The 55,296-nt window shown below is 40.1% G+C and overlaps 2 protein-coding genes and 1 long non-coding RNA gene across 3 annotated transcripts; 2 read left to right on the top strand and 1 right to left on the bottom strand.

The window, feature by feature from the left end:
- The first annotated feature begins 2,622 nt into the window (after nt 1-2,622).
- On the top strand, nt 2,623-5,355 carry LOC141772242 (uncharacterized). Its single transcript, XR_012594879.1, has 2 exons — nt 2,623-2,756; nt 3,016-5,355. It is a non-coding gene; the product is annotated as an uncharacterized LOC141772242 (long non-coding RNA).
- Nucleotides 5,356-6,237: 882 nt separating this feature from the next.
- Nucleotides 6,238-21,218, bottom strand: gpr173 (G protein-coupled receptor 173). Its single transcript, XM_074643031.1, has 2 exons — nt 20,064-21,218; nt 6,238-10,274 (listed from the first exon to the last, which is right to left on the bottom strand). Exon 2 carries the CDS (start codon nt 10,202-10,204, stop codon nt 8,891-8,893), a length of 1,314 nt encoding a protein of 437 aa, XP_074499132.1. The 5' UTR covers nt 10,205-10,274; nt 20,064-21,218; the 3' UTR covers nt 6,238-8,890.
- A 1,479-nt stretch (nt 21,219-22,697) lies between these two features.
- foxp3b (forkhead box P3b) lies at nt 22,698-54,883 on the top strand. The gene is made up of 13 exons (XM_074642515.1): nt 22,698-22,753; nt 37,817-37,852; nt 38,127-38,262; nt 46,918-47,008; nt 47,368-47,542; nt 49,576-49,668; nt 50,416-50,503; nt 50,974-51,048; nt 51,215-51,365; nt 52,194-52,270; nt 53,130-53,231; nt 53,990-54,111; nt 54,586-54,883. The coding sequence occupies exons 1-13, from the start codon at nt 22,698-22,700 to the stop codon at nt 54,641-54,643; spliced, it is 1,260 nt and encodes a 419-aa protein (XP_074498616.1). The 3' UTR covers nt 54,644-54,883.
- Nucleotides 54,884-55,296: the final 413 nt, after the last annotated feature.

Genomic DNA, 55,296 nt, shown 5'->3' on the forward strand with positions numbered 1-55,296 from the left:
GATTCAGGAATTCTTTTAAGTATTCCGATCAGCCTGTGCATTAAGACCACAGGGTAAAACACATGCGCAGTGTAACTGATGACTCGTTGATGACGCATGACCCCGCCTTCTTCCTCCTTCTGAGAGCAGAGACATACATGTGTGGATGTGTGGAGCTGCTGGCCGAGAAAGGAAAAAACGGTAGATGACGGGATGACAGACAATGTAGTGTAACGTTATACAGACATAACAAGGCTGCTGAATGAGAGAGGCATCTGCCGATATGTTACACGGAAACACACCGTGTTAATAACAAGCCGACCACCTCACGGTACCGCCAGCTGTGAGCTGTGATCTGTTTTTAAAGTCACGCACCGTGGCGGAGGTCTGCGCTCCTGAGTGCCATTCTAGTTATCTTAGTGCGCGCCGTCTTTTCTTGTAAAATGTAAAGTTTATCGTCCGGTGGAAATATGTCCTCACCTTGACATCCCTACCGCTTACTTGCATGCACTGTAAATACTTGTAGAGTGAGTATGAAAGCAGTGATGTCAGTTGAAGTATAGAACTACTTTCTACCAAAGAAATAGTCCCTATGAAAACCAGTGTGTTCTGTAGATTACCCAGAGTAACATGAGATTGTTTCTAGAATGAGACGTTGATCTTTTTAAAGGTGAGGTTTTGTAGTTTGGTGCAACGACCCTTTAAGTTACAGAATGGCCCCATCATGCTCTACCAAACCATCATGATCCTCATTAAGCTTCTCAAACAGGATGTTAAATGTATGTTCTGCATGCACAGTATGCAAAATGTGTTTTTTAAAATCGATATACCATCATGCCCCAGGAATTCTGGGAAGACCCTGCCCGTAGGTAATCATAATAATGTTCCGATCATTTCAAATGAAATTTATTTTCATTACAAAATTGACAACAAAAATCATAAATCGCCAGAGACATGCGTAATAGCTCAACCATTTTTTTTTTTAATAATACAGAACAAAGGGAAACCGCAGAGTCTGACTTGCCTCCATGATTCGGTGGTCAGAAGAAATTCCTTTCACATCCTTCAAACCTTTTGGTATTTTTTCATGTGTGATATTTGACTTCAGGATGCACTGAGATGAGATTTTTCTTCAAGCCTTCAACATTTAATGTTCTATTTTGAGGTTAAAATTAAACATTTCGCGGATAATTCACAGGCCTGGCTGGCTGGCACCCTCTCTAAGACATTGCAATATTTGGAGTTATTCCCAAAGATATGCTGTATGTAGCTGCTGGGATGTCTTGTTATCGTGATTTCTGTTACTGTGCGTGTTTTTACCACCCAACAGTAACATAGCACGACAAAACAAAGACTGATTTGGACATTCACTCGTCAAATTGGTATCTGGCTCATTTACCGCTGAGGCTCAGCTCAGTCACACCTGCAAACACTTCACACCAAATTACATTTTTTTTACCTCTTAATTCAACTTTGGTGAACTCCTGTAAACAAGCATTTTACATTGTCGCCTGTAGTTTAGCCAGCTTGACTTAGCTAGCCTCTGGTGCTGCTGCTTCACACTCTTTGTGATGTGACCAGGCCACTACAGAGCCAATCTTTGAGATTAAAGGATAATTCCAGTTTATTATAACTTGGGTTTTATTTCTTTGTAGCCAGGATTTTTACTGGTTACTTCTTAGATCTGGGAGCATGGTGACATTAGGGATGCTAACTTTGAAACATTTTCTTAACCGATAACCGACCCTCGTTAACCGATTATTAACCGCTAACTGACAAGATTTGTGCCTCGAATGCAGCGGTGCGCTAGCTGCAGTGTATGAGCACAACAGACAACTGAGTCCCCAGTTCACCCGTCCGGGAGCGTTAGCTTAGCAGCCACGCAGCTGCGTGTAGTGTCGCGGACATGCAGCCACTTTCCCAGTAAAAGTCTCCACCACACATTTAGTTTAGTTTAGCAGGTTGTCCGCTATGTGTCTGCCTGGCGTAACTTTAGCGAGCGTCCGACAAACGGCGTGTGTGTTTGTGCTACGTTAGCAGTTCTAGCATTGCCGGAGGCTTCGTGCTTGCCGTCGCCGCCACACAAGTGCAGTCACTGCGTAACTTTAGCGAGTGTTTCGACAGACCGTGCGTGTGTGTTGGCGGTGAGTGTGAGGTTGTTGGTGGCGTTATAGCTGTGAACGTAGTCGTAGCAGAGGCCCGAGCACCGACAACGTCGGGTGGCGAAGGCCCTATTGAAACTGTAGGAATTATTATTATAATGAATCGCATTTTTGAGGGCTTTAAGGTGCTTGAAAAGTTGTTCAACTTTGCACACTTATCAGACGCGATGAAAATTTTTTATTTTAAGCGCCCTCTAGAATTTCAGAAAAATTGAGCCACGGTTTCACCTACATGTATGAAATTTGGCAGACAGATGTAACATGTGGAGACGCACAAAAAAGCCTCTTGGAGGTATGCCCAAAACTCAACAGAAGGACAGCCATTTTGAATTTAATGTGCGATTTTCACCAATTTTTTGCGTTTTATAGGCCGTGTACTTTAACCACCATCTACAGATTTAATCAGATCGACTTGAAATTTGGACGTGCGGGAAGGTGCGAGGGCCCGTTCATCGCTGCTTGCAGCTTTAATTATTAATATTTCTTTAAACCGTTTTAACCGATAGCATTAATTGGTTAAAATGCTTAATGTCGGTTAACGGTTAATTATCAACATCCCTAATTGCGACAACAAAAGTCTGAAGGGAAGGAACAAGGCGTCAGATGATCAGACAGGTTGGAAACAAACCAACGGTTTTGTCTAACCCACTTAGTGTAGAGGTCACACTGCAATGTGAGTGTACCCAAAATGTCAGCAATAATCCCTCATTGAACAGGAACGGAAATCCCTCATTGTGTGCACAACAACTAAGTAGATTAGGTTCAAGTTGAAGCGAGAAGTAAACTGTGATGGGGGTTCACAACAGACAGTCTGAGTCATCATTTTACTGTTCTCCTTGTTGGTTTGTTTCCAACCTGCCTGATCATCTGACAGTGAGTCACCGTTTTCACAGATCTCAGTTGTTAGTACTACTGATGGGAACGGTGGAGAAAACCCAAGCACAACAGTTTGGTGTTATCCTTTAAAGAAAATAACAATTTGAAAGCTGACTGAAGTGTTTTGTATGTACAATTCTTGGTTATTTATCATCATGAAAATTGTAGCTTGAGATGCTTTTTTTTTGGAAAAACAAAAAAATTAATTCTTCAATGAAATAGTCAGAAAGAGGCCAGTGTATGTAATCACATTTAGCCTGTCCAGATGCTTTATCTCAAGCCTTTTTTTTTAAAACTTCATTATCCCTAAATATGTACAAAAAAATCCAGTCCAATTAATAATAATAATCTATTACATGTTTTACAAAAAAGGGACTTTGAGTAAACTTCATTGGTTTTTAAAACACATTCAGATCTTTGTGTCAGGGAAAGGGGTCAACATGAGAAATACCGAGGAAGCATTTGTAGGAATGACATCTTCAAAATGCAATAATGTGTCTGGTCAGTATTTTCGCACTTTTCCTGTTTCATCCATGTAACCGTCGTCTTACCCATACACACAATCATACCTGCCAATAGAAACACACACGCACGCACGCACACACACAGTAAAAATATGATGATCAGGAACTCTTCGGTTGCATTTCAAAGTTGGTTTGCTGTCAATATAATACACACTAATAGTACAGAGGTCACAGTACATTTACAAAAGATAATCTGCCTGAGGCAACAAAAAAAGCACTGTCAGGCCTCTCCAGCATCAACTGTGAATCCACACTTTTCTCAGTCTTAGTCTCAGAAATGGAAATGGAAAGACCAGTCGTTTTTTTTTTTCATTCCTCAGGTTGATATCCACGAGGAAAACAATCCCACAAAAATCCAGATCATCAGCCTGCAATAGAAAAGTCCCTCCTACTTTGAATGTTCTCCTTTTCCCTCCCCATTTCACATCGTCTGTCCGTGACCACAGTTCCTCCAGGTTTTTGTTGGGAAGAGCAACGAGTCTTCCAAAATGTCACTAGTGTACACAGTGTTCTGTTTCCTCCTTTTGAATGACTTCAGTGCATACAGAAGAGACACATTTGTCTACTCTTTGTTGCATTGGTTTGATGTTTTTATGGAGTAAGGCCATAATTCTGAAAATAAAAAAACGAGATCAGCGATTTCTCTGTGGCATGCTGTTTGTCGGGTGTGTCAGATACGCCACGGCAGAGACAAAAAGGGCACCTCAAACCCCCCCACAAACACACTATTTTCCCCTCAATCTTAAGGACTGTGTCATGTTTTCAGACATTCACTGACAAATTACAATCTCTGTGCCCTGTCCTTTACTTCCACCTGAACTCCACTTCGAGCTACAGTTCATTTTCAGAGAGAAACAAGAAAGAAAGAAAGAAGCACAGCTAATCAATTTTTAGTATTTGTGCAAAAATAAAGCAAGTAGATGTCCCGTCTACTGCCTCCTCATACCTACAGTACACCGTGTGAAGTAATGATGATTTATGTCTAATTTCACCGTGGCTCTGCTGTACGATCAAACAATATCGAGGTGATATTGACTCCAGATTTATTTTTGTAATCTTATGAGCTAGTAAAAAGATTTCGGGCCAACCAGCTCGGCTCCATTTTGTGATGTGAACGGTAGAGTTGTACTGTTTTACCTCCCGATCAACAAGACACAGGATAAAATGATAGCTGCTGTAAAATGCAGCACCTTAGGGTTTTTTTTTTTTGTCCTCAAAAAGAGTATTGACTCAGTTTTTAATGTGTTTGGCATTGTAAGTGGAAATTCTGATTTTATCTCATAATATTGATCCTAAAAATTAATCGTTTTGACGGTTTTAAAAGTCACAATTTGGATTTGGTACCCTCTACTATTGATTTGACAAAGCTGAAATTGGCTTCCTTATCATCAACCACGGAGAGGTGGCTGCTACAAATGGGTAAAGCTTATTTTCCAGCAGTATGTGATCAAGTCCCCCGTGAGCCTGTTGTTAATACCAAACGATTCCTGATGGCTAGACTCAGAGCTGAGGAGAGTCCATTTAGTGTTTAGTAGCTTCCCCCTTCTTGTTGTGACCTACAGCTCTGACAGTCTGGCCTGTATATTTCCACATATCTACTGTTTTTCACATGGAGAAAATGTGGCTTTGAAAGAAACCGTCCCTCGACAAGTGATCGGAGAGCTGGATGCAGTTATCAGTGCCCAGTTACATAGACCTTCTAGAGAAGATTTTCTTTAGCAGTTCTCTTCAGTTAAAAAAAAAAAAGTATTACAGATGTAACTTATGATTTGTCCTCAGGGAATATCCTAATGAAATACAGCTTTGTATATGTATTCCATGCCTGAAAATAATTCCTTATTGTTTGTTTTCTGTTGCACGAGTGAGCGACGGCAACAAAATGCTTTAGGGTACCATCTATCTATCTATCTATCTATCTATCTATCTGTCTATCTATCTATCTATCTAACTAACCGTTTCAATAATAACACCAATAACAGTTGGGATTGTATCGAGATTTGATTCCTGCTGGACAGAAATCACTGTCTCACTGCCTCATTTAACACTTTATAGTTACTCTGTGATAAGGAAGTTAATTGAGATTTCAGACAGGAATCATTTTCCTGCACCATCACTGATGAGTTCCATCACATAACTGAGATTAAAGCTTCAGTAGGCAACACACTTTTTGGCATCATTGGACAAAAAAATTCCAAAATAACCTTTCAGCATATTGTAATTCAAGTGTTCTGAGAGATAACTAGACTTCTGCACCTCCTCATGGCTCTGGTTTCCGGCTTTAAAAAAACGGGCCAATCACAGGTCATTTCAGAGAGAGAGAGCGTTCCTATTGGCTATGCTCCGGCTGGTGGGCGGTGCTTGCTATTTCTTCGACAGATCTCAACATGGCTGCCGGGTCACAAACGTTCTCATTTTACAGCTAAACGGTACACTACAAGATGTTCCTGAAAACATTTGAGGCGAGAAATAGGCATTACAGTAACAGACTATTGATTTATATTTGATCAACGCTGCCTAGTTTGACCGTTTGGTTGGAGTTCGCGAGTGATTGACAGCTGGTCAGCAGACGCCAGATCAGCTCTGACTGCTTATTTTCCTCCGGTCTGTGAAATATTGCAGATTTTGCCAACAGGAGGACACAGAGGCACGATGTTTTCAGATTACCTGTCTCATGCACTACTGTCAGGATATAGTGACCGTTCTATAAAAATAACTTTTTTTTAAATCATATTTGCTCCAATCTCACTTACTACTGCTTTAAGGCCCAGTAACACCAGCATTTTAAATAGCTACATTTGAGAGTAAAATCAGCTAATTTCAATGGATTTAATGGACCCAACAGATCGACACGTGAAGGCAAAGTAAATCCACACACATCTTTTGCTTCGGGTTCAGCGTTGACACGCAAATTTGATAATTTGACCGGCTGATAGGTAGAAAACTGTCTGGACATCGCTGACCTTTGAGGGAACAGAGAGCCGGAGGAAGCTCTCACGGTCTCTCGGCTCTATATAACTGTCTGATATTTTGTACAGAACAGTGAATAACAACAGAAGGAAAGCTGTAGCATTCCTTCATAGACTGCAGAGGAGAAGCGACAGAAACAAACAAGGCAGCTGTGACGGAGCCGCGTCTAGTGGACATCGAAGGTATTGTGTTGTTGGGTTTTTAACACAAAATTCCGCTCTGATAAAATTATATTTTTCGTTCCACCGTGGGAATTTTTGATGGCATTACAATTTAAACTTCTAAACATTCAGATGCTCAAAATAGCCTAAAATAACGTAAATAAAATGCACTACTAGTTCAACACATCCTCAGTATTTGACCACAGCTATTGGAGATTCTTTCTTGCACCACTTGTAATTGCAATGGTCAGGTAAAGAAACATTTTACCTTCTAAAGAGAAGCATTTTATGCAACTGGGCACTGTGTTCAGACTCAAAACGTGGACTATATCCAGCTGCTGTCGGTGAGAAACCTTCGGTCGGTTCTTCTCTTTCGTCTTCAAGCGATGCACAGGAAAGAACACGTGTATCAGAAGTAGAACTTCTGCGGGTCACCTTAGCTTGATTTAATCAACATCAATGTGTAACCGATTGAGAAATAATAAGACATAGACGACTTGTCAACAAAGATGAGACCAAAGAAAATACATCATCATGGTCATAAAAGCTGGTGCGCCTCAGACACAAGACACAGTAACATTCTGTTCCTCGTTCAGTGAAGGGCATTCATAGGAGCACTTGTATTTCATTACCAACTTAAGATCCGTTTAAACCATCTCACTGTCCTCTGAGTCAAAGGACTCCAGCATGATATTCATACACCTCATCTTTGAGGCCGCCTTTGTTTCGTCGACTGAGTTCCAGATCGCCGTGTTCCCCCTATTTTCCAAAGACTTAACATACTTGATTTTAAAACGAATGTGACATAATGTGTTAAAAATGGAACTTAAAAATTGGACCAACTTCATACTTTCAGATCTATAACAGGGGTGTCAAACTCATTTCGTTCATGGACCACATACAGCCCAATTTCATCTCAAGTGGGCCGGACCAGTGAAACAATTGCATGATAACCTATAAATAACAACACTTCCAAATTGTTCCCTTTCTTTTAGTGTAAAGAAGTATAAATTACATTCTGAAAACGTTCACAGTTAATGAACAATCCATTCACAAAACAGATGACGAACAGCCTGAGATGTCTTGCTGATCTCTCGGATATGACAAAAAAAACAATTAATTTATCTTCTCTGTTCTCACGTTGTCCTCGCAAGCTCTTGCATTTTTTTTGTTGTTGCCATAATGGTTCTGATAGTGGCTCCGAATATTATATTCCTTCAGCACTGAAAGGTGCTGTGAACACACCAAGCACTCATTTACCTCTGTGAAGAAACAGGAATTGGTCCATTTCTCTTGGAGAACCTGACACTCTGTGTCCACTTTCAATTTTCCAACAACGTTTCCTGATGAACAGTAGCCTATACGCTTGACAGATTGGACCCTTTGGTGGGCCGGTTCTGGCCCCTCGGGCCGTATGTTTGACACCCCTGGTCTATGGCAACTTAAGATTGATTCTTTCTAAGTGTCTCTATACGGGTAAATAACTGATCAAAAAGAGACTCTTGGGATAGAGTGTTGCGTCAGGAAGTCAAGTCCTTATGGACCCCTGGAAAATGTATTTCTATAAACAATGTTGCCAAGTACCAAAAATTAAGTTAAGACACTGACCATAAACGGTAAGGGCCCTGGTTCAAATCTGTCTGGGTACCCTTGTTGCATCTCTCTCTTTCCGTCTCCATCGTTTCCTCTCATCTTCACTCGCCGCTATTCACATAACAGGATCTGGCTTTGCTAACTAATCCAGCATTTTCGTGAAATTTAGATTTAGACTAGAAAAGTTGCTTCTTTGTCCCCCTTAGGAATCTTTTTTGTCACCAAACCAACTCAAATATCCTTTTGTGTCAATCCAAGACTTTTCAAATATTGGGCATTTTGACATTCTTTATGAAGCAGTTTATGTAATTTGTTGGTGGCTGTTTGTCTGGCTTGGTTTCCACAATGACTGCATTATTACTTGCATTAAAGTATTTTTCTCTTTTTATCAAAAGTCAAGGTCTGACTCCGTGTATGCTGTTGGTTTGAGTGAAAAAGGGTTGGTAGATGGAAATACATGCTTACCATTCCAGTGTTTCCACCATTACACTCACTAGTTTGCACCCACTGCTTAAAAGTAGCTTGCATTGAATAAAACGCCACAATAGCTCAAGCAAACACTCCCACGACACACATCTGTTGGCCGCCCCTTGTTTTTTTTTCTCCATGTTTAGATTATCATCTCTGCTTACATGACACAATAAGGCTCTCGTGGCAGATGAGGTTTAGTCCTGCAGCAGGCTGGTAGGTGGGAAAGGAGCCCTTTCTTCAAGTCTTTGTTAAGGAAGAAACAGACAATAGGGTTGACCCCGGCTTGGGCGAAACTCATCCACACGGTGGTGGAGAGGTACCGGTGTGGTATTGTGCAAGCCTTGACAAACACCCTCCAATAGCAAGCCACTATGTAGGGAGACCAGAGCACCAGGAACAGCAGGGTGATCACGTAGAACATCCTGCCAAGCTGCTTCTCCGCTTTGAACTCCTCCATGCCCAACAGGCGCCGGTTCTGGTTGTGCAAGTTCTGCCGGATTCCCAGCAGAGTCGGCGGCATCGGGCCCCTGCCGAAGCCCGCAATCCAGTTGGCTGCCGCTTGGCCAGTAGCCCCCGGCCCGTGGAAGGTCCAGTTCTGACTGATGGCCGGCACCATCTGGACCGGCTTCATCTTGCGGTGCTTGTACTCAAAGAGGAGTAACTTCATGTAGACGACGTGTGTGGCTAGAATGAGCACGGCCAGCATTAGCATGAAGCCTAGCGTGTCGTTGGCCTTGAAATAGCGATGCTCAAAGATGCACTGGTCCTCCTCGCGAATGAATTTGTAGGTGCCTACGTCGAAAACTGGCGGGAAAGCCATCGCCACAGACAGTGTCCACACCATGCACACCACTGCCACGCATGTCCAGAATGTCATGCGCTTCGAGTAAAAGCGATGGTGTGCGATGGCCATGTAGCGCGTTACGCTTATGCAGAACAGCATGAAGGCGGCGTGGAAGCAGAAGAGCACTGCCATGAAGGCCACCACCTTGCAACTCAGCACGCTGTAGGTCCAGGCCGAGCCGTTCTTTATAGACACCAGCACAAACGGGAAGCAGATGGCTGAGCGAATGGTGTCTGCCAGGCACAGGTCCAGCAGGAAGTAGTAAGGTGCCTTGTGCAGGGCCCGGTCCCGCAATACGAGCAGAGACACCACCAGGTTGCCCACCAGGCTGATGCAGATGATCAGACCTAGTAGCACCAGTTTGATATAGGTAGAGACGGCCGAGGACGGACTCTCTGCTACCATACCTCCCGCGGTTGCCACCACTGCCGCCATGGGCCCAGCAGGCCCTTCGCTGCTCTCGTTTCTATTCGACATCCCCAATACCCCCCCACACACCACCTTATTCCCAAACACCAAAGCCACCACCACTTCTCCACCGCCTCCTCCGTCTGCTGGTTGTTCCTTCGTCCTCGTGGTTGCCTCCTTTCCACAGTTCACAAGGAACAGGAACACCTCAATCCACATCGCTCCATTTCGAGCAGGGTCCCTTTTTTGGTGTATTATGTCGTCTCACCTCCTGATCCTCTCCAGGAGCCTGAAAACAAGAGAAAAGAATTAGGAGTCTGGATGGCCATGAATAAAGAAGCTTAAAGCAGTGGTAATAAAACCAGACAAGAGGAAGATTGGAAAAAGACAGAAAAAAACTAAAGCCCATCAAATTGAAGGCAGATAAACATGAATTATAACAACAGGTGATAAAAAAAAAGAAGATAATGTTTTGACCAATAAAGAAAACATGGGTCCATCAACCAGAAGACCTCCAAAGATGTTGCAAGCACCAGAGTGTGAGGTTCCTAATCAATAAGCATATTTCAGTAGTTGATACATCAGCAAGGTTTAACCAGCTGAGAAGTCAGGATGTGTCCTTGTTGTCTGACCAGTCTAGCTGTATCACACCTTTCATTAAAGCTTCAGTGGGCAACAAGTTTTTGGCATCATTGGGCAAAATACCATAATAACCTTTCAGCATATTGTAATTCAAGTGTTCTGTGAGAAACTAGACTTCTGCACCTCCTCATGGCTCTGTTTTCAGGCTTTAGATAATCTATCCTGTGACGGGAGACTTTGGCCAATCACAGGTCATTTCAGAGAGAGAGCGTTCCTATTGGCTGTGCTTCGGCTGGTGGGAGGTGCTTGGTATTTCCTCACCAGATCTCAACATGGCCGCCAGTTCACAAACTTTCTCATTTTACAGCTAAACAGTGCACTACAAGATGATTCTGAAGACATTTGAGGAGAGAAATAGGCATTACAGTAACAGAATACTGATTCATATTTTATCAGCGCTGCCTAGTTTGACTGTTTGGTCGGAGTTCGCAAGTGATTGACAGCCGGCTCTCATAGACGGCTGCTGGATGGCAGACTCCAGATCAGCTCTGATTGGTTGTTTTCCTCCGGTCTGTGAAATCTTGCAGATGCTGTTAGGAGCTTGCACCGAGCTGAGCCGAGAGCAACCGTGCCGGTTGGTTTTTCATAGGACAGCATGGCACTGTAAATTTGTGTTCATTTTTTTTTACCAATTGCTAATAGCTGCATTAAAGGGACTATTTGTAACTTTCAGAAACGCTTCTTAACAGCGACACCTGTGGCCGTGAAATCAACGAAAGTCAGCGTCGGGCTTGAGCTTGTGCTCGCTCTAAATAGACATGAACGAGCATCGCTCAAAACAGTGAGGTGACAAACGTCAGCTAAAACCACGATATCATTCTATCTTTCACCTGCTTGGCAGTAATGTCAGTTGACCAGACGGAGGTCTCTCCATGAATCAATGCTTATACTGTGTTTGCTTCTCCTGCCTCAGCGCAGGCTGAGGCAGCGGGGCTCTGCAGCGAGAAACTCGTCTTCCTCCGCCCGCAGCCGGAGTGAACAGGGAGACACCGGCACCCGGTCGGTGACGAGACAACAACGTTTCTCTCTGAAGAGCCCCGTCACTTCACAAGACACAGGAAACCTCTGTTGGTCTTGAGGAGCTGCAGCAGTTATTTCTGCACAAACGTCCACTGTACATTCACTAGATATTCTCAGAGCTAAACTAACTCTTCTGCAGTGTGGAGTGAGCGCGCGTTCACGTCTAGAGGTGGAGCGAGCACGCGAGAACGCGCGCGCTGTCTGAGTGAAGGCAAGCAGGCAGAGGAGCGGGTACGCCGGCAACACGCGACCGCGCATATGCGAGCGCACCAGTCCCGACCCGGTACATTTATACGCTTAGAAAGTTACAAACAGTCCCTTTAAGTGTGATTAAATTCCAATCCTTCAATTACTAACTTAAAGTGCTATGATCTGATCTTTCTCCATTTGAAACAGCCATCATATAGATGTTGCAGACACCCCATTGCACCCTAACCTCTTTTTTAAAACAACACTTATCTGTTTTTTTCCCCCCACTTGTACCCAGCACTCCACAAAAAGCTGAACACCGCACACCCATTTGATAGATCATGGCCTTATAAAGTTGAAATGGCGAACAGTTGCCTATCATTCATTAGGAATGGTGTTCATGTCCACCTGATGAATGCAAGTCCAATATGAACTATCACTCTATTTTCTGGTCTCCACCAACTGCTGAGGGAAATATCTGTCTCGTTAGCTGCTAAATGCTCCACTATGTTCACCAGCTAATGGCTAACTGTGTCTATCTGCTGTTTGCTGCTGAGCAGGTAGTGTACAGTTTGTTTATCAGAGCTTTTTCACTGAAAACCGCTGCCTGATGCTGCTGGGAACCAGAGGCCTGCATCAGAACCCAAGTTAAATAAAGCTCAATTCAAGCATACCGCATCCGTGTGGCCACGTGGGTCCGAGTGGAAATTGTCTCCTCTGCCCATATGGAGGTGAATCAGTGATACCCGCAGGGCAAGTCAGTTATTGCAGCTGGTGAACAAATATACAATATAATCACATAACTAGGATAGAATAAGACGTTATAGAAACTTTAGGATTAAAATCCAAATATTGAAACTCAGGCAAAGCTGTAAATGAACGTAGAAATCTTTAACAACATGCTCAGTGGTAGCCCTTTAAATGAGAATATTTTGCTCTTTTGCCTCATGATGAATATGTGACACACATAAAATATTACAAGTAGGGCTGTCAACTAATTCAAATATTTAATCGCAATTAATTGCGTGATTGTCCATAGTTAATCGCGATTAGTTGCAAATGAATCGCATGTTTTTATTTGTTCAAAATGTACCTTAAAGGGAGATTTGTCAAGTATTTAATGCTCTAATCAACATGGGAGTGGGAAAACACGCTTGCTTTATGCAAATGTATGTATATATTTATTATATACAGTATATACTATATAATTATTTATAAGAAATCGATTAACAATGCAAAAAAAATGACAAATATTGTCAAGAAGCCCTCACAGGTACTGCATTTAGCATAAAAAAAAAATATGCTCAAATTATAACATGTCAAACTGCAGCCCAACAGGCAACAACAGCTGTCAGTGTGTCAGTGTGCTGACTTGACTATGACTTGCCCCAAAACTGCATGTGATTATCATAAAGTGGGCATGTCTGTAAAGGGGAGACTTGTGGGTATCCATAGAACCCATTTTCATTCACATATCTTGAGGTCAGAGGTCAAGGGACCCCTTTGAAAACGGTCATGCCAGTTTTTCCTCGCCAAAATTTAGTGCAAGTTTGGTAGTTTAACATTGGTACCAATAGATTCTTTAGGGTTTCTAGTTTCATATGATGCCAGTATCTTCACTCTAGCTTTAAAACTGAGCATGCTACAACATCAGAAACATCTAATAGCGGCCGGGCTAAAATCCGACCGGCCGCCGTCGGCTTTTTAAGAGGTTAAAAATTGCAAGGTGTGTTAAGGCGTTTAAGTAATTAGTGGCGTTAAATAAAATTTGCGTGAACGCATTATTATCGCGTTAACTTTGACAGCCCTTGTTACAAGTAGAAAAATATGATAATACCTGATAAACTCTAACTGACAAAAACGTGGCATTAATAATATAGCATATAGGGAGATGATTAATATTTTTTTAATAAAAAAGAACAGTGGGTATACTTCTTATTTCCAATTATCGTCACAAAGTCGCCTCATGATATCCTGAGCAGCAGTGATGACAGAAGAGCACAAAAGCATCTACATTGTCAGGAGACTTGTCAGGAATGAAAGTAACATAAAATGCAGCAAAATGATTAAAATGCAGCTAATTTCATCAGGCATTCGGTGTGGTCCCTCCATATCAGTGATATCTGTACTGGCAACAAGCGCCAGTAAGTGAACCAAGGCCAAACTGCCTTTTAGATGCACTTTGTTTAAGCATACTGACCCCTTAAACCTTAGCCTCATTTGGGACTGTTAATAATTGAGAGGGACTGTCATGGATGCTGCTCATGAAAAGCTTAGTGAAGCAGTTGTGCCACACTGTAACAGAGGTGGGGACGTACCCTACGTACATTTGTCGAACCAACCACTAAAGCTGGATTTATAGTTGTGTGTTAAGGGTTTACAGCATATAGCTTCGGGAGCCTACACACACACATAGCCACAGTCAGAACTGTGATTGGTCAGCATAGCTGTCGCAAAGGGTGTGAAACTCATACTTAAAAGGCAAATGTCTTGCTTGTCCAGTCAAGAAAATCTCTGCAATCATTTCTACCTGGGTTAAGGGCTCATGTTACCAGATGATCCAGAGCAAGCCTATATAACGGACTATTTTAATGTATTAGTTAATCAAGCCGTCAATGCTCTTCACTTCCGTTGTACACAAATGAGAGTTTGACAACATGTTTGGATTCCTCTTTGAACTGACTAATCTGTGAAATGGAAGATATTCATCTGCAAAGGCACTGCTGCACGCTGATCATGTCTGAACTCAGGACATAAACATGCAGGACCTGTTCCTAAAGTTGAGGATGCTCAGGACTTCAAAGGAAACTACAGCACTTCAAATCATCAGAACTATTGGATGGACTGTAATAAAGTTACTGTATTAACAAGATAAAAAAAAAACTTGCACTTAAAGTGATGATTTTTGTATTATTTGATCTCCATATAAAGCGCTGTATGCAACACAAATGAAATTAATTTCTACAAAATTGTGCTTCACAACGGAACTTGAACGAGAATGAGGCTACGGTTGCGTCCGAAATTCCACACCGACATGCTATTAAGTACGCTGAAACAGTATGGGAGATATTGTAGTCCTTAGTATTACACCAATAGTACGCCAATTGCATACTATTTCCGGTTAAATATTACAGTATGCAACGCTGGACACTATGGCGGCATGAATATCCCACAATGCAATGAGGTAGTGACGCCAACCGTACAAAACATATGTTGACGGACAGCTCTGTAACATCAATAACACTTTGATTTAACTGTAAGCATAAGATTTAATTTCGCTAGGTGTAATATATATTTTAAATTAATTCAGACGTTGATTCTCACATGATGTTGGCACGGGTTACCATGGTTACACGTCTCTCTCCGGCAAGGATGCTCTCAGGAAGTGACGACGTAAATTACAGCTCAGTGTGTCCGAAAAGATGCAGTACATACTACTGTTTATTCACACAAAAGTCTGTTGAATGATGATTGAGTATGTAGTGCATAGTATGCGATTTCAGACGGAGCCAATGTGTTGTACTGTGGTTTGTGTTTATGCATGTCAGTGATCGGGTTTGCATAAGGCCTAAACTGTACTATTCGTCCACTTAGGCTCCTTCTGTTTTCTTCTGTAAATTTCTGCTGCTGGTGAATGAGATCATCTATTGTGAAGATAAGATGAATAAAAAACTACCCTGTAGGTATCTGCATCCATAAAGCATCACCTTTGTATCGATTGTCCAATTTTTGTTTTCATGTGCGGCCGGAATTGCTGCCCCTTGTGAACGTAACCGTGGTTACAGGGCGTGTTCTTGGCATGACGCACCAGAAAGAGGTGAAGAAGACACTACACTTGAAAACAACAGCTTGACAACCATCTAAAAACATGCTGAATGACTACTGGAAGTGCCATTTGCGCTTTTTTCCACAAATGCCAATGAAGTCCTAATAGTGAATCAGAATAATGGAAAGTTTGAACAAATTTAATCAGTTGATAGGGCTGCACGATTTTGAGAAAAATATCCAATTGAAATTATTTCGACTGATATTGCAATCGCGAAATGATTTTGCGATATTAGAGGGAATGATATTTTTAAATTATTATTCTCATTTTCACTGAAAAACACATTAAAGTGATTATGGTGTGATTTTTGTGGGGATCTGTACCAAACAAAGATGTTTTCTTTGACACACATTTTACCTTTAACAAATAGTGCGCCTCCTGCGATTTGAAAATTGCATGCCATATTGCGATATCCATAAAATTTTGATTAATTGTGCAGCCCTATCAGTTGATGAAGACTCCGTAATTTGGTCAAAGTGGCCCTTGAGTGGAGATGTTTGTCAAATGCCAAATGTGTTTTTGTTTGCAGTATACTGTTAGGCTTAGCTTGGTTAAAGTTACGTTAAAGGGTTAGTTCACTCAAACTACATTGGCAGTTGTCGATAAAGATTGGTTTCAAAGCTCCGAGGCAGGTAAAGTTTGTTTGCTGGCAGAGGTCTGTACGGGTCACAATGCCAACAAGGCACAAACGTGCTGCCTGGATCATCTGTGCCTTCCTGTCTGCTAAAACGTCTAAAAAAAAAGAGAGCGGCGTAACGTTATATGGACTCGCAGGTTGCTACGAAGACGTGGACAGTGGTGGTGTAACGATTCATCTACTACATTGATGTATTGATTTATATTCCTACGATACAACTACATCGATAGGTACTCGGCAAGTTGTCCTTCACGGGAGACGTATATCAATATAAAATCAATTTGAAACGCAAAAATCGATTGTATTGATACTAAGGATTTGCACCTTGTATTTAAGGACGACAAACGTTATGTGAAAGTGTTTTTTAGCACTTTTATTAGTAAAGAAATGTTAAACGTTACTCCGGTTCACTCTCCAGACATAAGCCAGCTCGCCAGCTCCGCCCTCTGCAACGCGAGCACGCATCCATGGCGTGCATGCAGACGAACGGTACGGACAAACGCTCTCTCACCCGGTAGCAGCGTGGAGGGAGGCGGGCGTCGGTCTGCATGAGCTGCAGTACAGACGAGAGTTTCAGACGCTATCAGTCCACTTGACGAGGGCGGCTTCACCTACAGGTGCTTTCCCCGTGCACTGTTGTTTTTATCATTCAGAAAAAATGACTTTCCTTTTCCCCGTCATGATATCTATGTACAAGCAGCATCAGCCTCACGTATCCAGCTGGAGGGCAGACGGTCTGCAAAGCAAATTATCACGGGAGTAAAAAACAAAACAGAAATTCGACTAACGTTAGTCCAACATAGTTTTAAAATGTTTTTCCCGTATGTTTTCATGTATGAAAAGACCCCAAATGAACACTGTAAGCGGACTACTCGATTACTATAAGCAAATCATTTAAACAGCGTTTGTATAGGAATGATTAGTGTTGATAGATTAGTGTAAATATTGCACTGCCTACATTTTCAAATAAAAGGTGTATGTATTTGCCTTTAATCGTTTGTTTACTTGTTTATATACAAAATTAATTTATCCCTGATTCCTTTACAAGAAAAACTTTGAGGAATCCTGACCTGCACTGTCCAATATCAGATATTTATTTCACATCACACTGATGTGAAATAAAAATTACTGTATCGATTTCAAATCATTGAATCGTATCGTATCGTATCGTATTGCATCTCTCTAGATGAGCCAAATATCGTCCTTGAATCGTATCAGAACCATTGAAATCGTATCGTATCGTTGTAAAAACGTATCGTTACACCCCTAGTCGACAGTATGGCTTATCCATTTTGCAGAGGTTAGCTAGCTACTTTTTACCAGCTATATCTATTGTAGCCTACATTCTTATCTTGATATCTAAAAAAGGCGCTGACGTTGGGGAATCGGCTCGTGGCTCTGCTTCAACTGTACACTACGCAGCAAACAACGCCCGACAAAGCTGAAATCCGGTCCGACTCTAAAATGAGTCGTGCCTCTCAAAATTCGGTCCAGAAACGGGCTAAAATCGCACAGCGTACGCCCAGCTTAACACACTAAACTGAAAAGACGATGAACATGGTAGCATAAGTATTACCTGCAACACGTAGTATTTTCATTATGAGCGTGTTAGCATGCTGATGTTAGCGTTTAGCTCAAAGCACCACTATGCCTAAGTTAGGGATGTCACGAGAACCGATACTTTGGTACCAACTCGGTACCAAAATTCAGAAAAAGGGACGGTACTCGTTTTCTTCGGTACCGAACGATGCCTGTAATGGTCATTTGGTACCGGAGCGGAGGTGCTGGAGATGCGATTCTTCCAGATCTAATTGCGGCAGTATACGCTTAAGTGTTCTCATCTGCTGTGAAATGAAGGAAGAAGAAGAACGCCGTAACAGCACGGAAAAAAACAACAACATGAGACGTGAAAGATGGCAGCTGCTGCAGCGCTACCTCCGCCTCAACTCGTTGAGAAAACAAATAGCAAGAGTCGGGTATGGAAGTACTTTGCATTTGAGGCGGATTTACAAGGAGTAATAATAGATTCGCAAACACCAGTATGCGGTGCAGTAACGGTGCCGTCGTACTTTTCTTTCCAGAGGAAATACTTCCAATTTAGCAAAGCGCCTTAAAGACAGACATCCAGATGATATTGTTTGTTTTGAATACTTGAAGGCTACATGCTACTGTTCTGTTTTGCAATGTTAATAGACATTAATTTGTATTTATTACTTAAAGGCTACATGCCTGTTTTTTGAAATGTTCAAATCTTTTAATAAAGGAGTGCGTGTTGAATTACAGGGGATTTATTGTTTTTTTTACCGTGGTATCGAATTGGTATGGAGAATCGTGTAAATTCACTGGTATTGGTATCGACTACTAGATTTCTGGTACCGTCACATCCCTGGCCTAAGTACAGCGTCACACAGCGTGCCTGTAGACTCTTTTCATTCGGGTGAACCAACCCTTTAACACGATAAGAGAGAGGCTAAAACGTTTCTGCCTACAAATAAAAATAGATGAAAGCAAAAAAAAAAAAAAAGGTGAATGTCAGTGTTGCCTTGTCGAGATAGAAACCTCTGAAAATGTCTCAATGAATTATTTAATTAACCATTAGGTTGACGTGCCTGTACGGTCCTTGAATAGTTCCCTATCAGCTGCTCTTGAAGATGAGGGGGGGGGGGGGGGGACCTTTGAGGAAATTTCATTTGAAAAAAAAAAAATTTGCAAGAAATCACTTGATGCTCCATTAAAGGACAAGCCGCCGAACGACGAATGGAAAAACGCAGCGTGATGAACAGCAACAACACGTCTAGCAAAAAATCTAAGATCAAATTAATTGAATAAATTATCATCAACTGTTTTTTATCAGGTGCTTTTTTTTTTTTTTTTTTTGGAGTTGCAGTCCTCATAGCTCCACAGGCTGGGGAAAGCTGTGGGGGGAAACTGTGAAAGAGAGAGGCGGTGTGGTGTGTCTTGAAGGAGGGGCTTTTGCTGAAGCTGAAAGTTGGTTGGCGGCGGAGGGCAGAGTCACTGTCAGGAACTGGGTAGCAACAGCAGCCCAATACCTCTGGCTTGATGTCGGTGGGAGGAGGCGACAAAGCTCACTGGATGAGATGGAGACAGAGTTGGTCTCTGACAGAGGGGGCCCAGCATCAGTATCAGGCCTCCTCCACACATGGAGCCTTACAGGTCTGATGAGGACTGGAGAACCAGCAGCTGCTGCAGTAAGGAGCTTGGGTGGCTTCAAATCACACACACACACACACACACACACACACACACATATACACACACACATATGGCCTGTATTCCTTCAGGAGGTGGCGCTATATGTTCTCTAGGGGGGCACATTACACCAAATGCTATTAAATCACTTGCTTGTCCAAGTTGCTGAGCGAGGCCCTACAGCTGGTTGGAAAACCCTGTATTATTATTCATCATCATCAACAACACACTGACCACTGCTGTGTATATGCAAGCATCAGACATTTAGCTCTGCATAACCTCACAATAGATGATGATCAGCCTTGTTATGTAGAGGCTGAGGCAAGACAAAAAGCAGCAGCAGTCCCAGTGAGCTGTGATATAGTCTGGGCCTACAACAAGAGGCTGCTAATATATAGAAAAGATGGCAGCAAGGAGCTTTATTACACTCCAACAAATGTCTGTGCAGGAATGCAGAGAGGCTATAAAGGCAGCATGACATTTTTTTTTTTTTTTTACAGACCAGAGGACCTGTAGGCAATACAAAATGGTAGTCATGTTTGTGTGCTGCTTACCTGCTCTGTGGGCTGCTTGTCCTCCACCACACTATGATGACAGGCCGTCTGTCTGTTGCAGTCCACATTCAATGTGATGCCATACAGAGATGATGCACCTGTTTCTGTTCCACACACAGAATAAATATGGAATAATAGCTGGAGATCAATGTGGTAAATAAGAAAAGGCAGCAGCAGCAGCTGGTTATTGACAAACTGTGTCAATCTAAGGTGTTTTAGTGGGGAAGCCTGTTGCCTTTTTAAAAAAACAAAGATTTTAAAGACCCACAAAGCTGCGTTTCCTCTTTTTTCTTGTGCATGTCATGTCTCCGTTTTGTCTAAAGAAGCTCTCCAGTAAATCCCCAGTCCGAGGATGTGGGTTCATCACCATTCAGATATCTCCAGACCTTGGTATATTATAAAACCCCGCAGAAGGATCCTATACTAGTGTCATTAGTAGACTCATGTTTAGCTGTCGGAGCTGACAGCCAGCAGCAGCAGACGCCCTGTGGAGCAGCAGCAGCATCTCCTCCTCCTGCGAGCACTTTATGGAAACCCTGTCGGTCCTCCGCCGCCGCACTTCCTTTCGCATTGTTCCAGTCAAGCCCAGAGAAACCTCATGTTTGTTCAAATCCTTTAGCATGCTCCAAACAAATCCCCCAGGGCTCCTCCTGGGCAGGGAAGGGGAATGTGTTAGCTAGCTAAGAGGCCAGAAAAGCCCCGGGATCCCGGCAGGGCTGCGGGATGACACCGAGGCCGGTCCTCATCCTGTCCTCATCCTGTCCCGCAGCCCGTCAGCGGGCCAGCAGATCACTAACAGGGGGATCTGTGTCTGTGTGGATGAACCACTGACTGACTGACTGAGGTGGAAATGTCCGGATGAGACGCCTGTCTGTCTGCTCCGACGGTCGGTGTCGCTGGCAGGTGGACGACGCGGCTTTAACGCGGAGCTGGATCTGGCTGCAGCTTTCAGGAATAAACGCAGCAGCATCCAATGGTTGTTAGATTAGAACAGGCGACTGCTGCTGCTGCTGATATCGGCAGTGATTTTAATCCCGTCTGAATGGTCCGTGGTGGTCCAGGGGCGGCCTGGAGCTTTAGGGGGGATGTGGGCAGACCCTTCCCACCACAGACTCCCACACAACACCAGTGGTGGTGGCTGGTGGTGACTCCAAAAAAAATAATAATGGGGAAGACGGGAGGAAAAGCATTAACCCATGGTGTCATGTTATTTTATCTCTATTTTCTTTCTTTATTAAACAAAAGAACATAATTCAGATTGAATATACCAGCATGCCATGTAGCAGCCAAATAAAACAATAACAAAAGAGTAAGGGGTAAATCACACAAGATAAATATATATATATACACTAGATAAATAAATAAATAAATATATATATATTATATATATAATATATATATACAATATTTATATAATATTTATATATATAATATATATTATATTTATATAATATTTATAAATAATATATAATATATATATAATATATATATATATATATATATATATATATATTAAAAAAAATAAAGATATTGAGTGTCTTGACAGCTTTTTTCTTAGTCAAATTCGAAAGTGGTTTCACATATTGTTCAACATCCTTAAAGAAAACAACAAAATAAGGTATTTATTGTTAATTTATATTAATTAATAAAATATTTTGCCGACATCAAATCTATTATAAGAAAATATTGTCTTCTTTTGGGGATTTTATGAAAAAAACAAACACTACATTTTCCATAATAACGTCTTTAAAGATATGACAAATCTGCAAAATGTCTTTTTTTTCAATTTCTGCATGTAGGTATTGACGGGGCAATATTTATGAATAATTTTGAGGGACACTTCCTTAACCTTATACACTTTTTAGGTATGTATGAGGTATCATCCAGACCTTCTTCCAATAGCCATTATATAATTTACAAATCAATTCCAATATGCCATGATGTTATATCAACATCGTCTTTGAAAGGAAAGGTGTTGCTCTATTATTATTATTATTATTATTATTATAGGGATGTTGTGACGATTTTGTGACGAATAAGCTACTGTATTCATCTATCGCTTTACTGCTAGTGCATTACACTCAGTAGCCTACATACAGTGGTAGACAATTGAAGATGAAATTTGGAAATCCTCATTGGACCAACGCAATGTCATTATTGTATTCTTCTGGTTGTTGATTGGTAAATACCCAAGGGAGGATGTCCTTCTTTGGAGCGTCATTTTTTGGTTTTGGCCAATCACAGATTAGCATGAAAAGAATGCTAATCTGAAGGCCACTGAAGGCTCCATCGTTCCATGGATCTCCAGCTTCCAGCAGCCCTTACTAGGAGGTTTACTCTTAAATGGACTGGACCTGTACCTGCTCATTTCCTTTACGCAGGCAGGAGTTGTTTTGATAGAGGTTTGGCTGGTGGGAGCCTCTTACTGTCATACAGATCTCTCTCCACCCCTGCGGCGGGCACTGTATGCCCAATTTGGTCGCAGCCCGCATAAATTGTTGTTCACTGGGGTAACAGTGTCGGATGCACTTTAAGGGGTCTTTACTGTTGTTTACCGTTGTTTACTGTTCCGTGTTGAGGAGGTCAGAGTTGTCATTGCCCTCTGCATCCTCACAGCCCTTGAAAAGTGGAGGCATGTCCGAGCAATCGGCGTCCATCGTGTCCGCCCAGCCCGCTGAGGCTCGCGGCTGGTGGATAGATGCTGGTTGTGGCTTTTGGGACAGCTCCTGACAGGCAAGGGTCCTGACTATTGGATACCGCCACTCTGAGCCGCCTTTCCGGGATCTTTTCTGGCATTGACGCACAGTATGCGTCATGACGTGGGGCACAGGTGCGATGCAACCTCTTTGACCTTTGGTTCCGACCCATTGGCAAGGGTAGCGGCCGAAGACATAGCGACTGGAAAAGTAGGGAATTATGTAAATATTTAGCCGTACTAGGCGTGCCACAATGTGTTGGACTGTCAGTAAGTAGCATCAGCAAACAAGGTTTAGCCCGGGTTAACAGTGTACCTTAAGAGTCTGCTCTCTGCGACACGTCAGCTGAACTCTGGGTACTTGGCTCGACTAACAAGCTAATGTTGACTGAATCCTGGGAGCTCGCTGTAACACGTTAGCCGGAGGATATAATGTCACAAAGTCACTGGTTACACTGGTAAACAAATACAGGTTAGCCAGAGGAACAGCTCATCTTGACGCGGACACTGCTCGGAATTATCCTGTGCAATGCCAAAAATACACTTCTTGCTAAGTATTTACTCAGCAAATCCAGACTGTGGGTCGTCATCTGTGAACTGTTGAGTAGAAATTCCAAGCAAGCCTAGATGAGCTGAGGGAGCTTATTGTTTCTTCACATGAAGAAAGCGAGAACGATTTGTGAGGGGTCGGTCAACTGTGGTGATATGAAGTGACGTGGCCCTGACACAGCTCGACCAGTGTCAGGCCCAGTTGAACTACACACATTCAATAAGACGGCATGGTACTTGGAAATAGCTGCCTTGCACCAGTACATAAAGGTGTGGCTGCCGTATGGAAGCACTAACTGCTAACCACATCCTCCAGCTCAGTACTTGAAACACAGACTTGAGATTGATTTTGATGTTCTTATCTCAATATGTTGAACTGTTCCTAGTTACAGTATACGTTTCCTTTTATATTGCTTTTTGTTTCTTTTATATATTGTCTTAAAGGTTCAGTTGGCAGACAGTTTTTTGGCATCATTGGGCAAAAATTCCATAATAACATTTCAACATATTCAAGTGTTCTGAGAGAGACTTCTGCACCTCCTCATGGCTCTGTTTTCAGGCTTTAAAAAATCCAGCACTTGACGGGACACTTTGGCCAATCACAGGCCATTTCAGACAGAGAACATTCCTATTGGCTGTGCTCTGGCTGGTGGGCGGTGCTTGGTATTTCCTCAACTGTTCTCAACATGTCTGCCGGGTCACAAACGTTCTAATTTTACAGCTAACCAGTACACTACAAAATGTTTCTGAAAACATTTGAGGAGAGAAATAGGCATCACAGTAACAGAATATTGATTCATATTTAATCAGCGCTGCCTAGTTTGACCGTTTGGTCGAAGTTCGCGAGTGATTGACAGACGGCAGACTCCAGATCAGCTCTGACTGCTTGTTTTCCTCCGATCTGTGAAATCTTGCAGATGCCGTTAGGAGCACCAGAGGACACATGATTTTTTTCAGATGACCTGTCTCATGCACTACTGTCAGGATATAGTGACCGTTTTATAAAACATTATACACTTTTTTTTAATCATATTTGCTCCATTTCTACCCACTGCAGCATTAATGCCTTTTACATACTGTATATGTCTTATGTAAAGCACGTTTAATGACCTTGCTGTTGAAAGGTGCTACACAAATAAGCTTTTAATGTCAAATCATGAATGGACAAGATTTAGGAAGTTGAGGATCCAATAGGTTTTGAGTTGCAAAAGTTTTCAGTGATCAAGTTTAATGTAAGGATTTTTAAAGAAATAAATAGTCAACAAGCAATATCCACACAGTCCCGATGATGATGATGATGATGATGATGAATGTCGTGTTGACTAACGAGGCAGCTGCAGTGCTGCTCCATGTATTCTAATGGCAATCACGCAGGGTACTCAGATCTGCGTCTGCAGCCCACTGGGCTGGAGTGAGCGGAGGTCACTGGAACATATGGCAGCGGTGATGACATGAAAAGCTTCACAGTATGGTCTGGATCGCTGCCCTCCTCACGGCCAGTTAGTTGTGTTTTTGTGCGGTGGGGCTTTATGCCTCAACAGCTGTCTGCTCAGCTGGAAGCTGGACACTGCAAACACTTACCACAACTGCTCCTCTCCTGGAATAAGCGAATAGTGTCCTGTACAAGCTTTGCTCACGTCATCATTTGGAGTGTAGATATGGAGGAGAGAAACCTGCTGGGAAGATTTAATATCATTGTGTATTTTGGATGAACTAAGTTGAGGAATATTCAATTGCTTTATTGCCTTTTAAAACTAGAAGAGCGGTTTCAGTGAAACAGCAAGGACCCCGGACAAGAGACTGAATGAACACTGGAAACTGACAACATCAGCTGAATGTGAACACCAGTCACAGCATTCACTGGAAGACGTTAAAGGTCATTGAGCATGAGTCAGTGAACGACTGATCTATATAAACAGATTCTGCAATCATAGGCATCAGGACAAGATTTTGGTATCGGAAGCGTTTAGAGTTTTGACCAATCACGTTCGAGCAGGCTTTGGTCTAATGCAGGTAAACAGTCCGTCATACCGACAGCCGATGGGTTACGAGACTGGTGGACGACTGGAGAAAGAACAAGGAGGACATTCAATTCAATTCAATTCAATTCAATGCAACATTCACATGTAACACCAGAGGTCGTCTTTGAACCGAGACAGAGATTACCATCTCCCCCCTTATACAAACACCTGTTATCACGTGCCTAAAATTCCATAACCCATGTCGGTCACATGACACAGCCTGGTCACCTAAAAAATTATGTTCCCACACAACAAAACTGCATCTTTGCTCAACACAGGACTTTCTCCCAGGAGACTGCTGTTTGTGTCCTGTGTGATACCAAAAGTCACCGTTGACTTATTTTAATTTAAACTTAAATAAAGTAACAAAAATGCTTATTGTTAACATGCTAAATGTGAGATTGGGAGCATTTCTATTCAACATGGCAATGGCAGCAACACCGTTGACAGAGCTATCAGTGTTAACCTTGGGGGAACCGGAGGGTGGGCGCTAATATGCTTTGTTGTTTGCTTTTGTTTTGTTTTGTTTCAATTTACGAAACAAATTATTTAAGTTGTTTAAAACTGCGAGAAAATACATTTCCCTCGAAACGTAATTGAGAATGCAGTTTAGTTGTATAGGAATGTAATTTTGTAGGAGACAGGGTTGCTTGATGACAGCTGAGCCAACTCTATATATGCACTGACGAGAAATGTAAAAGTTTACAAGGTCTAAAATTAACTGTCCCACTCAATTTTAATAAGTGTTTTTTTTAATTGTGAATGTGGTGAATATGCATCTGAATATACCACACGTGGATAGAACGTCCCACGCTGGAACTGGAATGACTTAACACTTCCTTGTAGATCTGATATGATCTCCAACAGGCTCAACAACAACATGATACTGAGTAATAAAATCCTGTTTTGTTTTTTTCTTCACTTTCATATAGTTTCGTTTTTTGTTTTTTTTCAAAAAAGGGAAGTTTGAAGTGTGACAAAATTTGACTGAAAATTCCGACAACTGAAACCCAAGTCACTCAGAAACACAACAGCAGGTAGCCAGCGTGCAGCCATTTCATCAAGGATTTAAGTTCCATTGAATAATATGATAATGATAAATTCATATTTTTGTAGGCAACACCCCCCCAACCCCCTCCCCCCCACACACACACACACATATACATTTCTTAAAATTGTATTATATAATATAATGTGTATATAATATATATATACTTATCGAAAATTATGTTTTTATTAACATCATTTAATAATTATATGCTAAAATAGCATATAATCGTTAAAATAGCACATATATTGTGCTTTTGTGGAGTTTTTTTAAAGAAATTTCAAAGAAGTTATTTTTTTTTTTTAATTAAATGTATTATTATATTATTAAATGTATTAAATAAATTCTCAGCTATTGGGAAACTGCCGAATATAATTATTAACTAATGCTTATAATAAAGTAATTTTTGATAAATTTTGAGGTAAATATTGGGGTAATATGACCATAATTCCAAAGGAATTTTAAATAGGTCACTTGCTAATGATCACCTAATTACCATGAAACTTGTGGACCTGTAAAATGAAGTGTTACCGTAACATTTTATCTTAATATCTCACTTTTTGCCTTTGTCAAACTTTTCACTTCTGCTAAATTACAGCAACTCTAATCTGTACATCTCGTACAGTTTCGGATAAGTCTTGTCTAGTTTGAAAGAGTGTCATTTCTGATCCCTGATGATTCATGAACTAACCTACATCAGCATGTAGTTGTAGTTACAGCTTTTGTTGCTAGTGGCCACATTCAGACCTCGATCGCTACCGTAAGACGCGACAGCTGATTTTAATGAGTAAAAGAGAGCAGGGGTGGTTGAAGTGGATCTATGCCCATCAAACTGCTTTCATTTTGATCAGCGAGAAGAAAACATGACTCATCTGAGATCAAACATTACAGCTTTTATTATTTCACTTTCTCCTAGCTAGAAAAAAATAAGGTGACCTGGAACTAAAACTTAAGCTAAATACAACAAGTTATGCTGATAAACAACTACATTTGATGAGTTCATCAGCTCATCATATGAAGTTTCGAGGCTAAACTGATGATTATAAATTATGAAATGAGAATTAGATTCATTTAATCGATGTGACTTGAATCAAGCCAGGAGTTGCGAGGTGAAAACCAGAGGTGCGTAAGCGACATTTTAGGCAAAAATGAGTTGAAAATGAAAGCTCTTGATGAGCTCTTTCTTCTATGTGAAGTCCAAACCGATACAGAGTTATTAATCAAAAAACACTGAACTATTTGGGGCCAATAAGTATAAGCATAAGTACACTTAAGAAAGAAAGAAAAATATATTGATTATATATAATTTATTTAATATATAAATTAATGTCACAATATTGTTCATTAAGTACATTGTCATCAACATGTTTATGATGTTTTAATAAAGATGGAATTTAATAAACAAAGTCAGGATGGTCATTTTTCTTTTGGCTCTCCTGTAAAGTTGGTCAAATGTCCACTCTGGTTCTCACCCCCTTGTATGATAAAAGTTGATGTATCATAACTGATTATAATAGACTTTACAGTCTATTGCATGCATGGTATGTGTGTCAGCACTAACTGAAAACATTTTACTATGGGGCTGTTTACTTAATCGCACTTGACTGTAAATAGGTTTTTATTTTCAAGCATGCATTTGAATGCATAAATAATAAAATAAAATAAACCATTCAACAACAAAAAAGATAATTTAGAAAATGATACGTTAAATACACACATGCAAAACATGTAAGTAATTATTTAAAAGAACACTCAATTTCAAATAAATACGATGACCCAAGTTTCAATGACGAAATGATGAAAAGATGAAAGATATAAATGCAGATGAACCAGAATTTATTATCTTTCCGTGATTCACTCATTCAAATGAGACACTTTGAAAACCACCTAATCTGACACCAGCGGTTAACATTTGGAACACTCAACATCGTACTCGTTCATATACACGAATGCTTCATCATTAGCATCGGACTATTTTTACTCAGAACTACACTTTTCAAAACCATAAAACACAAGAATGTATAAGTCTCAAATAACAGGACAAGTTATTGATGAATACATTTTAAGGGTATAAATGCTGCACACACATAGTATTTTACATCCAGTGGCATCCGGCAGACATTTACTTCATATACATCTGCCTAAATTGTCATATTGTATTCTACTGGTAACAGCCCACTCTTTCTGCTCAGCTTTTGTCTTAAATAATCGATCTTTCATTCAAATGGAAAGAAAATGTGGTGGTAGCACTAAAATATAATAAAATGGAAAAAATAGAATATAAATTGAGCAAATGTTTGGTATTTAAACATAATACAACTTGGAATTAAAACACCAGAATGTACTACAATATTTTACATTGGCTCTTTGCTCACTTTCAAGTTAAAATTTGTCAAACTCTGAACAATGCTGCATTTTTTATTTTTATTTTTGAAAATCACACAGCAGACAAAATAAAAACAGTATCAAATGAAGTAACACATCATGCAGTAATTTTTATCTGAGCATCACAACATTGTTCAGTACTAATGTTCATTGTAGCATTTTGAAATAAAATGATCATTATCAAATAATGCTGTCGAATAGCAACTCATTTTCATCAAAACAGAGTAAACCCAACCTCCTCCGTACATAAACCTCCGCGGACTATCATGAAACTTATTTGTGACAGGTCAAAAACGAACGTAATCGTCGACAAAATAAGCTGTTTCCTTGAAACGTAATTCACAATGCAGTTTCATTGTATGGGAACGTAATTTTAGGATGACCTAAATTAAAAAAAACACTAATAATATGCATCGATATTGTCTTTGAAGTATCTTTATTTCATTATTTCATGTTTAAAGAGAGGTTCGCTTCTTTAATGTACCGATTGTGCAAACTTTACAGAATATTGACATTAAAGCAATATGCATATGTGTTATTGTTTTTCCATTTTTGAGTAATTTCAAGTGCACAAAGTGAAACTTTGTACATATTCACTATACATACATACATGTATAGGACAGATACAGATATAGAAATACAACAGTGCTTGTCAATCTTCTACAGATATGTCCAGTCTTCCAGCGTTCATTGGGTCCAAGAGGGACATCTAATCATGTGGCTGGTGATCATAAACTTTCCTCCTCCATGAGGAAAAGAATTCCTCTATGAGGTTGAGGAATGGAGAATAGGGTCATAAGTAAAACTGGCTCCATCTCGGGATGAGCTGTAAACCAGTTAGTGACAGGAAGAGATGGTGAAACACCACATCGTCTCATACAATTACAAAACCTCCTGGGGCCTGCCCCACTTCCCCCGTTTGTCCCAATCAGGAGTTTATGAATTTTTTATTAAATTTATTTTTACAAATAGAAGTCTAATTTACAGTAAATTTGTGTTATAACAGTTTTTACAATAGTATGTAAACACATGCAAAATGGAGTGAAAATACACAGAGGTTTTGGTGGTACAGTTGAAAAGATGTGGTCCTTTTGTGTCAAAGCAATGAAAAGCAATCCACATTGATTTCTGATGTGCTGACTGTGTGAAGAGGTTTGAAAAGTGAAAAACTGAAATTTGTTCTCACTCAGCTTTCTTTCTTTTTACACTTCTGTTGCTCATTCACTGTGTGAAAACATGCAAATGTACAAATCTTCTGATCAGTCTGAAGTCACATTGTTACCTGGTGTTTTTGCGGAAAAAAAATAGAGGCAGAGAAAGCAGAAGAGGCAGCGGCAGCGTCGGGGTGAGTGAATGTAAGGGTGGGAAGGGACAACAGCTGTCCAACCTTTGTTGTAGTGTCCTATCTTCTGCAGTAAAACGCAGGCCACAGTGGTAAACCGCAACAGAATATCTCCATAGTCAAATTTAATGAATTAATGAATTAAGTCACATTTGGACATCTGATGAGGATGCCTCCTGGAAGTCTCCCTTTAGAGGTTTTCATGTCCAAAGAGGTCCCGGGGTAGACCCAGAACACGCTAGAGAGGTTATGTACCTCGTCTAGCCTGGGAACACCTCGGGATCCCCCAGGAAGAGCCGGAAAACGTTGCTGGGGAGAGGAACCCTGCTAAGCCTGCTGCCCCCCACGACCCGTCCCCGGATAAGCAGAAGTCAATGGATGGATATGTGCCCAACCAGGTCGTATTAAATGGCGTATGTAAGTGCAAATCATTTTGCATGCAGTAAGAATGCCGTTCTTGCTTTTGGCATGTCATTTGTACGCCATGTAGTATGTATTGACTGCAATATGCTACGCTCAGAGCTAGTGACGTAAAATAAAAAGTGAGAAAGACAGAAAGGCTTTGCTTGAGTGGAGTTGGATGGGTCTGACAAACACAGGACTTTCAACCAGACCGGAGACCTCCGATTGGCACTGAACGGTAGGTAGCCTCGCTATGATGCTAATCGGAGCTTCGAACCAGGGGTGTGTGAATGCAAGGTGGGAAGGGACAACAGCTGTCCAACCTTTGTTATAGTGTCCTATTGAACAATCTGAGGTTCCATCAGACTGCAGTGGACCAAATTAGCAATTACGTTGTAATCCTGCTCACCACGACACGGTGAAATAGACACATATTGCATTACTTCAGTGATGCTTAATAGTAATAAGCATTGAACTTGTGCTGAAATTAGTTGTGTGCATTCTGAGCATGTGTTTTGCACTTTGTATGTACTGTAAGGACAGCATTTTGTGTTCAAAGGCAAGAATTTGGTTCAGTCAGTTTGGTTCTTTGTGTCAGAAATTTTGCATATTGAAACTTTGCTACAAAAACAGAGTGAAAGCATTTGGAAACGGATGCCTGAGGAAATAATGGATTTCAGAGAGCGCATAACTCCATTAAATTCTCTACAACTGTTATGTTTGTTTGAGTTTTAACCTGCATCTGATGTGCATGGTTTTATTTTATTTTATTTGTAGCTGTTGTAACAGTAGCAAAACATCTCACATACAGAAAAAATAGGTGCACAAAAAAACACATCTGACATCTGAGAATGAAAAAACAGCTCGACAAGCTTAATAATAATAATGGCAAAACTTTCTAAAAGAAGTCGAGATTCGAAAGGACTCAGGCTTCCGCTGTGTCTCGGTGGCATTCTGATGAGATGACCTTTGACAACACAAAAAATAACCTCAGAACAAACTGTTTACACCTGTTAAAATGTCATACAGCATGTTACTGGGCTTCCCCCCCGCTTACTGCTTGTTAATACTTCCTTTCAAAAATGTAATGGTGTACCATTTGAGGTTGTTCATACTGAATATGGCTGAGATAATGAGTTTACACAGAACACTCATTGTGACACCAGGAAATAATATTTCTGAGGAATTTCAAACAAAAATGAGAAAAGCATCTAGTCTAAAAACAAAGACTTTATAGAAAGCTTAAAAACTGGTAATTGTACTTTCTACTGACTCATCACTGCTGGTGTAGGTAAATTCTGTCTGATATGACACTAAAAATGCACAGCACACAGACAGTAATACATTCAGAACATGAAAGCTGAGGTGGAAAATAACTAAGTACAGTTGCTTCAGCACTTTACTTGCAAGATCACTGTTTCATTGTTTCATGTTAATTGCTGAGATCTGTGAACACGGTGACATTGCTATAAAGAAGTCGGTGCAAGAAACACGAGCAGTCAGACGATCAGGCAGGTTTAAAGAAAACTATGGTTTACTTCAACTTGGGTCTTCATTATGACCTTGATTTAATCAGGTAGTGTCATTGAGATCAAGATTTCTTTTGCAAGAGGGACCTGAATACAGCGGGGGAAATAAAAGATAAGACACACAATAAAAACACAGCCAGCATCAGAAACAATCACACACATCTCTAAAAATGTTCAAAATAATTCAAACAGGATGTGCCTTTGTAATTCATTCCATTTATATGGTCTGTCCAATTTCAGTTTTACTGGTGTGGCATCAAGAGTTATGCCAAGTTCCCACTACAAGACTTTCGAAGTCGTCAGAACTCTGTACTGTTCACACTACACAACTTGCTGTCTTGTAATTGTGAGTCTTGAAGTCATCGTGGTTTTCACACTACATGATTGAACGGCGACAGGCGGTCACACACTACAAGATCTTTCACCCGATGATGCCTCCAAACTACGTTTTGTCACGAAAACACACGCAAGAAATACGTGGTAAGTGGTGTGAAACTGAATGCGAGACACACTGCTGATGTTGTTGCCGATAAGCCTGTGTCCACCGGTTCCCACACTCTTTTTTACTATTTATTCCTCTAGGTGCAACAACAACTTTGCTCCGTGTTGCCAATGCAACACATACAGTAAGTTCCTATTGTTTCAGACGATCCCCGCCCTCACCCCAGGTTTATCCTCAATCCGTGTCTTGCGCTCTCATTGGCTGATATTTAGCATGCTCGATATCTGGAATGTGTCTTCGAGGTATCGGCTTGCGTCTGCATGCGAGCCTCGCGGCTCGCGTCTTTGAGTAGCTCACACATGGTGCTCGAACGCCGATTTACCTCCGATCTGCCGGGGCTTTTGTCGCGTGGTGTGAACCAGCTATTAGTCAGTTGTGGGAACTGTTCTGATGAACTGTAGTTTTCAATTTGAGAAAATATGTGATATACTGAGGCAGCTTTAGTTTCTTTGGGTCCAGACCTTAGAATCTGCCCACTCCCCTGAGTTGACTGATTTGTCAGGTGTCATGACACAAAACAGCCTCTGGGTCCCCCAGGAAGAGCTGGAAAACGTTGCTGGGGAGAGGGACGTCTGAAATACCCTGCTAAGCCTGCTGCCCCCCGCGACCTGGCCCTGGATAAGCAGAAGTCAATGGATGGATCTGTGCCCAGCCAGGTCGTACTAAATGGCGTATGAATGACACAGTAAGTGCAAGTCATTTTGCATGCAATAAGAATGCCGTTCTTGCGTTTGGCATGTCATTTGTACGCCATGTAGTCTGTATTGACTGCAATATGCTACGCTCAGAGCTAGTGACATAAAATAAAAAGTGAGAAAGACAGAAAGGCTTATGGTGGGTGGGAGTGGAGGTGGATGGGTCCAACAAACACAGGACTTTCAACCAGACCGGAGACCTCCGACTGGCTACTGGCTTCTAAAGGTACAGGTCCAAAGGTCGGCAACCCGGTCCGAACAACGGTATGTTTTTTTGAGCGGGATGGAATAGGGGTTAATGCGGTGCTCCAGCTTTTTGAAAAATCCGCTCTTCGCTCCACCCAAAATCCTTCTGCTCGTGCTCTGGTCTACACACACACATACAGAGGGATGAGGAGCTGCTGAGTGCAGACAGTGCCGTGTGTGTCCACACAGTCCACAGGAGCAGAGCCGGCCCTGACCAATTTGGTGCCCTAGGCAAGGTTGTAGCTGGTGCGCCCTACCTTAGCCCCTAACTTCTGTTATGATTTGACGCTATATAAAAATAAATTGATTTTGAATTGAATTAGTAGGGCCTAAAATACCATGCTCATAATTTGATCTTCAATTAGGGTGTCCTGGATGCACACCCACGTGCCCCGCACAGCTCTTGCATGCGCAAAAAAGAAAAAGCAATTTCACTGGGAAAGTCCCATTACCAACTGCTGTGGGTTCAAATTCATCTACATTTGACTGGTATATTGAACACAAAAAACCCACAAACTTTAAAGGTCTTTGTGAAAAATAAGTTAAGACACTGATGGTTTATTGGTCAATTAGGTTTGGCTATCTTAAGTGTTACACATATGGAGGAAGTTTTTGGGTTGTGAAGCAACATAACACCAGAGAAGTATTATTTTGTCTACCCTCACTGATATAAATGTAGTGGATATAATAATAGAAACACAGTTCAGTATAACTCAATATAGTTCAACAGCACCACAAACTGCAGCCTTCAAAGTGGACATAAAGTTGAATCAACAGCTCTCTAAAACAGTCTCAACACAAACTGAACATTAGAACCCTCATGAAGGGAGGATTTACTGCAGGACTGTTGTATTAAAGCATATTAGTTTTTAACTAGTTGGACCTAATAAACTGGCACATGAGTGTAAAAAGAGTGTTTCAGTCTTATCCATGCCAAACTCAGATCGGACGTTGATTTGGCACGAAGTTTCTAAAAGACATTCTGCAATTGGAAAACCAAGAAGAGAGTAGTTCTGTAGTGAGTCGAGAGTTTTTGTATTCACACACTTTGGTCAAGTAATTCCATAAATGAGTAAATCTTTTTACCATATTTAAACCGCAGATGGAATAAATATACTATAAAGAGAAAGATGACAAAAAGCCTGTTTTCTTTGAAATTCAGAATTCAGGAGTTTCACTATAAAATGTCACCGGCACTGGTAGAATTCGTCCTCTAATGAAACAAACACTCATCGCTGAATCCGCTGAGTAAGCCCTCACATCCAACACCCTTTGTCAAGGAAGGAGTGAATCATTGGCATATCGACAATATGATTTTCAGTCTGAATCACAAACGCTGAGAGGGTAACATCATTTACAGTACACATGCAAGTCTCCAGAACCTTGTCAGCGAAATCAATAGAGAATCGTCACCTTTTCATCATATGCTCAGGTTCGTAGTGGGATCAGAAAGTAAGTAAGTCATCAAAGCTTTTCTCACACTGTTGATATTCCCACGAGAAAACAATTCACACGGTAAGATACAGTACTGGCCTTACACGAAAAATGATGCAGTTTCCCGCACACATGTGCATCACTTATGTTTGACAATTCATCAGAACCTAAGACAAACACATTCATGTTCACATTCAGCTTGAAATTAATGGAAGGTAGAAAAAGCCCATCAAGAGGAAGTTATGCTTTGGAAAAAGCTAGTAGTAATTCAAAGTATACCTGCAGGAAATAGACTTCAACATGCAAAAACACAGGAAAATACTGTTTTACATTAGACATTTGGTAATCAAACAAATGAGGGTGGAATTCCATTTCGCTGCTTCAGTTTCAGGGTCCTGGTATTGCAACACGTTCTCATCGCAACTCATCACATACTGACGCCTCGGAGTCACTTTCGGTCACAGCAAACACGTGCTTAATGTTGTTAAACAAAACCCCTTATTTAGGATTAAGCAACAAAACCACTTAGTTAAGTTTAGGAAAAAAGCAACACGGTTGAGCTTAAAATGACTGAAAATGTGACACAAACGATCAGCTGATTGTAAAGTGAAAGTGAAACGTAACGCACGGGACACAAACAGCGGTCTCCTGGATAAAAGTGTTGTTATTGTTGTACTGATCTCCCATTAACAAGTAGACCAACTCAAAATCACAAGGACTCTGCTGACAAAAACAGCAGCGCTCAGGAAACTGTTGGACATCCTCGGATCAATGAAAATATGAGAGTCAAAAGTGAAGTCAAAAAAAGGAAGCATGCGGACAGTATTCCTATGTTTCACACATATTTACACAACCAGCTTACCATCACAGGACAGCAAACATATCTCCTGAAAAATGTTTTCATACCAATAAGACCTTAGTAAATGTAACATGTAATGTCATTTAAATATATGTAGATCGACAGTAAATATTTAACCTGAATTTAAATGGAAAATCTTAAATCTAACCGTTTTCTCACTTTAAACCTCACTGACTTTATTTCAATCACTTTGTTACACTTACTACAAATAGTGCCCAATGTATGTTTTTCTTATTAGCAACAGAAATGTCATTTGATTACATCATTATTATAGGCCTAAAGTGTTTCTTACATTCTCCAATTGTAAAAAAAACTAAAAAAACTTAGCCTATACACCGAATAAAAAATTGTCATCATTTCAATCAACTAAAATGTGCATCATAGCCTATGTACTGTATGTCTTCGTCCCGGCGCCTTATCCTCTAATTTTGCCAAACCGTAATAGCTCAATAGGCTAGCTATGGATTCCACATCCCAAAAAGAAAAGTCTTTGAGTAATTTAATAGTGTGTGGACAGATTTGACAACAAAAATATATTTAATAATATATTGAAAGACATTTTCAGAACAAGCACACTGCATTTGCCCAATAGCCAGCAGAAGCTTCCAGATAAATCTCCTGAGATGTTTCTTCAACGTCCTTCCTCTCATTTGGACTTGGGTTCTGACTGCGTTAGACTTAATAGGCTGTGTTAACCTCATTATGAGGCTAAAATATGTTTTGTGGCTCAAGACAGAGTTCTTTCATTTTTTTTTTTCGGGCCAAAAAAGGCTCTTTTGATAGTAAAGGTTGCTGACCCCTTACCCTAACCTTACCCATCACAACTAAATGCCTGACCCCAACCCTTACCCTAAACCTAAACCTAAACCTAAACCAAATTCTAACCTGAACCTTAAAACCAAGTCTGAACCCCCAAACAGGCCTTTGAAGGTCTGTCTGAGGGTGAGGACCTCACTCTGATGGTCTAAAACTCAAATTGGTCCTCACAAAGATAGCTGTACAAGAACACACACACACACACACACACACACACACGCACACACACACACACACACACACACACAAGTTTAGAGATACGCTCTTTTGACACTTGATATCAGCCCCACACATAGCATATCCTAATTACTCTGGATACAGACCTCACTGTCTGCAAACTCACACTTTTTTTCTGTTAACATCAAACTATTCGCAATGAGCTCTGTGGATTACTGAACCTTGAGTAACAGTATTTCTGAGAAAACAAACTGACAGGTTTGCACACCATAAATGCAATTTCCATTCACCTCTACTTTAGCGGGTTAGTGAGGAAATATGTACAGTATTTACTGCTAAAATTAAGTTCAGAAATTTGTTAGTGATTTTAGTGAACCAACACTTTAAAGGACCATAGCAGTAACGCTAAATGAATATGTTTTTGCCTATAACTCCAGGCTAGTTTCAACTCTCTACACGTTGTTTTGAATACAGAAGTGAATGTTAGTCGGTGGATTCTTGAAGGCAGGACAAACGTAATTGATCAAAATGAAGAAAAATGCATCTTTGTTATTTGAAAAGCAGCAGAGAACTCCTTTTTCATTAAAAGCACATTTTCTTTCATTCACGCTTCAAAGAAATCCCGTTTGATCAGAAAGATCAACAACATCATTTTAATGTCATTTTGGAAAGTATATACAATCACTTCTAACAGATCTGGAATGTATCGAAAGATGTGTTAGGATTCATGTATCCCTGATGCAGGTACACTGAACTCATAAAATAATCAACCTGTTTACTTGTAGCTGATGAAAGCACTTAAGGACAGAAGGAGGTTAAACGTGTGGAAAAAGCCGTTATTTTGCTGGGGCACAAAGGCGGCCTGTTTGTTCTTTTTGCTCAAGTATAAAACAGCTTGCAGCAACAAAACATATTTTTTTCAGGCTGTTGTTGGAAAGTGTAACGGTTGCTGTTGTAGTTTCTTGTTGTGTTGTGATTTGCTGAGGAACAGGCTTGAACTTTTCTCCTTCTCCTGTTGCGGGTATATATACTGAATGGATGTCTGTCTCGCAGCTTCTATGTGCCCTCTTCCTCTGAGACTGCCATCAGGTGAGTGTATACCTTCATTCTAGTGTCAGTACTAACATCAAGTACCACACACATTATTTAAATAAAGATATTAAGATGATAAAATATTTTTGAAATTTAAATTTAATAACTTTTTCTTTCAAACAGCTGAGCTGAAGCTAAAACTATAAATGCAAACTTTTCAAAAATGCACACATGATATATGGTTTAGATTTTATGGTGTAGTACACTTTCCTCTATTTTGATTTTTTTTTTCTTTTACTTTTTTTGTGTGTTTCCAACCTATATCACGCAGTCGTGCAGTCCTCTTCAGACCGCGTTCGTCTGTCACACTTTGCCGAAAATCATATTTCCTGTGGAATAACTCCCTCTCTGAATCATTTCTAAGTATCTCAGAGGCAAAGAGGAGGTTTCTGCACGGAGGTGATACGGTAAGCACAAATCTTACTGTTTTACACCAAAACTTCAAATCTTCTGACTGGGATCATTACAGAGTGTACAAAAGGGAAAAGACTTAGAATATGTATGTGTAGGATTAGATTATGTGTTCAGTCAGAGCATTCCTTGTTAATGTGGCCTGTGTGTAGTCGTAAATGTCCAAATATTTCAAATCATGAATATACTAACAACACGCACAGAAGTATTCAGAGTGACAAAAACAACAGGCCTCATTTGGTTGAGAGAACCAAAAGTCACTTTTTAGTGATAATTAAGATTAAACCAAACCGGCAATTATGAAGTCGATCTATTATGCTCAGTACAGTGAAATTAAAGCTGCATTTTTTGTTTAAATTCATTAGCAAAATATCTTTTGAGAATCTCTGAATAAACATAAAACATTTGATTTGATTGTTCAGCTGCACGTAAAATTGTAGTGAATGCAGGAAACATTAAAAGGACGCCACTTTGTCAGATTATATGAGAACACTCGCCAAAAAAAAAGCTAATTTATTTAAAACATATTCATCTGCCAAAGTGAATTTGATCATAAATGATCATATTTTATACATTACCAAATATGTTTACGTCTAACGTCAATACATAAAATACATTTTTACCTCAACATCACATCTGCCTGTTGGCAAGGAGCATCCGGCATACCACCATAATCAGGGTCTTCAAATATAAAGTCCAATTCGTCGCTGACATCTCAGATTTGAAAGACATAATAAATAATACTGATAATGAACATGAGAGCGGTTCTCAACCTATAACCCCCAGAAAGAGTTGCAACAGAAATTAATATATACAGAACGAGGTGTGTTTTTTCTGACCTGCCTCTAAATTATTGGATAACGATAGAGCTTCAGGCCTCTGAAAATTATTTAAATTGGTCACTGTCTTTGTCTTAACTGGCAGTGAGAAATATTGGGGAGCACTGAAATATGAAGACTGTAGACGGACTTTATCCTGTCCAATACCAGTCTTAACCTGCATATTGAAATAAAGACAAAATCTGTCATATTTTCCTATAAAGTATTCCATCATATTCTCTGTACATTTATAATTAAACTAAATGCTCCTTACAGGCCCAGGTGTCTTTCATTTACAAGACAGTGCTTGTTGGATTGTCTGGTTTCGAAAGTTATCTTCAGACCACCTTAGGGCGCGTGTGAAAGAACACAAATTTCATGTCTCACCAACGCAGCCCCTCGCATTGTTTTAATGCAGGAATGTTTCGGTCTGAACACCCGCTGTTCTGCTAGAGACTTGTGTGTGTGGGGGTGGGGGTTTCAGAAACTGAAGATCCCACAAGCACGCTATTCACCAAATATTTGGCTATAAACAAAGTTATTATTCTCTGTCCAGTTTTGTTTGAAAGCTTAATTTTCACTGGGGTTGTGAATAACATGTAGCAGGAAATGCAAACACACACACCAAAAAATTTACTAAAATACTTCTCCACAAAATAACATTAATTTTGGAAACAGGAGTTTGAAAAAATAATCTAGTGAAGACGTTTTCTCTTTAAAGCTCAAGTCTAGTCAGCCATGAGGTTGGACATGTAAATACTACAGAAGCTGATTACAGCTGCAGTTTTCACTTTGTCATTTTTTAGCTCAAGATTGCAAAATAATTATATAATTTTCTCCAGATAACCAATGACGATGTTGTGGTGTTCATGTTTCTCTAAAGGTATGACTGTCCTAATGTAATGATGAGGAGGATATCAGCACATCTTGTGATCTTTTTTTAGAGATAACTAAAGGTGTCGTGACAATAACATTCTGTGTAGGCTTTTTTCTTTTTCCATTTCCCTCCTGTCATTTTAAACGTTTTGATCTGCAGCGGTGCCTCTTAGTCTGAGGGTGGAGGGGAACGATGAAACCCACTCTGATGTAGCTGTGATGCACAGAAACCTATACCAAAACAAAGAGATTACTAAATTGTGATCTTGAGATAATGAACCTGTTTAAGTAGGCGACCGCAGTTGGACCTATACTATCTCTTTACTGCTAACAAGATCAGTTTGGTTTGGTTAACCTGAACTATACTCTATTATCCATGATATACTACATAGCCTACATAATGTATCAGGGTTTGTCAGGGATAGAGTAAGAAAGTCCTGGATATATTTCTCCATCAATTTATCAAGATGGAGACACTGTGTTGCAGAAAGATTCATCAGAATTTTGAAAAACTGAAATTTGTCATGATAAAAAATGTATATAATTGAATTAAATTTAGGTTTAAAACAAATTCAGATTAGCCCAATTCAAATTTGGTACTTGGCCCACAGATCTGACATGTTTGTTGCAGGCCTGCAGGACTCTGATAATATAGTCTCCATGCTCCATCTTCTTAAACAAACCGAAAAAAATAACATTCAAGATTTAATTCTTTATTGCTATTTCAATGCTGATAATTCATTTTGTGACCACACATAAAAAAAAGTTGTTTATATATGGTATACGTATTACAGTGTTACTGTTAAACTACACTGTAAAACAGTTACTTTGATCTAAAAAAACTGAACTAAAATAAAATATGTCAACCATTTTTTTATGTTTAGAGAACCTCTTGGTATTTTGAGAAGGGAAAACTAATATATAGTAACTGTAAGACTAAAAACTGAGTAGGACCAACATGAAAAAGCCAATAGATTGAGTCCAACCAACTTAATTAAAGTCAGCATAAGAATTACATCAGACTTGATTAAAAGAGGCACCATCGAATATATGATGAAACCAAGTGTTCACAGTCTGTGTGAGGCAACCAAGTCATGCCTTTTGTTTTATTTAACAATAAGACATTCAAATCTGCAATCACAGATAATATTTTCCAAAATGTCGCATTCTAGAAGAGTTCAACTTCAAACAAAATAATAGAAGATATCTAAAATAAATAAGGAAAACAAAATATAAAAACACTTCAGTGTTTTTCCCTGATAAGTCTTTGGTTGGGTTACCTTTCATTAGCTTGTTTACCGGATTGCACGATGCAGACCTGAATCGAAACACCAAACACATTGCCAATACATGATAATGTGGACTGCTATCACACTGAAAGCTATACTAATGTAGGTAAAACTTGGATTAAAACACTGCAAATTAGGTGCAATTTATGTAAACACAAATTAAATATTAATAAATAATGCTTTGGCAACATTTTTTTTTAAACTTTCATGCCAATAAAGCCACTTTAAATTGAATTGAATAAACGGAGAGTTCATTTATTTGATTATATCTACATTTATATGTAAGTAGTATGACCTGTACTATTGGAGGCAAATATGACGTGACAACGATGTCAATTAACCCTTGAACACTCGGTTGGGTTATTTTAGTTCAAAGACCTGAAAACAAGAGTCTCCTACACATTTATTTTTTGTAAGTATCAATGCGATTGGGATGTGTGATTTGAAATATGGGAGCATGTGAGTAATAAAACCGCACATCATAGTAGTAGCAGTATGAGGCATCTGCAACTTTCCACACTGTAATGTGGCTGATTTCAAAATCCAAACAGGAAATACTTATTCAAAGTCATTTGTGGCCGACGAATGTTGACTCGCGGAAATACCAACCAAATATCAACCATCACATCAGATCACTTTGAGTATGGAGTGTTGTAACTAAAGCTCTCCTCACTTTGACAAAACAGACAGAGACTTTGATGGGCTTCTTCTCTGGGAGGTAAAGTCGAGAAAGAAAGCCAGAATGAGAGATGACAGTGAGAAGCCACAAACAATGCTGGGCGCTCTCACTTTCTACTGAATTCTGTGGGTGTGCATTTGCATGTTGGCTGTTTGGTTTATTGTATAGATGCGCACTTCCCTACCGCCTTAAAGAAATCTCTGATGTGACAGTCAAAGCTGAAAGAAAGGAGCCCGCTCTAACACTTGATATGATATGTTATTTACACAATGGCAATAATTGTTGCTTCATAGAGAGATATGTCATGTCATTAGCTTTCATATGAGCTTCTGAGGGCTTAATGGTTAACAGGATTAACCGCTGCATGCTTTTACAATATGGGAGAAGATGAAGGCAAAGACGTGCGAGTAGATATTACGTATCCAGGGGCTGGTTGGATACTAGGACTGTCATTCTCACTAAAAAGTGAAAATGACTAATTTAATCATAGAAAGTTAGACAACTTAACAACTAACAAAAAATGTAGAATGAGGTACGGAAGGTAAAGACTGCAGTAACCCTTGTCATGTAGCTGTCAGTGGAAAAATAATTCAGATCCTTTATTTAAAAGAATAGTTCAGCATTTTGGGAAATCTGCTTATTTGCTTTCTTTCTGTCTGCGAGCAAGATGTTCAGATGGATATCTGTCTCGTGTTAAATATAGAGCCGAAGTCAGGACGTGGTTAGCCTAGCTTAGCATAAAGACTTGAAATGTAAACAGCTAGCCTGGCTCTGTCCAGAGATCAAAACACTGTACACAAACAGAGATGTGAAAAAAATTGTGGTTTTTGTGGGAGTTTTGTACCAGGATGTGAACATGTTTATTTCTGCCTCGAGTGGTCATTCGATGAACTGCAGCTTTTAGCACACAGGATGTCGCTTGGTAGTGGTCACATCATGAAACTGATTACGTTTTTTTTATAACAGTGTCAGATCAGATAATGCTTCTAGAGTATCTGTCGTTTTAAAGGGAAGTTATTTAGTTATTTGATTTGGAGGACGTGTTAGGTTGCCATACAGTCGGTAAGCGCAGGTTTCGGTTTCTGTACAGGCATGATGATACCAAACTTGGCAACCTCATTGTGAGGACAAGACCCAAGAAAGTCACAGCACCTGGCTGTTGTTCACCAAGAAATACTTCCAGTATGTAACTCCCGCCAAAGCCATAAACTGTTGAATATATCGCACATTAGTCACATTGATTTTTCTGACATGTTACCACCACTAACTAACAATCAGCGGATTAGCAAGAACAATCGGCAGGAATGTTTGTCAAGTCTCGGCTTGTGTTATTCTCCATAGTGCTACTAGTGATGAGAAACTCCATAGTGACACTACACCTACATGAAAAGACAGTGGTGGACAATAACTGCATTTACCACAGCACTGTACTTAACTAAAAATTTTAGGTATTAGGGTACTTGAGAATTTTTATTTTATGCAACTTAATACGTCTAATACTTTGTGGATTCAAATTTTAAAGTCCATAATGAGCTGTAAAATATATAAAATAGTTTAAATTAGATTCACCTCGGCCAGCTACAATAGTAGAACATTGGCTTCAATGTATAATTGATAATAATCCCACGCATGGCAGTGGCCATTATGCCTGTACAATTACTTTTTAACATTTTGCTGATAATACTGATAAATTGATTAGTATTATTTTATCTTCTTTTCACTTATGTAATGGAGATTTTACAGTGTGCAAAGTGCAGCTATACATAAACATACTGTATATATATATATATATATATATATATATATATATATATATGCATATGCATCACTTAAAGTTAAAGAATGAAGAATTTGACAGCTTTGTGCAACTGATAAAGCTGAGTATCACATACTATAGCGAAGTACTACTCCAGGAAAGATACCATCTGATTTGGAAATACCATCTAGGCATCCTCAAACACAAGTCCCTGTGGTTGCAGGTGACATATCACTGTGCTGCACAAAGTGGAGCAGCTTCATCTCCCACTCACTCTGTATACAGCTATGGTGATGTTATCATTGTGTGTGTGTGTGTGTGTGTGTGTGTGTGTGTGTGTGTGTGCGTTTGTGTGTGTGTGCATGTGCACATGCATGTATGTGTGTCTGTGCACCTGTGAACAACCACAGCCTCTCTATCAGAAGATCTGGTACAGGAAATGTTTTGAACCACTAAAGACTTTAATCTGAACATGGCTGTTGTTTATCCTGGATGCTGATTGGCTGGAGGGTGTGCATTATTCTCAGATAACCACACAGCTCTGATATCGCGTTCTAACTCATTCCTCATTCCTCATTCCATTAGGATTTAAAATCTGTTTTCCAAGGGAATACTGGCCAAGACAGCAGCATATCAGTTTCACACATAAAAGAACAAATAACAGACTTAAAGCAGCAGTGGGTAGAAATAGAGCAAATATGATTTAAACCATGTCCTCCGGTGCTCCTAATGGCATCTGCAAGATTTCACAGACCGGAGGAAAACAACCAATCAGAGCCGAGCTGGAGTCTGCTGTCTCTGAGCAGCTGTCAATCACTTGCAAACTCCAACCAAACTAGACAGCACTGATCAAATATGAATCAATATCTGCATTGGTTGACTGCATATATTCTGACCATATACATTTTCAGCCAAATGCTTCTCATATGCACAAAAACAATACCAGATCTATTTAGGAAGTCGGCAGGAGTTTGCAAACATTCCGTGTTAGTGACAGGCCCTGGATCAAGCTGCATGATGCAGATAAAAATAACATGCATGTATAATACATTTCAGTGTGTGTGTGTGTGTGTGTGTGTGTGTGTGTGTGTGTGTGTGTGTGTGTGTGTGTGTGTGTGTGTGTCATGAGAAATGTTTGCAATTTTCTTAGAGTCAGTTCTCCTCATGAATATAGTCCAAGAGATGGATCTCAGATGAAACCAATCTTTTCAGGACGAGGCTTAAAAGATGTTTAAAATGGGTTTGTTGTAAGATGAGGCGCACACAAGATATCGCATTCTACTTGATATATTTTGGCAGAATGATAGGCCAGGCTTTATCCTTTAAACAAGCTTAAAGCACTTGACAAAAAAACAAACTTGTACCATTATTGCAATATTATCCAAAAATACAATTTATTGAGCTTTGAATTTTCTTGGTTTATGACCAATTACCAATTGGTAATATCTTACTTAATAAGATACTGCATGGTTTAGCTCCACTACCCCTTAAAGGTCCCATATTATACTAATTTTCAGGTTAATACTTTTATTTTGTGTTTCTACTAGAACATGTTTACTTGCTGTAATGTTAAAAAAAAAACTTTATTTCCCTCATTCTGTCTGTCTGAATATACCTGTATTTACCCCTCTGTCTGAAACGCTCCGTTTTAGTGCATTTCAACGGAATTGCGTTGCTAAGCAACAGTTTCGGTCCATGATTACTTCCTGTCAGCTGATGTCATTTGCATACACTGCAACAGGAAATAAACTGAGACACATTTAGAATGTTTACGTTTAAAACTGTGTAATGGTCTAAATATTGTATATTTGTGACATCACAAATAGACAGAAATCCTAAAGGCTAGTTTCAAACGCACAATTTCTGAAAATGAGTTGTGTGTATTTCTCTGTATATTGAGCATTTTGTTACTTTCACAGTATTTATATAGCACTAAAACCTGCATTATAATATAACAGATATGAAAATCTTACTTTTTACAATATGGGTCCTTTAAACAACTTAGTTTAAACGGGAATGCAGAGTATGTGGGGTTTTACAGCAGTGCAACTACCGGGGCTCCTCCGCCCACACTACCCGGTGCTGCCACTGACAGCAGCCCACCGAGTCGGTGGTGCCCGTGTGTGCTTCGGCTTGGGAGTGTAACTGAGGCTCCCCCTTAAACTATTTATTCTAACAGCTCATGGTGAAGTAGACAAAAACAGGATCATTGACGAGGGGAGACTGCAAATATAAAACATTACTTGACAAAATTTACTGTAATGCATCAGCTTTGTCAGAATGATATCCCTAAAAATATTAGAGTAATGTTAAAAAAAAGTTTCATGTGGGGCGCCCCGGTAGCTTGCTTGGTAGAGCGGACGTCCCATGTACCAAGAGTCAGGGATCGAGTCAGACCCACGGCCCTTTGCTGCATGCCATCCCCTCTCTCCCACTTTCAAAACTATCGCATCAAATAAAGGCAAAAAATAATCTTAAAAAAGTCATGTTGTATCAGCAAGTCTCTCTGCCCCCCGTCAGAGGCTGCTCTTCCCCTCACCTCTTCCCTCGCCACCGTCTGTGAGCCTGACTCGCCACCCGGAGGTGATTATGGAACTTATGGAACAACTGGTGTTGTGATACTTAAACAAACCATCCGTCAACAGGGAAATAAAAGCCTCTCGTCTACGAGACCAGCTGGCTTGAGAGATCTCAAGCCAGCTGGCTTGAGAGATCTCAAGCCAGCTGGTCTCGTAGACGAGAGGCTTTTTTGAGAGATCTCAAGCCAGCTCATAGCGGGGTCAGTGAGAGTGACTGCCCGGCTGGCTACGTAGCAACCACGGCAGGCGCTGGCTTGCTGTCGCAGCAGTTTGTGGAGCTTCGAAACTCCAAAAACATTGCAGCACATTCTCGATTCGCCTTTGATTTACATAAAACTACCAATATTCGAAATCTACAAGTTTGATTTCTCGCCTCAAAAATTCTCAGAAGTGAATTTAGTGATGAAATCGCTACGAAAAAATTTAAAACACTTGCCGTTTTTGGCCACTGTTGTTGTGACCATAGACTGTGCCGTTCCAGCACTTTGTATTGTGGGATATAGTAGGTGAGGTAGGCCATTTCCGATGCATTGGCTACTGGAGATTTTTTCCAAATCAGTACGACATCTGGTTATTTTTGGCATTCTGTATATTTTGCTGTTGTTTTGCATACTACATACTATGTTTGTTGACATTGGTGTTTTTTCCTTCCAGTGTTGGAGCAGTATGGAAGGCATTAGGCAGAAGCAACAGAGACCATCAGTGCTGCGTCAGGTTTCACAAACAGCTTCCAGACGACATCATGGTACGTAAACATTTCAGTTTCCTGAGTTTCACAACACCAACATCGTCGTTCTACATGAAAATCCTTTTAGATTAATATTGCGCAGGCAGGTAGCCCATTACACTCGGCCCAAATTATTACAGTCCTGCGACAGCCATAGATATCATTTTCTATGTATTTTTTTTCAGAACATTTGATTTATAGATTGCTGTCGGGATGTAATGAGAATTTCAACAAATATATAAAAATATGTTTTTGAAGACGATTACTGTAAATCAACTGAATAAGATTTTAAGACTCAGCATCAACAGTGGCAGTATTCTTTCTTGTATGTATTTACATCAGATCAAAAGCCTCAAATCTATGGTTTCTTCTCCCAGTGCATCCAGAAAACAGTGCAGCCGTCTCCATTTGCAAGGAGGAGGTGGATGCAGTCTGTCTCCCCCAGTCGTCTTCACCACACATGGGCTCCTCTCCCAGGCAAAGTCTTCACTTCCTGCCCTTGAGGAGAGACGGTCCAAAGCAGAGCTCCATCGAGGCCAGGCTTCACGACAGGTGACTTTCTCACATTTACACTGAATGACAAATTATGCAAATGATTCAATGCACCATAAGAAAGTAAGATCGGTTGCCATCTAATTAATGAGTTGGCTAAAAATATGCTGTGAAGAAAAACTGAAATATATCTTTATCATATATAATTAAAGTTCCCTTATTTGGCGAGGTTAAATTAATGCAGATTCTATTGTGGTCATGGACCAGTGGAGCAGCTCATGTCCGTTAGGGTTTCTGGTTGGGGGTGGTGTGGGGGGGTATTGCTATCGCCACAATCTCATCAGGAAGTCAAACACTATCTTAGGGGGCATTGGGCCCCATCAAGGTTGTGCCTTGTTACTGATTCTGTTTGTGATTTTCATGGAGAGAACCTTAAGGTGCAACAGAGACGCAAAGAATGTCCACTTTGGTGACCTCAGGATTGAGGTGGTTCTGTGGCATTAGGGGGGACGGAGATGAGTGCCGGCAACTGTGCCCTGCTGGAAAATGGTGTTTTGTCACTACCCCAAGAAGAAGCACAGTATCTTGGGGTCTCGTTCACTAGTGAGGGCAAGATTGAATGTTATAGCTTGACAGGTGGATTGGTGTCAGCAGTAATGTGGACACTGAGTTGCGTTCCCGATTTAATGGTTGATCTACATTCCAACCCTCAGCTATGGTCATGAATGAGATCACAGATACAAGCATTCAACTGAGTTTCCTTTGCAGGGTGGTTCAGCTCACCCTTAGAGATTGAAAGAGATCCAGAAGAAGCTAAGAGGAGAACAATTTGTGTCGAAATGAGTCAGTTGAGGTCCCTCCTGAGCGCCTCCCTTTGGAGGTTTTCTGGGGACTTTGAACTTGTAGGAGGCCCCACTGCAGACCCTTAACATGCTGGAGAGATCACCTATCCCACCTGGCCTGGGAACATATTGAGATCATCCAGGAATAGATGGAGAATGTGGCTAGGGAGATGACACCTTTTCCAGCTTGCTGGCACTGCAACCCAGACCCAGATAAGCGAGGGGGAAATGAATAGATGGATGAATGGAAGGATAAATGAGTGACATTGTGTTCTATAATATCTACACCCTCCAACCTAGGTCAGGCAGTTGAACCCAGATTGAGCAATGAATTAAAAACTCTTTCAATGTTGGGTACAAGAACAGGAGATACTTAAACTTTAGTTACTCTCAGCCTGGGGGGAACAATGCACCATTTTCCATCCATGGCTTCAAACACATGGAATCTATAAACCGCACTTAAACGGTAACTTTGGTATTTTTCAACCTGGACCCTATTTCCCTGTGTTTTTGTGTCTAACTGATCAATAGGGACAACAATTTCTGAAATTGGTTCAGTACTGAGGGAGAGCTGCTCACAGGCTGCAATGTGGTGCTATTGGGGCAAGCTGGCATCGTCGTTCACTAAAAGTGTTTGTTTTTGCCATGACAGGCTCTGATTGTTATTTTAAGTGTCTGACATTATGGAAAGAGTCTCGCTCAAGGACAAGTCTCGTTGTGAAATCTGGCGAGGTGACGTGTTGCCGGAATACCTCCATGGTGGAAACGCGAGTGCCAGCGTAAGTGTAGCTTAGTGTTATCTAAATGATTTTCAGTGTCATGGCTGAATATTTAGACGATTTTGACAATGTGAGCAGTCATTGAGCGGGACTTGGACACAATAACAAACAGACCGGATCAAGCGAAAGGTAGAAAAACATTTTATTTCTCTATAGGGTCCTTTCCATAATGTTTTCAGACATTTATAATAACAATTTGAGCCTGTCAGTGGCAAAAACAAGCACTTTTAGTGGACGTAACGTTACATTGATGCTGCTCACTTGCCCTCACAGCTTCTTTTGTGGCTATTGGTTACAGCGTTCTCTCTCAATACTGGAACAATGAAAAAAATTGTTGTCCCCATTAGTCACTTAGACACAAAAACATGGGGAAATAGAGTTCAGGTTGAAAAATACCAAAGTTACCCCTTTAAAGTCTGAAAGTACTTGTGTTATATACATGATATCACTGAGACATTTCTGTTCCCGCCAGCATCCCTGAGGGGACCAGTGCTCTGTTCGTTAGTGGCCTCTGCCGCTGGCCTGGCTGTGATGTCGTGTCTGAAGATTTCCCTAGTTTCTTAAAGTAAGTACACTGCTGAATACTTCATTCATGTAGCTCCCAGTGTTTGTGCTAAGCTTGGCTTTATTGAAAATGTGTAGAATTTTGTAATTGAGTTTATGTGATGGCCCAGTAACTGCACAAAGCATCTCAGAAGTCCTGTCTCCATAGTGAGGTTGCCAAGTTTTAGCTCTGTATGTACTCCATATACCATGAATAAGACCAAAGTGATTCTTGCAGTAAAAACATGAAATATAAGGCTACCCAAAACTACATGAATGAATTGTAAAAAAAAAAAAAAATCTTTAAATGATTGCTGCCCTCTGTGGTGATTTATTGTTGTCAGTGGGGACAATACATCACACAGAGTGTGCATTATGTGTGCCTCCAAAACATAGATACACAGAACGGTACATAAATCACATATAATCCAGTTCCATCACAGACATAAATGCAGACAAAAAAAAGATTAATTTATTAGCAGGCTTTGGAATTCAGAACCACTATGGCAGAGGGAACTAAACTATTCCTTCTGCAGCAAGTGTCTTGTATTTGCATGGCAGAGCTGACCAGTTAAGTTTGGGGCTACAGTTGGGTTCTGGTTAAGTTAAGGAGACACACAAATCAATGGGGGGGTAAAGGACTTCAACACTACATCGGACCAGTCTCTGTACTGGACACAAAGAGATTAGAGCTTCTCGTCTGATTTTGGGTTTGAAGTGTATTTCCTAAAATCACTGGATCATTAACCTCATCTTATTTGTGTTCTAGGCATCTCCATTCTGAACACAGTCATGGTGACAGAAGCATTGCTCAGTGGAAGGTCCAGCAAGATATCGTTCAGTGCCTGGAGAGTCAGGTGGGAACTACAGAAACCTAGAAGGTCTACAACTAGATTACAAATGCTTGTTTCACAGTTGTCAAAAAGCATAGTGTAAGCTATCATCCCACCACTAGATCATGGGTTTAAACACCTCAATTACTGTGTAAATAAATGCCCTTTAAGTAAGAAACTGTAAATATGAAAACAAATAAAGCAGCTTTCAAGCTGACTTTAGTCATGTTTGAAAAAAAACAACGCAGCCCTCTTATTCATTTGAATGAGGCCAGTCAGTGCCAACACAGTGTCGTCAGGCAAAAAAGTTGAACCTGGCTCAAGTTTTGCCAGACTGCAATTCAACATCTTTTGACAATGTGCTGCGTTGGCCAATCGAAAGCCACATTTCTGTTAGGTGTCTCATTATTGCTTACATTAACTAATGACTGACAAACTCTGTTTGGGTCTCACAATTTGATGTAAATCTAACCATGGGCATTCTCTTCTTTCAGCTCATCCTGGAAAAACAGAAACTCATTGCGATGCAACTTCATCTGCACCTCTCTGAACACAAACACACTGACTTGGTATGTTGGTTCTAATCGCTCTTGGCTTTCACTGTTTCTTTCAGCTTAATTTGCCTGATTAAGAATTAGAAATATTTAGCCAGAATTCTATGAATTATTTTCTACCTAGAAAAAAAGTAAATGAAACATGTCTGTTAATGTCTACCTCTATCATTGCGTGCTGAAGGCAGCTTCCGAGTGGCCGTACAGCCTTCCTCTGTTCCTGCCCCAGCCTCAGGTAACAGACGGAGACAGGATGCAACAGTGGGGCATTAAACATCTGGAGGAGTTGGCACAGCACGGCTACAGAGCTGCTGCTTCTGCCCACCTTTTGCCAGGTAACACAGTTCTACGGTGGTTTATTAATGACAAAATAGTAAAGCAGCACTAAATCAATACCTGCTTATTTTTTTGTCACATTCTGAGCTCTCGAATGTGTGAGGGCTCCTACTTACAGGTGTTCACTAAACAGACACAGCCACATCTGGCTATATAAATGATACAGTTTCATATTTATTACTTTTTCAGCATTATAGAATTTTACACAGATGAAAAAGCTGATAGAACACATTAGATTAAATTATTATTAGTAGTCAAATTAATGTCATAATTCTATATTTATATGTAATAGTTCTTCTCTCTATGAAGCACCCAAAGTCACAGGAGATAATAACACACAACAGATGTGAGCAAGTCCATATCTTGCACACAAGATAAAACAATATAATCTTTTGGGATTTATTTGGGTCTGTACATTTCAATTTAACCCTGTCCTAATTTATCTGACACGACACTTCACAGCGTATAACTTATCTGATCATTTGAGAAACTGTCTGGAAACTAATATAAAATTGTTAAAATGTATTGAAATTATATTATTATAATATTTGAATTTATTTTTGACAAATCTGAAAAAAACTCTAATACATTTTATAATAATTTGTAATCCCAATCTTTAAATTGGAATATGTTTTTTTGAGTTTCAAACTATATGCCTGAACATTGTACAGTTATATTTTGTTGCTTTTCATTACAATGTGATCACACTTATGTTTCCCATCAACACAAAGGTAGCTCAGAGGATCAGATGAATAACCACATAATCCTAATCAGATGTGTTTGATGACATGAATTGATGACATATCATCATTGTTGTTGTTGTACAGATTTGGTCCCCAGTTTTGAATATTACAAATTCAACAACATCAGGCCTCCGTACACCTACGCCTACTTGATAAGATGGGTGAGTTTCTTTCTACAAGATGCTCTATTATTTGTGAAACTGATGTTTTTATGATTGATGTGCTTTGACAATCACTGATTTCATTAGAACAGTATAGTACACTTTGTACTCTTCAGGAGTGTTTTATTTCCATACATCCATGTTGTAACATGGATGTATGGAAATGAATAGTTTTTTTTAAGTAAAACTCCCGGTAAACAGTCAATATGTAAACAATAAACATGAGTATATCTTTATTAATTGTATCATAAATGTTTTATTTTTCTGTATTTTCAACAAATATATAGTTACATATAGTTGTAGTCAAATAGCAGTAGAATACATTCAGTTGCATCATTGTCTATGGGATCTTGGTTTTAATGGTGATATTGCCTTTGAAATTAAGATTTTATACTAGGCGAGGATGAAAATCTTATTTTTTTATTTTATTGCATCTCCATTGTAATCTCCATGGTAAAATAGTCTACTTACAATTTATTGATATTCATTAGCTTCTTACCTTTCAAAAGAGACCATATATATGCATATAAACCATGTGATTGAGGAGCTGTTCCTGATTCATTTTGGGTATTTATTTTAGGCGTTTTTTTTCGAGGAATAGGGCTAGGGTGCAGGAGGTTAGTTCAATAAAAAAAGATTGTTTTATTTTGAACATGCTATAACCTAATCAGTGCAAAGACATCTAAAGACATCTATAGGCCTGTAGGCAAATCATGCCTCAGTTTAAAACAACTGGATTGGATGGAGTCTAGTTCTGCTACCAACTGCTACACTGGCTGCTGATCTGTCAATACATGGGATGGCATGATTTGTCACATTGTCCGACTGTGTGTTTCTAACTGTTTCTGACTGTTTGCAGTCCATCCTGGAGTCTCCAGACAAACAGCGCACTCTGAATGAGATCTACAACTGGTTCACTACGATGTTCTACTACTTCAGACACAACACTGCTACCTGGAAGGTTTGAACTATACTCAGATTAAACGTTCGCTCTGATACCTGCTGAAATGCTATGCATTACACTGTTGGAGCCTTACGGCAAATGTCACTCGCTAAATCGTCTTTACGTCTTTAAAATGCAACTGAACAGTTTTTTTCTCAGGGCCCATTCACATTAGGAATATTTCACACTATATTAAGTTAATTTTACTCGCTGGTTTTATTTACTGCCGAATACACTTAGACATTTCTGTATACTTATCAGTAAAAGCCAAGTATACTTAAGTATTATTTTGTTAAGTATCTCTGATAAGTACATAAAAAGTAACTGAAAGCATACTCTCTTATTTTAAGTTTAAAAGAAGTATTCTAATAGCACACTTGAATACACTTCTTTTTTGTAAGGGATAGCTTGCTACCTATCTACATCCATTACAAATAGCAACAGAAAAAAAGGTAATGAGTGCAGATGAGGCCTAAATTAAATGAAACGTGAGTTTACTGGGCCAAGTTACGATTTTGCTATTTACAAGTCAGAAGCTAGTAATCACGGTAACTCCTATGTGACTTGAAAATTGCATTATGGTTGTGCATTAGGGTTTATAAGAAATGTGGTCTTTATTTTGCTACACCATTAAAAGCCATAGTCTTGCTGTCTTGTTGTTTAGTAATGTGTTTAAGTAACAGTAACATTTAACATACTCGTTAGTTATAGTTTCCATCTATTAGAACACGTTTTACCTTGCCTCTATGACAGTATCATTTTCCTCTTCCAACCAGAATGCGGTGCGGCACAACCTCAGCCTACACAAGTGTTTTGTGCGAGTGGAGGGAGGAAAGGGAGCTGTGTGGACAGTGGATGAAACAGAGTACCAGAGGAGGAAGGGACAGAAGTACCACAGGTAAAAAAAACATCCTCTGGAACAAACACTCATGGAACCTGCTCTCCATTCAGCATGCAGTATGGAAATCAAGTGCTGTTCATACATGGGCAGATATTTGTGCCTGGAAGTGCTGAATTTGGTTCACTCCCGTTTCCCCAGCCAAAGCAAGAGGAAGGCACTCAAATGAATTTCCTAGTTACAAAGAAAAGGAAGGGGTAGGGGAGGAGAATAGTAGGTAGAAAAGGAAAGGAGAAGAACAGAAGGATGGAGGGAAGGAAAGGTGGAGGTAAAGAATACATTTGAAATTCAATTCCAGTTCAGATTCAGCAGATTCTAATCCAGCATCAAATGTCTGCCCATAGTTGATAGAAATAAAACGAGCGGCTGTAGTGATAGCACCGTTATTCAGTGCAGTGTGTGTGTGTGTGTGTGTGTGTGTGTGTGTGTGTGTGTGTGTGTGCGTGTGTGCGTGTGTGTGTGTGTGTTTTTTAGAGACTGTCCCATGAAGTGGCTCACGACCTACTCCCATTACTTTCCAGAGGACCCCTGAACACCAGCTGATAGCAGCACTGAGCTGCTCCTTTAGTCCCATTCACATGTAGTGGTATACAGAACTACATGAAGAACTGTTGATGTGCCTATTTTGTATTATTTTCAAAATGACTTGTTAAACGCGTTTGTTACATTGAGATGTTTTGTACACATATACCTGCATACAGCAGTTTTTGTTTGTACTCAGTGATTTATATTTTCCAAAAGAAGTGTTACAAAATAAATGAAGCCAACATTTGTGGGTGTTTTGTCTTCAGATGAACTGGTAGAACTGGTAGTTTCCTTTCAGTCAGTCGGCCAGAGGTCAGACATCTCTTGCCCAGGTTGTTCACATCATCTCACATAAATCCGTCTATGCGCTGAACAGAGACTTTGACATCTGCTTTTTTAGATGTATGATCTTGACTTTCAGAAATGCAACTTGAAAATGGGTCAATGACCTCCTAAACCCTCTTTTTTTTCCTTTCCCACAATAACTCGTGTAAAAACTTCAAAGGCAGCTGCATATTATTACCATATTATGTGTCATAAATCTACGGTATTCTAAAACATGGTTTGTGATACTGAAACCTAATACTGGTGGCATTAGGAATGTGGTTTATCAAGTAACACAACAAACTATCAACCATATATCTGGAAAGTATCAGCTAT

Source organism: Sebastes fasciatus, chromosome 8 (genome assembly GCF_043250625.1).
Source record: "Sebastes fasciatus isolate fSebFas1 chromosome 8, fSebFas1.pri, whole genome shotgun sequence".
NCBI lineage: Eukaryota > Metazoa > Chordata > Actinopteri > Perciformes > Sebastidae > Sebastes > Sebastes fasciatus.

What these genes read in the sequence shown, in the direction of transcription:
- foxp3b (XM_074642515.1), top strand. Translation starts at nt 22,698, where the DNA reads ATGTCCGAGCAATCGGCGTCCATCGTGTCCGCCCAGCCCGCTGAGGCT. An exon ending in CCCGCTGAGGCTCGCGGCTG is followed by an intron (nt 22,754 to 37,816) that starts GTGGATAGATGC and finishes TCTGTCTCGCAG; the next exon opens with CTTCTATGTGCCCTCTTCCT. An exon ending in AACACAAACACACTGACTTG is followed by an intron (nt 51,049 to 51,214) that starts GTATGTTGGTTC and finishes TGCGTGCTGAAG; the next exon opens with GCAGCTTCCGAGTGGCCGTA.
- gpr173 (XM_074643031.1), bottom strand. Translation starts at nt 10,204, where the DNA reads ATGTGGATTGAGGTGTTCCTGTTCCTTGTGAACTGTGGAAAGGAGGCA.